This window comes from Lactuca saligna, chromosome 4 (genome assembly GCF_052625555.1).
Source record: "Lactuca saligna cultivar CGN05327 chromosome 4, ASM5262555v1, whole genome shotgun sequence".
NCBI classification, from domain to species: domain Eukaryota; kingdom Viridiplantae; phylum Streptophyta; class Magnoliopsida; order Asterales; family Asteraceae; genus Lactuca; species Lactuca saligna.
Window position 1 is genome coordinate 329,607,892 of NC_136420.1, and position 72,089 is coordinate 329,679,980.

General features: G+C 38.2%; 3 non-coding genes across 3 annotated transcripts; all 3 read left to right on the plus strand.

Annotated features, from left to right (window-relative positions):
• Positions 1-3,196: 3,196 nt before the first annotated feature.
• Positions 3,197-3,303, plus strand: LOC145044463 (small nucleolar RNA R71). Its single transcript, XR_013681413.1, has one exon. It is a non-coding gene; the product is annotated as a small nucleolar RNA R71 (small nucleolar RNA).
• A 10,531-nt stretch (positions 3,304-13,834) lies between these two features.
• Positions 13,835-13,941, plus strand: LOC145044487 (small nucleolar RNA R71). The gene has a single exon (XR_013681436.1). It is a non-coding gene; the product is annotated as a small nucleolar RNA R71 (small nucleolar RNA).
• An 18,449-nt stretch (positions 13,942-32,390) lies between these two features.
• LOC145044587 (small nucleolar RNA R71) lies at positions 32,391-32,497 on the plus strand. The gene has a single exon (XR_013681536.1). It is a non-coding gene; the product is annotated as a small nucleolar RNA R71 (small nucleolar RNA).
• Positions 32,498-72,089: the final 39,592 nt, after the last annotated feature.

Here is a 72,089-nt window from a genome sequence, read left to right on the forward strand (position 1 = left end):
TTCAACCTTTAATGTTAGAGTCATTAGTCTTAAGTGCAATGACTACAAAAGCTCTCCTAGATACATTTATGGTACATGATGCTAAACATATTATGTCCCTCAAACTAAAAAAGGTTATGATTTAATCGCATGATTTCACTAGGATATGAAAGCCATACATACACTAGAATATATATATATATATATATATATATATATATATATATATAGGATCAAATAAATATTGAAACTCACATCGGATCGTCCCACACAACACTAGCAACCTAAGTTTCAACACAACAATATAACTAATTTTAACTAGATTCAGTTTTAGACCATTGTTTCAAGACTTTCTAAAAATTTTAAATTTCTAGTAATTTTATAAATCTAAATCTTAATTTTTATCAGTATACTTGCATTCCTATATTCTACCCCCTTCCCCATACTTAATTCATGCAATATCCACATTGCATACTTAAAAAATAAAAGTAAAGATGATAAATTGGAACAGACTCCCCTGGGATAGTAGTGGCGAGATCAAATTCGGAACTTGTGTGGTTGACATCTCATATAATTTGTTGGAAAAATAGTTCTCCTGAAATCTTTTCTCGTGAATGTAAATGTGTCGGATATAAATAAACCAAAGAAGCCTCATAAATAAGTCTGATGAATGTGGGTCATGACATGCAGATGGTGTCCACATCGTAAGGGTAGGTCTGTAAGATTATCGATCATGATAAACTCAAACGTCACGATGTTGTAGTGATGGCCACATCATGTTGACTGTATGGAAGATCAAGAGGACCCAAATTATAATGCATCTTCACTTCATAATGGCTTAGGACCATTCTCGACCTTTTCTTTCTATAAAATTCTTCAAAAATATTCTCTTCATCTAGTAGGAACCCCGCACTTATTCAAGAATATGGTATTTAATTGTAATCTTCCAAGATCTCACGACTTTTTCTAATTAAGCTCCTTTACTGCTTCACTTTCTTTTAAAACTACAAAATAAGATCAAAAGACTAGAGAAACACAAACTAAAACAAACACTACAAAGAAATCCAAATAAAATGAAAACTCTTAAAACATCAATTTGCCTCCCGATAAGCGCTTCTTTTTGTGGAGTCGTGAGTTGGAGTCCTTCCCGCTCTATGTTGTTGCGGTTGGGAGGGGGATCTTCTTTTGCTCTCTCCATATTTTCTTGTAAGCTTACCCTTCATATGTACGCCTTCTTTGAGTTTTTTTCTTCTTTTGATCGGTGCTTTCTTCGTGTTTTTGTTTTAATCCTTTTCTTTTCCCTTTCATCTTTGTTTTCTTCTTCTCATTATTCTCCTCTTTTTCTACCCTCATCTTGACAATTATTGGATCCTCTATTTCCTCATCCGTTTCCTCATCATTTATCTCCCCATTGTCACCCAAATCAACTTCTTCTTTGTCACTTTCTTCTTCCACTTAAGCCTTGGGTGTAGTGAACGCAAAGACTTCAAATGTCATAGGAATTGAAGCCTTGAATTGGAACACTTAACTTCTTCAACGCGAGGCTTCTCCCAATCTTTCAACTCTTCCTCCATCAACTTCTCTATCTCATCTAACTCGTTTGGACCTTCTTTTATTCTATTACCTTGCATACCATTTACCTATAACATCTCAACTAAATGTTCTTCATGATTCACTTCTTTGTTCATCTCAAAGGTGATTTCTTCTTCGTCTACAGGAAGTGTGAGCTTAGAATTGTAGATGTCAACGATGGCTCTTATGGTGCTTAAGAATGGTCTTCCCAAGATTATGGGAATGTCTTCATCTTCTTTCATGTATAGAACCACCAAGTCAACAGGAAAAATAAAATTTCCTACCTTCACCAATTAATCTTTGACAATCCCACATAGATGAGTGATTGTGTGATCTGCCATTCGATGTGTCATACTTGTATTTTGTAGTTTTGGTAGATCGAGATTTTTGTAAAAAAAGAATATGAAATGAGATTGATGCTAGCCCCCGAATCAGCTAAAGCATTTATTGAAGCAAAATTGCCAAACTCACAAGGAAAAGTCAATCAGCCCGAATTTCTCATCTTAATTATCAACCCATCAATGATTTCACCTGAACATAACTCCTTTACCACAACAGTAGATGCTTTTTCCAATTCTCTTTCATTGGTCATCACGTCCTTAGCAAATTTAGGAAGCTTATCAATGGATTTTAGTAATGAAGAATTGATAGAAAGGGATAATACTTATTCCATGAATTTCTTCTGTACCAGCTCCAGAGGGTTCTTGAAGGCTCGAGATGGATATGGCAGAGGATGTTGGGATGGTTTTGAAGGAGAAGAATTTTTACCCTTCAGTGGCCATGGCGTAGCAGGTCGCCATGATGTGGGAACTGAGCATACCTCAATTTTGATTTTTCTTTGATCTTCTCTTTTTCTAGTTGTGTATTGGGTTGTATAGTAGTTGCTAATGGATCACTAATGTCTCAGAATGAACCTATTTTTTAGAGTATATTGCCATAACACGAGGTTGTGGTTTTGGGTTTGGATTTTTAGGACGTAACCTATTGTTAACAAGTGTTGATAATTGCCCAAGTTGATTATCAATGCACTTAATGGAATCCAAATGATTTCTCATGATAAAATCAGTGGCATCATGTCTTTTTTTTTTCAGAGGCTTCCATAAACCTATTTAGCATTGACTCAAAATTCATCTTCTTCTCGGGTGGTAGTTGTTCTTTTTTGTTACAAGCCTCGACTAATTTGCATGTACAACTTGTCCTTTTGATTATTGTATTCCTTGTAAGGCAACCACTCCTTCTTCTGTATTCTCTAATCCTCATCATATTTGTCCTCGCTTGAGTAACATAATTAGCCTTTTCGATTCCCATTCTCATATAGATCATAATCTTTGGTCAAACAGGGCCTATTGCAATTGTCACATCCAACTCGTATGACATGAATAGAGTGATCCGTTTTTTTCATTCTAAAATCAATGTTATCTAGTTATCCATTATTGTACCTAATTTCTAGTTTCCTCCATTTCCATGTCCACTTGTATCATCTTATTGTGGATTATGGTATTCTATGGAGTGTTTTATGAACTCTTCAATTAACTCTTTAATTGTGGCCGGATTCTTCTTGGTCATTGTCCCTTGAGAATCAAATAGTTTCCTAGTTGTAACGTTCACCCCATCATAAAATATGGACATCTATTGTTGTATATTTAAGTCATGTCGAGGACAATTTCTCAAAAGACCTTTGTACCTTTCCCAAACTTCAAATAAGGATTCACCTAATTATTGTTAGAAGTTGGCTATCTTCTTTTTAATTTTGGATATCTTGAAGGATGACTAAACTGTTCAATAAACTCCCCTTAAGATTGTTCCATGTTCAAATAACTCTAGGTGCGAGTGACTTCAACCAAAATTTTGCATCTCCTGTAAGCATTACTAGAAGCATCCTTAGTAAAACCACATCTCTATTAACATTTGGAACACCGTGAGGTGGTGGCCGCTGCCGTGAGCTGCCACTGACCACGACTACATGAGGTGGTAGTGGGTGGTGCTTGGCATAGTGAACCCTAATCGCCCCAAATGCTTGATCTGGACTAGTTGGAGGATGATTTGGCTAGAAAACCCTAATTTTGGGTTTTGTTAGTTTGGATTTTACCGGGACCCGCGGTTGGACTGTTAGATTGATGTTGTGAATTATGTCCGATTTCATTGTGTGAATGACCTAGCGGGGTGATGAAATTAACGGGTTAAGACCTTAATGGGTTCAGTCAGAAATATTTACCCCTAATTGGCATTTTATATGAAAACCATAATTATGCTTAGGCCTTACCTTGCTATTGGGCTTTTGTGATTGGGCTATTGATAGGCCATCCAAGAACAATCTTATGGACTAGAGTATTTAGATGGGCTTTATGTTGGAATAGTGTCTAAGGCTATAACTATATTCGGTGGTGCATGGTCCTTTTGGGTTGCCTTCACCATAGCAACTTGAAGGATGATTTATTAAGAGAGAGTGAATATTATAAGGAATAATATTTAGCTATTTGATTAATATAAGTCATAAATTAATTGGTATTAATTTGGTGACTTAAAGAGATTAATTAAATAAGAGGGTATAAACTGTCAATTGTTTGATAGTTAGACTTTAGACTATAAATCCATTAGGATACACCTTGGACGGATTCTAAGAGCTTTAGGATAGCTCAAAATCGTCCATAGGGTTATCTATGGAATGGATTTGGATAGCCTTAAGAGAAGATTATCCAATTAGGGTTTAGGGTGAAGCCCTTAAGGAGTCTAATAGTATAAATAGCCCCTATGGGTGAGGGAATTCGACACACAACCTAAAGCAAGGAACCTCTGGTCGAATTCCTCCCCTCTCCTCTCTCCTAAATCATCTTGCTTGCTATTGGTGTTTGTAAGCCATTAGAGGAGTGACAATTGTGACTCTAGAAGCTCCAAGACAAACAAGATCAACAAGGGATTCAAAGGTATGATTCTAGATCTGTCTTAATATTGTTGTTTAACCTAATTAGCCATTAGAAGTATTGGATTCAAAAGCATGTTTATTAGAAAGCCTAGATCCAAGCAATAGGGTTTTGCATGCGCACATAGGAAAGTTCTTATGGCTAAAACCCAACAGTGGTATCAGAGCCTAGATTGGTTTTCTTTAAATTGTTGCTTAATTAACTGAAACAAACCTGCAAAATTCGATTTTTTGGGTTTTGAGTCACTGACTCGTCGAGTTCCAAGGTGGACTCGTCGAGTAGGCCTGACTCGGCGAGTCCCCTTGTGCACTCGGCGAGTCTAGGCGTCAGGAATGGCCAGATTCGGGATTTTTTCATAATTATCTTATGGAAACTTACCTTAATCATATTAGATCAATGTAAATCCGATTTTTTTTGATAAATATGACTATTATCTTGATCTAATTAAAGATATTTATCATCCAATAAAATATTTAATTTCCTTATATGATAATGATTAATTATTTTGGTAATTATCTTCAAAGAAATCAAGATAAATCAAATAAAGATAATTAGAATATTAATTGTTAATTGGAATTATTTGTTATTTGATCCTTCATGTTTTAAATGTTTAAAACCTACCCTGAAGTTTTGAAATTTATATTTGTGATTAAAAGTTTTAATTTAGACATCTTAAATTTCAAACCCTAAATTATGAAAAGTTTAAAATGTAACCCTATACTTATATGATATTACTAGATTAATATATATATATATATATATATATATATATATATATATATATATATATATATATATATATATATATATATATATATATGTATAACTAAATGCTAGTCTTACCGCTAGTAGGCCTCATTCACGAAGCCGATCTATAAGGTGGGTATAAGGTTGCGGCCTATAAAATGGCGCTTAATGGGTGTACACTCACACCCACCGCTTGCTTGATTGGTGGAGGTTCGTTAGCCGAACGGGTAGGATAGGGCAACCTCATCCTCTCATTAAAAGTATGATAAGAAATACGAAGTAACTAAATTTTTTTTTAAATTTCCCAATCTTAGTTACTTTAGGAAAAGTGAATTGATGCAATCCCATGAAATTACACTTTGCACCTTGCTAAGATGTTAGTGGAGCGTGTGTGGTTTACCGGCACACTAATTGGTTCTAAGCGAAGGTGGCAAAGGGTGATTCATTGTTCATCATAGTTCGATGGAGCGTGTGTGGTTTACCGGCACATCGAATAGGTGGTCGTTACAATGAAGGCACCATGTGAATTTGCATTGTAATTCACACCCGCTTTGTGATCCTCGGCATCCCAGTCACAAACAAGAGGGGCATATCGAGATTTAAACATGCCATTGAATAGTTCAATGAATCTCATCCGAATCTAGGAATTCTCAAAAACACTTAGGACTAAAAGTTTAAGTTTTGTGATGGAGAATTAGTGAATCGTCATTCACTTACCTTCAATTTATTTGCATGATAGATTACGACATCCCTTTTTTAGTATGTAAATGTTATTGTTGGATCCTAGCCCTAATTTTTCTTATTGGGTGATAATTAGGGATTCTTGTTCTAATCAATCTTTGTCCTTTCTATAGATGTCAAACGCAAACAACGCTGCTGCTAGTTCTTTCACGTTGATGAGCCTTTGCCAAAAGGTCACCTTCGATGGAACGAACTTTGGCGAATGGATAAGATACATTCGCACCATTGCTCGCTATGAGGATAAAGAGTATGTCCTCGATGAGAAGCTCGAGAAAATCAACCCCGAAGTTGCTACTCCCGCCGAAATCACCGCCTTTGAAACTCATGAGCGAGATGCAACGAAGGTACATTGCATCATGATCGCCACCATGAACTCCGAATTCCAAAAGTCCTACGAGGACATGTATCCATACGAAATGCATCAAGACTTGTTGGAGAGGTACCACCAAAATGCGAGACAAGAGCGTTACGAGATCTTCACTAACATGATTTCCGCCAAGATGGGTCATGGAGAATCTCTTACCGTGCACTTGCAAAAGATGCAAAGGTATGTCGACCGCCTTCGCAAGTTAAATGTTGACTTCGGCGAAGACTTGGCGATCGACATGGTGCTTCACTCTTTGCCTCCGATGTACAATCAATTTAGGATGACCTACCACATGAACAAAGAGGAGGTCACTCTAAGTAAACTCCAAGGTCTCTTGAGGGTTGCTGAGAGCAATTTCAAGGACAAGTCTGTTGCACCAACTCCCAATCCATCCGCTGCTCCTGTCTTGGCTATTGGTCAAGGGAAGGGAAAGAAGAGGAAAGCTTCTTCGAATAACTATCGAAAGGTGAAAGCCCGAGATGGTTCCTCTTCTAGTGGGACCAAAGTTGATCCCTCTAAGCCCTGCTCTAACCCGAAGGAGGCAGAGTGCCACCACTGCCACAAGATAGGACATTGGAAGAGAAGCTGCCCGGATTACCTGCAAGCCATCAAGGAAGGAAAGATCTAGCCATCTTTCGCAGGTATATATGCAATCAAATCTAACGATTCTAATCATGCTATTTCTTGGGTTCTTGACACCGGTTGTGGTTATCACATTTGTTCTAATGTGCAGGGACTAAGAAGAAGTACGGATGTGGAGCAAGGAAGGATCAATCTAATCATGGGGAACAGAAGATTGTCGCCTGTGACCAAGATTGGAGTGTATTCTTTAGTGCTTAAGAATAGTTTAGTTTTAGATTTGAACAATTGTTTCTATTCGCCAGAAATGGCTAGAAACATCATTTCATTTCATGGTTTGTATAGACAAGGATTTAGATTTTCTTTTAATAATGAGAATGGTTCTATTTTGGCTTATCTAAATGGTGTCTTTTACTTTGAAGCTATACCATGTAATCGAATATATGAAACTGTTATGATTGTTGATAACTTAGGAAATGATGTTTTGAATATTGATTCTTCCACTAGTATGGATAAAGCATCCTTGTGGCATTGTCGTCTTGGACATGTCAACAAGAAACGCATAGCCCAACTCCAAAAGGATGGAGTGTTGGAGTCATTCGACCTTAGGGAAGATGACACATGCGAGTCTTGTTTACTTGGAAAGATGACTAAGTCACCCTTCATGAGTACTTGTGAAAGGGGTGAGGGACTATTAGACCTAATACATACCGATGTATATGGACCTTTTAGATCAACCACGAGGATGGGAACCGCTTCTATGTGACTTTTACCGATGATTATAGTAGATATGGGTATATCTATTTAATCAAGCAAAAGTCAGAAACCTTTGAAAAGTTCAAAGAGTTCAAGAATGAAGTGGAGAATCAATTGGGCAGGAAAATCAAGATGCTTCGATCCGATCGAGGAGGAGAGTACCTAAGTCTTGAATTCCACGATTATCTCAAGGAGTGTGGAATAGTTTCGCAATTGACGCCTCCTAGGACACCGCAGTTAAATGGTGTGGCAGAAAGGCGTAATCGAACCTTATTGGATATGGTTCGCTCTATGATGAGTCGTGCTTCACTACCTATCTTCTTTTGGGGGTATGCCTTAGAGACTGCCGCCCATATCCTTAACCGAGTCCCTACTAAGAAGGTTGCCAAAACACCTCACGAGATGTGGACGGGGAAAGCTCCCTCGTTGGCACATATCAAGGTTTGGGGTTGCGAGGCTTTCGTAAGACGAGATACTCACGACAAGCTTGAACCTCGAAGTGAGCGATGTATTTTCATCGGCTACCCACAAACTTCCTTTGGATATCTCTTCTATAGACCGAAAGATAATGTTATCTTTGTTGCGAGGAGAGGAGTTTTCCGAGAGCGAGAACTCATAAGCCAAGGAGACAGTGGGAGGCAAATCGAACTTGAAGAGATTCAAGAATCGATAGATGAAGGAACCTCTACCGCTGGCATTCAACCCGAGGAGGAAACTCCGGTTGAACCGATTGACGAATCCTTACCTCTTAGACGTTCCGATAGAGTTAGAGTTCATCCCCAGTTTTATGGTTTTCATATTACTACCGAAGGGGAAACGTATATTAGTGATGGTACACTAGTAAATCTTGATGAACCTAATAGCTATGAGGAAGCCATGGCAGGCCCGGAGTCTGCGAAATGGAAAGAGGCGATGGATAGCGAGATCCAATCCATGTACGATAACCAAGTTTGGAATTTGGTTGATTACGTGCCCGAACGTAAGACCGTAGGGTGCAAGTGGATCTTCAAGAAGAAGACCGACGTGGATGGGAACGTACACACATATAAGGCGCGATTGGTTGCGAAGGGCTTTACTCAAACTCCCGGAGTTGACTATGATGAGACCTTCTCACCAGTTGCGAAGATTAAATCTATTAGAGTGATGCTAGAAATTGCCGCATTTCATGATTATGAGATTTGGCAAATGGATGTCAAGACCGCTTTCCTTAACGGAAAGTTGGCTGAGGATGCTTACATGGCTCAGCCAGAGGGGTTTGTGGATCCGAAGCATCCGAATAGAGTGTGTAAGCTTGAGAAGTCCATTTATGGACTTAAGCAAGCGTCTCGCAGATGGAATCTTTGCTTCGATGAGAAAGTCAAAGAGTTTGGATTTGTACGAAGCGAAGACGAATCTTGTGTATATGTCAAAGCCAGTGGGAGTATAGTAAGATTCCTCGTTCTATATGTCGATGACATATTACTCATAGGAAACGACATCCCGACTCTGCAGGAGGTTAAGTCCTGGCTCGGGAAGTGCTTCGCTATGAAGGACCTCGGAGAGGCTTCTTACATTTTGGGAATAAGGATAGTAAGAGAAAGAAGTAAGAGACTAATTGGACTTAGTCAGAATACTTACTTGGAGAAGGTACTAAAACGTTTTAGTATGGAAAACTCAAAGAAGGGAGAACTACCGATACAAGGAAATGCCAAGTTGAGTAAGACTCAAAGTCCGAGTACCGAAGCTGAGATAGCAGAAATGAGCCGAGTACAATACGCTTCCGCAGTTGGCTCAATCATGTACGCTATGACTTGTACTCGCCCTGATGTAGCCTTCGCTTTGAGCATGGTTAGCAGATATCAAGGGAACCCTGGCAAAGCACATTGGATTGCGGTGAAGAACATCTTTAAGTACCTTCGGAGGACAAAAGAATGGTTCTTAGTCCTTGGAGGGAGTGATGACTTGAAGGTGCGAGGGTATAGTGACGCCAGCTTTCAGACCGACAGGGACAACTATCGTTCGCAGTCGGGCTGGGTTTTTACCCTAAATGGAGGAGCAGTGACATGGAAAAGTTCCAAGCAGGAAACCGTAGCTGATTCAACGTGCGAATCAGAGTACATCGCAGCGAGCGAAGCGTCGAAGGAGGCAATATGGCTGAAGAACTTCATCGGTGATCTTGGAGTTGTGCCGGCCATAAAGGAGCCCATGGAGATTTTCTGTGATAACGAAGGTGCGGTTGCCTTGACCAAGGAACCATGGTAGATCTCGACATATCGACAGAAAATATCACTTCATTAGACATCGTGTAGAAGAAGGACAACTCGTAGTGAAGAGGATATCATCAGAAGATAACCCAGCAGACCCGCTTACGAAGGGACTGAGTAGGGTTAAGCACTTGCAGCATGCTAGGAGTATTGGGCTGAAGGATGATATTAGTATAGATTAGATAGTATTAGAAACGTATAATAGATAAATGTAATTAACATTTGATGATTAAATAAAGGAGTTTTATTTATGAGTAAAGTTACTGTCACATGTTAGTTGTTTAACTATTGTTTCACTTTGCATGTTTTGACTTCCAGAATAATTGAGTTTATTAGGAATAATCGAATTATTCAAATGGTCCACAATCGTTCATATGTTGGGAGTAGATATGAATGAAGATTGTCATGAATTGGTGTGTAGAATGTCTAAATGGTGTTAGACATGGCAAGGGTTGCTGCAACGTTCATGAGTGCTTATGAACTGGTTTTGAGCATTGGAATAAACCCGCGCTTGCTGGAATCACCTTATGGAATACGATATAAAAGGTGATCGCAAGACGATAATATCATATGGTCTTAAAACCTAGATATATGGTTTATTATTTGTTAATTGATTGTGCATTGATAATGCGAAAACGCATCAGTAACTTGATGTTATAAAACGCATTGTTGTGTATAGTTGGTTAATGAATAAGTAAATGCATATAAGTCGAAGTTTATCTATAAATTTTATCCTAAGATGATAGAAGAGATATCTTGGCCACTCGATGATTTGATTTGACTTATGTTCCGGGCCCGGTCAGAACTGAATTGATGTGTTCGATTAAGTTCTATGTCAAATAAATCGAAGATCGAGAAATCTAAATGCTAGACTAACCATTCCATAGGATTGTCAGCATGATATCTAACAGAGGACTGTACGATCCCTTATCTAAAGGACAAGATTGATTAGATCAGAGTTGACAGCGTCTTTGAGAGCTACGATTGCAAACCGTATTGTACTTGTATAGTTACTAGACTTATCCAAGTGGGAGACTGTTGGAATAGTGTCTAAGGCTATAACTATATTCGGTGGTGCATGGTCCTTTTGGGTTGCCTTCACCATAGCAACTTGAAGGATGATTTATTAAGAGAGAGTGAATATTATAAGGAATAATATTTAGCTATTTGATTAATATAAGTCATAAATTAATTGGTATTAATTTGGTGACTTAAAGAGATTAATTAAATAAGAGAGTATAAACCGTCAATTGTTTGATAGTTAGACTTTAGACTATAAATCCATTAGGATACACCTTGGACGGATTCTAAGAGCTTTAGGATAGCTCAAAATCGTCCATAGGGTTATCTATGGAATGGATTTGGATAGCCTTAAGAGAAGATTATCCAATTAGGGTTTAGATTGAAGCCCTTAAGGAGTCTAATAGTATAAATAGCCCCTATGGGTGAGGGAATTCGACACACAACCTAAAGCAAGGAACCTCTGGTCGAATTCCTCCCCTCTCCTCTCTCCTAAATCATCTTGCTTGCTATTGGTGTTTGTAAGCCATTAGAGGAGTGACAATTGTGACTCTAGAAGCTCCAAGACAAACAAGATCAACAAGGGATTCAAAGGTATGATTCTAGATCTGTCTTAATATTGTTGTTTAACCTAATTAGCCATTAGAAGTCTTGGATTCAAAAGCATGTTTATTAGAAAGCCTAGATCCAAGCAATAGGGTTTTGCATGCGCACATAGGAAAGTTCTTATGGCTAAAACCCAACACTTTAGGGTAAGGCCCATATGAGAGTTTGGGCCCAATTTGGAAAATTAGACCATAGTTGGGCCATTAGTGGACCTTTGGGTTATTTATGGGCCGGTTTGGTGGACCAAATTTAGACCTAATATGTGAGGGTTTGGTCTTAGATCCTAATGGGGTTAATTGTGGGTTTGGATCAGTGTTTGAAGTCGGAGTACAACAACAACATTTATAGGATCTGTTCCCCATCCGAGGTGAGTCTTTTCATTGTATTTACCTATGTGGTTATTTATGTCGGACCCTCCAGTTCGGTACATTATTGACTGGAGGGTCTTACCACATGATTGATTGGAGGGTCTTGGTACATTATTGACAGGAGGGTCTTAGTACTTGATTGAACGGAGGGTCATGGTAGATTATAGATCGGAGGATCTTGGTACATTATTGACCAGAGGGTCTTGGTTCATTTTTGACCGGAGGGTCTTAGTGCATTATTGACTGGAGGGTCTTAATTGTTTATACTATGATATGTGTTATCGTGCATACTGACTTTGTGACATTTATTGTTATATTATTATGTGTATATATTGATCCTATGTGCTTATATTGAGTTATGTGATATTATGTATTTTTTCGTTATGATGTATGCTATATTATTTTGAGCCTTTTTTAGTTGTGACCGGAGGGTCCAACCCGAGTTGTGAGACCGAAGGGTCTTCATTGAGACACCGAACTGGAGGGTCCGACCGAAGCTGTGAGAACCGGAGGGTTCTCACTGAGACACATGGCCGAAAGGTCCTTATCGAGATATAGCCATGAGAGGCTAATTATTTGTTTGTGGTATTTTGGGAAACTCATTAAGCTTAATGCTTACCGTGTTGTGTGATATGTGTTTCAGGTACTTTTCAGGATCGCAGGAAGGTGCCAACTTGATTGTACACATGAGAGAAAGAGTTATGTTTTGAGGATCCTGGATTTTTAATCAAACATTTATGGAGTTGTGTTTTGATAATTGGATATTTGGGACTTTTCTGAGATATGCTTATGAGAATTATGTGGTTTTAAAATGAAAATTTTGTACGAAAATTTACGGTGTTACAAGTTGGTAGATGCTTTCTCCAATTCTCTTTCATTGGTCATCATGTCCTTAGCAAATTTAGGAAGCTTATCAATGGATTTGAGTAATGAAGAATTGATAGAAAGGGATAATACTTATTCCATGAATTTCTTCTATTCTGGCTCCAAAGGGTTCTTGAAGGCTCAAGATGGATATTGCATAGGATGTTGGGATGGTTCTCAAGGTGAAGAATTTTTACCATTCAGTGGCCATGGAGTGGCAGGTAACCATGACGTGGGCACTGTGCACACCTCAATTTTGATTTTTCTTTGATCTTTTCTTCTTCTAGCTGTGTATTGGGTTGTATAGTAGCTGCATAATGGATCACTAATGTCTCAGAATGAACCTATTTTTTAGTGTGTATTTCCATAACATGAGGTTATGGTTTTGGGTTTGGATTTTTCGGAGGTAACCTCTTGTTAACAAGTGTTATTAATTTCCCAAGTTGAGTATCAATGTTCTTTATGGAAGCCATATGATTTCTTATGATAAAATCAGTGGCATCATGTCTTTTTTCAGAGGCTTCCATAAACCTATTTAGCATTGACTAAAAGTTCATCTTCTTCTCGGGTGGCAGTTGTTCTTTTTGGTAGAAGCCTCGGCTAGTTTGCATATACTACTCGTCCTTTTGATTATTGTATTCCTTGTAAGGCAACCACTCCTTCTTCTGTAATCTTTAATACTCATCACATTTGTCTTCACTTGAGTAACATACTTGGGCCTTTCGATTCCCATTCTCATATGGATCATAACCTTTGGTCTAATGAGGCCCATTGCAACTGTCACATCCAACTCGTATGACATGAATAGAGTGATCCAATTTTTTCATTCTAAAATCAATGTTCTCTAGTTTATCCATTATTGTACCTAATTTCTAGTTTCCTCCATTGCCATGTCCACCTATAGAATCTTCTTGTGGATTATGGTATTCTATGGTGTGTTTTATGAACTCTTCAATTAACTCTTTAGTTGTGGCCGGATTCTTCTTGGTCATTCGCCCTTAAGAATCAAAAAGTTTCCTAGTTGTAACGTTCACCCTATCATAAAATATGGACATCTATTGTTGTATATTTAAGTCATGTCGAGGACAATTTCTCATAAGACCTTTGTGCCTTTCCCAAACTTCATATAAGGATTCACCTGATTCTTGTTAGAAGTTGGCTATCTTCTTTTTAAGTTTGGATATCTTGAAGGATGACTAAACTGTTCGATAAACTCCCCTTAAGATTGTTCCATGTTTAAAAAGCTCCAGGTGCGAGTGACTTCAACCAAACTTTTGCATCTCCAGTAAGCATTACTAGAAGCATCCATACTACAACCACATCTCTATTAACATGTCGAACATCGTGAGGTGGTGGCCGCTGCCGTGAACTGCCACTGACCACCACTACCTGAGGTGGTAGTGGGTTGTGCTTGGCATAGTGAACCCTAATAGTGTAACGACCAAAATTTCGAAACAATTAAAACTTTTCGAAGACAACTCATTTTAATATCGTGGTTACAAAAAGGTTTTCAATACATTATTTAACAGAGTATTTTCCCAGGTCCATTTCATAAAACACCAACGCGAGGAACGGTACGATCACGCCTTTGCCTTGCCACAGACTCCTGAGAACCTGAAAACATAAAATCACAACTGTAAGCCCGAAACCTTAGTGAGATACCCCCAAAATACCAACCACATATACGCCCTTCCAGGCCACAACCTTCCGGTCCAAACATATCGCCTTCCGGCCCATAACACATTCCCTTCCGGCCCATAACATAATGCCTTCCGGCCCATAGCATATCACCTTCCGGCCCGCAACGTAAAAGCATATATATATATATATATATATATATATATATATATATATATATATATATATATATATATATATATCATGACAGAACATAGAACAACCGTGCATACCGGGCTACACTCCAGACCAGACGACCATACACATAACATGTAATCATATAGCAGTTCACAGTTAGCAAATCGATCAACAGATCACATAACATATCATTACCCTAACCAAGATACCAGCCTAGCCGATCACTAGCATAACATCACCCTACCACTCAGCCAACATAATAATTATGTACATACGCCTTTCCAGGACATGACCTTCCGGTCCACATCGCATTGCCTTCCGGCTTGCAACATGTAATGCCTTCCAGCCCATATCCCGGAATATCATACAACAGACAATTACCCGGATTTCCATCCGATAAAAGGGTCGGCCTGTTGGGTTATGAGCATTCTAACACTCCTAAGTGTACATGCAACCCTAAATACCTTGGATCTATGTTTTCTCTATTATACATACAAATATGAACATCCAAGGTATTATCCTAATCTAGCATACAAAACTATCAATATAACAAGATAGAATACATACCTCTTTGATGATGCTTGTCTTCATGAAGCTTGAGTGCTTAGTGCCCCAAGTGTGACACCTCAAATGGTTCACACAACACCAAATACACTTGGAATAACTTGAGAGAATTCTACACTTCATAAAATCGGCTAGCCCTCTCTAGAATAATCTAGTGACCGATTTTGGGAAGAATAATATCTTTATATAGTGTTACAATTAGGGTAAACCCTAATTGTCATGACTTTCCATTTCCTTGGATCCATGGGTTCAAATACACCATGGAGCATCCATGGAGCATCATATGGGTTTTGGCCCAACTAGATAATCCATGGAGCATTAGCCCACTATATAAGTATGGATGATTTACACAATCAACCCATATATTTAATTAGTCTTCTTTTGATCACTTAATTAATCCTAGATTAATTCTTGATCAATACTAATTAAATAATCTTATTATTCTTATTATTAATATACTAGAACTTATAATATATTAATAACCATAAGTGTCTTATTTCTCTCATTATAGTCTATCCAAGTGCATGATGCCATGCAACCCAAATGGACCATGCCGGGTCGGGTCAAGTCTTACCAATTATAGTTATGGACTTAGACATTAATCCAACAGTCTCCCACTTGGATAAGTCTAAAACTATTTTTGCGTATGACTTCAGGAACCAACTGGCAATCGTAGCTCTCAAAAGCTTCTGTCGAACTCTGACCTTGTAGATGAACTCTGATCTTGTCAATGACTTGTCCATTAGATAAGGGATCATATATTCCTCCATTCTAGATATCATATGGACTGAGACATGGATTATAATCATTCTCTCTGTCCATTTGTTGTTTCCCGATTTCCGATTTATGACGACTGACTAATTGAACAAATCAAATTAGTCCTGGCCCGGCCGAGCACTTCCATTTGTCATCATCAAATCATCGAGGGGCCCACAGATATCGCTTTCATCCCGAAGGTAAAAGGAATGGATAAACTTCGACTCATATGGCTTGTTCTACTACTTTTTGAATCATACACAAAGACACGTTTTATAACATCGAGTTACCAATGCGTTTCGTGTAATCAATGTACTATCAACTCATAGTAACAACTCATATCTCTAGGTTTGAAGAATATAAGATATTATCATCTCATGATCACTCGTGATAAAACCCATGAAGTGATTCCAATGAGCGCGGGTTGAATCCAATACTCAGAACTTATGAGCACTCATGAGTGTTGTAGCCCTTTGTCCAACAACTTAGACCTCTACAAGCCAACCCATGACAGTCTTAATTCATATCTACTTCCAACATATGACCGACTGTGGATGGTTTGAATAACTTAGTCATTCCGGAAGAATAACCTAGTTTATTCGGGAAGTCAAAACATGCAAAGTGAAACAAAATAATAATTGAATCCAATATGGTCTCAGAACTTATGAATATAAATAAAACACTTTTTATTTATCACCATATGATTACACATTATTTATTGTATATTGTTTCAGCTATCAACATTATTCTTGAATTTAAAATAATAAATGTCCCATGCTCCAAGCATGTACACTATGTTTTCTAAACACTAGTCATGCCATACACCAAGTATGCATACTATGTTTGTCTATGATCTTTACTTTGTAAACTAGATCAATTGAGCATAACTTCAATGATTCTCTTTTCACACTCCCAAATCCTTACTGCAAATGCAAGAATTCCAAATTCATGTCATTTACTGAAATCTGTTAGATTCTAAACTTATATGCATCGATCCTCTTGTAATGATTATGCACAAAGTCAGAAAGACTTAACAACAATCATTACAGAGCATTCCAAAGGAGATCAAGTCCTTGGAACCATCCTTCTTGCATTAGGTTTCCTTAATCTTACACAGATTGAAAATTCTAACTTTGAAACATTTCCGAATTCATTTTGACTATCACTTCTGAACAAGAGTTGCCTCCTTACAGATTATGTCAATATGGTCCTACCAGAATTATCACTATACTTCCAACTGTCCTTGAGCAACCAATCTTTGGTAAACCTTAGATTGTCCTCGACAATTGTTTAATCCTTTTAGTCATATCCAGTTCTAAACCTTTTCCCTTCTTAATGCCCCAGGCATTTGGAAATTTTTAGAAAGGATGAATATAGCACATGTAATCGATCCTATATCGGAAGCATATGGGACACGATCCATGATGTCTCACATAAAGACTAAACCAGTCTTTTGCTATAACATTTCCATTTCTATTTGCCAAGTTCTCATAATTCAGATTATGAAAAGGGATGCCGTAATCATAATCGAATTTAAGAACGCAAATAATGGACCCATATACAGAATTTCCTTATGTTGAGCCATTCCAACATGAAATTCATATATATCCTTGACTAAATGATTAAAACCTCACGATCTAAGCTTATAGATTTGAGATGAAGTATAATTTCCTCTCCCTTAATTATAGCAAAACAACTTTTTCCCAGTTGAAACCTTTTGTTTTCTATAATTAACATTGCTAGCTTGCAATACTTATCGTAATTATCATGCTCCCACTAACATGATGATTATTAGCATAACACTTATGCTCCCACTAGCTTTGACATATACTCAGAAAGCTCGACTTCTAGAAATCAATACTTTATTGACTTTCTTACCAAAGTTCAAATTTCTGATACTAGATTGTTTTGATAAGACTTTATCAAAAACATACACCTTCCCTTAGATAGCTCATGGGTGTGTCAAAACAATTTTAAGAACTATGAAAAGGGATGCCGTAATCATAGTCTTGATCGTTTTGACCATTGCCATTTCTCACAAGTCCAAGTTAGTGTGCCGGTAAACCACACACGCTCCACTAACGACTTTGAGAATGCAAATATCCCAATTGCTATCTAGCTAAAATCTACTTAGTGGAAGTGTTTCCTCACCATCATTTTCATGAATCAGAGAGAAACCTTATGACACTTAGATTTATTGGTGTATTAGTTCCTACCCATATGAATTTGTCAAAACCATAATCACAAGACAAGGATAATGACAAATCCAAAATCATATGGATTGAACTCAATCTTAATTTCTTGCCACCTGGCAGCTCAAGGGCCTACCATTGCTTCCAAGTTGTTGTGCAACACATTGAGAACTCTAAGAACTCATATGCAAAGCCAACTTTAACTAGAATGGGCACAGAATATGTCAACACGATAGGTTATAAACCTTAAGTCGTGTGCTAGTGAAGAACTTTAGGTTTTATTCTTGATTAGTTCTTGAGACTTTCAAGACCTTTAAGACTCCCACTGTCCTCTTGACATATAAGACTTCCTTGTCAAAATAGTGTGGATTCTAATCAAGACAAACACTTCACACAATTGGCCGAAGTTGGTCTTTGTTTTATCCAAAACATCACAACTTACCAATTTCAAATGTACAAGAGTAGAAAACTTTTACTCTTACATTTGATAAGTGTTTTAAACCTTCTTTAAGACATGTCACTCAAATTACAATCTTGGAGTACGACTCTAAGACTTGTATTGGAACGAAGTATGACTCATCTTCTTGATTTAACCATTTCAACAATTCAAGATCCCTTCTTCTTAATCATAAGAATGCACTAAGACTTCCTTAGAGAACTAATTTTGATATGGTTTCTTAATCATTAAGATGATCACAAAACTGATACTAAAGTACTCTCCCATCTTTTCAGATTTGAGAAACTTTTATCCTTCTGCCTAATTTGATTCTTCTTATTCGCTCTGCCTTACATTGGAACCTTTTCCAATGTCTCAGAGTTACACTTACGCTTGTAAGTATAATCATATTTACTAAGCTTTAGTAAACTATGACGAATAGCCTTACATCTTTTGTGGTGGACTTAATCAGTGCACATGACTATGTACTTGATCCCTTAGTCCATTACTTGACTCACACATCCATGTGAATAAGTTATTAGTCTTAATTTTTCCAATACTTGAAAAGTTCTCATTCATCATGCTATACAACTTGCATGATTCCAAGTCCCGGTCCAATTGAGACTTTGGATGATGAGAATCTTTCCTTATTTGGTAAATTTAGACATTACCACAAATGAAGGAATCAATTTCATATTTCCACTCTTGTTATTAGTGGAATCATATAAGCAACAATTTTTTTCTCAAATGCCATTGTAAGGATATTATAAAATAACTAAAATCAAAAAAAAAATTTCTTTTATTTTAAAACTATGCGGAAAAACTTATCCTTACAATCCATATGAAACTTGTTGTTATCTATTCCTTAGCAATATCTCATAACTCCTAAGAAGTAGCTCAAGAATCCGATCTTCAAACTACGCGATAGAAATCCATCTACGCGATCAGATTCAGCATATTCTTTCTTTAAGTTCCTTTACTTTTCTTTGATTCTTAAAACATCACCATGTGACCCAGTCACATCATGTATAAGGAATCTCAGAATAGAAACTTAACAGAGTTAGAGTAGTGGACTTTTACCTGAAGTAGAGTCAATCTTATTGACTTTAACATCCTTAGGTAAATTAGGCAGCTTCGCAACTAATGACCCTTACTTTGGCAATATAAACATATGGACCCTTTGATAATGGTACACAGGACTATTACAGACTTAGCCTTTTTCTCTTTACCATTTGTTCAACCGAGTTGACTATGGCCGATCCCTTTCCTTTGGGGAGAGAATGCTTTTCTGGATTTCCTGTGTCACTATTGTCAATGTCCATCAAGTTTTAAGGAAGTTGATCTTAACAATAGATAAGATCATTAAGGGTTTTGTCATAGTCTATTTCATAGGTGTCCCAAAGGAACTCACTATGTGACTTAGAAAGTGATTGAACCACCAACTTTCTCAAGACATTGACACCCAACTCTCCCGGCTTGTCAATATGTGACTACATCTCCAAGATGTGATCACACCTAGACCTTGTCTTGCCAATAGGGTTCGAGTGACCTTAAATTTCTCAAGAACTTGTGGGTTAGGGAGAATAATTGGAGGAGGAGAGAGAAGTATGATATCCATAGGACATCATCTTCATTTAGGAAAGCTTGTTTCAAGAGATTTGGGAAGATCATAAATGTCTAAACCAGACATCTTTTGGGAGATATTCAAGATAGTTGATCTAAAGTCCTTAATATGAAACCCAATATGAAATATTAAGCCTAGGACCCAACAAATTATTTTATAACTTAGAAGAGGTATGTCGTAATCCAAGCTATAAAACAATTTGAAGGTAGGTGAATGACGATTCACCAATTTCCACCAAGATAAACGAAATGTATTATTAGGTTTTAATTGGATTTGAAACTCCTAGATCTTTTGAGATTCGTTGAACTGTTCAATGGCATGTTTCAATCTCGAGTGTGCCCTTCAGGTTTTGTGACTGGGATGCCGAGGATCACAAAACAAGGTGTGAAGTAACCATGCAAATTACTGGGTACCCTTAAGTGTTTATCCCTCAATCGATGTGCCGGTTAACCACACACGCTCCATCGATACTATGATAAACATTAAGTTACCCTTTGCCTACCTTGTTAAATACGAGTTAGTGTGCCGGTTAACCACACACGCTCCACTAACCGACTTAAACAAAGTGCAAAGTGTAATTTCATGGATTAGCACCTTATTCACATTTTCCTAAGTAATTAAGATTGGGAATTATTAAGAGTTTAGTTACTTAGTATTTATCATTAATACTTTTAATGAAGGGAGAATTAAAGTCATGTCAAACCCGTTCGGCTAACGACCCTCCACCAGTCAAGCAAGCGGTGGGTGAGAGTGGACACCCATTAAGTTGCCATTTTATAGGCAACAACCTTATACCCACCTTATAAACCGGCTTCGTGAATGAGGCGTACTAGCGGTAAGACCGACTTTACTCTTATACATATAAATATTATTAACTTATAATATTATAAAGTATAAGGATTGAATTTTAACTTTTAAAATTCTAAGGGCTAACTTGGAATTAAAGTATTCATAAGAAAAAACTTTACAAATTCCGAAACTTGAGGGCAGGTTTTGAAACTATTCAAAACTAATTAATTCCATAACTTATGTATTTAAAGTAGTTTTAATCCAAAAACTCTTCAAGTTCCATAACTTGTGGACAAATTATGGAAGACTTTAAACTAATAAAGAATTAATCTTTTCTTTATTTTATAACTTATGGAATTAATTAAGGTTACATATTTTATTTATTTATTTATTAATGAAGTGATTCTTGAACCTCCATAACTTAAGGACAAGACTCTTCATCTTTTGTAACCATTGCCAACTTTTATGAGTTTTTATGAAACTTAAATGTGACTTTTCATATAACTTGAGGACAAGTTACAAAAACACATTTTAGAATCAACTCTTAGATTAATTTGGATTGAAAACAACTTTTTCACTCAACTTTTCTATTAATCTAAGCAACTCATAAGAACAAGATAATTCAAATCAAACTTTTTAATGTAATTAGTCTAACCTTTAAACTAATACAAAACATGAATCTATTGACAATTATCTTTGAAAATGGATTACCATGAACATTACCACATTAAAAAACAAGTTTATAAGTTCAAAACAACTTAGGGTAATGTTCCTAGTCCATTTCTAGCCAAAAACCTCGAAGATATGCTGTCTGGGGTCCAACTCGTCGAGTGCATGAACACAACTCGGCAAGTTGGATGCATTTTGCCTTGGACTCGTCGAGTCCCTTCATGGACTCGGCGAGTCAGCTGGGCTGACAGCATCAAAACTCGATTTTTCAGCTTCTATTGCAGGTATAACAAGAAAACAAGCCTAGGCTCTGATACCACTGTTGGGTTATGAGCATTCTAACACTCCTAAGTGTACATGCAACCCTAAATACCTTGGATCTATGTTTTCTCTATTATACATACAAATATGAACATCCAAGGTATTATCCTAATCTAGCATACAAAACTATCAATATAACAAGATAGAATACATACCTCTTTGATGATGCTTGTCTTCATGAAGCTTGAGTGCTTAGTGCCCCAAGTGTGACACCTCAAATGGTTCACACAACACCAAATACACTTGGAATAACTTGAGAGAATTCTACACTTCATAAAATCGGCTAGCCCTCTCTAGAATAATCTAGTGACCGATTTTGGGAAGAATAATATCTTTATATAGTGTTACAATTAGGGTAAACCCTAATTGTCATGACTTTCCATTTCCTTGGATCCATGGGTTCAAATACACCATGGAGCATCCATGGAGCATCATATGGGTTTTGGCCCAACTAGATAATCCATGGAGCATTAGCCCACTATATAAGTATGGATGATTTACACAATCAACCCATATATTTAATTAGTCTTCTTTTGATCACTTAATTAATCCTAGATTAATTCTTGATCAATACTAATTAAATAATCTTATTATTCTTATTATTAATATACTAGAACTTATAATATATTAATAACCATAAGTGTCTTATTTCTCTCATTATAGTCTATCCAAGTGCATGATGCCATGCAACCCAAATGGACCATGCCGGGTCGGGTCAAGTCTTACCAATTATAGTTATGGACTTAGACATTAATCCAACAGTCTTGGTGCCTTAAACCCTATAGATATAGTGAGGATAACTCACCTTGAAACTGCCGACTGAACAGATAACCACTGGACAGCCACCAATGCACTGAACTCAAAACCATAACCAATAATTACCAAAATACCCCTGGAAACCACTGGTCAACCCTTGGTCAAAGACTGGGTCAAAGTCAACCCCTGACTGACCCTACTCGCCGAGTCAACCCTATGACTCGCCGAGTTCCCAACTCAAAACTTCACTCAATCCGCGACCTAACTCGACGAGTCACCCCAAGACTCGCCGAGTCCAACAACTCTGAGTCCATTCGCACATAACTCACCGAGTCATCCCTTGACTCGCCGATTCTTCGACTCGACCAGAAAATATTGGGACTCTTCGACAAGACTCGCCGAGTCCAAGAACAGACTCGTCGAGTCTAAGGCTATCTTGAACCTACTCGCCGAGTTGTTCATCCAACTCGTCGAGTTCCAGACCATCTTCATCCAACTCGTGGAGTTGTTCTTCCAACTCGTCGAGTCTCAGCTCGTCTTCAAGCAACTCGTCGAGTCCACCCATGTGACTCGCCGAGTACCACCGGTCTGAATCCAAACAGAAGCGTTCCAGACCATGCAATTGATCCAAAACATAGATCTAGCCTCCTACAACTCATCCATCACGTAAAGTGGCAATCTTTACGTGAATCCAAAGAGATCTATGCATTTTGCACATTAGGGCTAAGGTTTGGGACAAGATAGCTTCATCCAACACTCAACACAGGGACTTTCCTGCATTCTAACCCTCCTCCATTCCAGATCTGAGGTAGCAACCTCAGATCCAACCTTTAGACTCCAAAATAACCCAAGATAAGTTTCCCCCCAAACCCCAAAATGAAGAGACAAGACAATAGCAGCTCAAGAACGAGATTTTACCTTTAAAGAGTGCCCTAAACTGCAAGGAAACTCGAATCCAAGCAAAACCCCTTGCTCCACACCTTCAAACTTCCAAACTTTCTCCAACAATTACTTCTCCAAGCTCCAATCCATTCAACAATGGTGCTTCCCCACGATTTTAGGGTTTCAAGAACTCAAAGGGCTGATAAAGAGGCTGGGGAGGAAACATAATGCTCTTTATATAGGGCTCAACCCCGAGAATTAGGGTTTTCTCCACTCAGCGCCTACTCGCCAAGTCCATCTCATTGACTCGCTGAGTCGGCTATTTAACACGCGACCAAGTCGCGACTCTACTCGTCGAGTCCATCCATGGACTCGCCGAGTCACTCTTTCCCAAATTACACCTTTAGTCCTTCAACTCAACTCTTTCTATTTCGGGATGTTACAATTCTCCCCCACTTAAATTAGGCTTCGCCCTCGAAGCCTACAACAATACATCTCCAAAGATGTTCCCACAACACGCCATCTGACCTTAACCGGACCAGGTCCCACAAGGCTTACCTGTCGAAACTCGAACACACTTTCCCTTCCTTTACGGTGTCCTGACCACCATCTCGAACTGGGCACCGACTGTACCCTCTGATGATCACACTCGATATCCGAGAATTACCCAAGATACATTACTGCCCCAAATCTCAATAATCACTCGACCCATAAGGGTTAGAAAACCATGAACCATCGTATCCCCGATCCGAATCCCAATCAATCCATTCCAAGATGACTGAGAGACCCCTTCTCAATCTCAGAACAACTCTTACGAGTTCTCCCCTTGCAATCGCATACACTTGCTGGGCTAGCTCTAACACCCTCAGGTTAGGAAAACCTGATACACTGATAATATCCTCAAACATCACCAAGATAAACCACTAATACATACCCCCATACCCTGATCAGAATCACACTGAGAGTTCAAGACTCTCTCCCTGCATCCTTTCTGAGCCTCTTGGCTCTACACCTGCGGAATTTCCTTCGCAACCTCAGCAGGCATCCCAAACCGGATGAGCTCCTATTCCACTGCCGCAAACATGCAACTCAAAAACCATACTCAAATCACTCTAATCACAACTCTGCTCTGCCGCTTTCATTCCCGTGAACTTGAACCCCCTCTCAGAGTTACACCTCACTCTCTCTTCCTTTACCAAGGAAGCCACTCCACCACATTGTCACTCCGACAAGTGCCACGGTGCTCGCCCAACGCTACACCACCCTTTCATAGCGTATCCGCTATCCATCCAACACACATACTCTGACTCTCATCGCATGGAGTCTCAAGCCCATGCACTATCTCAACTCACCAAGATCACTACCCGGGGCCAGACCTTCTAATGCAAACACACTGCGACATACCCAATCCATATCCTCAAACTGATCCAATAATACCTGCAGAGTCTTCAGCATGATTGGACGGTCTTAACAGGCCTTCAGTCCATTTTGGACCGCTCAACAAGCATTCATCATTCCGAGCTATCGCCCCCAGAAATCCTCCCATGCATACCGTTCTAGCCCTCTAGGGGTTTCCGAACTCTAATTCCGTCATACATACTCGATCCCGGCCTGCTCCCAGGCCTCCATAATCAAATGCCCTAGGTCGGTATCCCGCCCCGCATGCCCGACACTCGCTCCTATCAGCCTATACTCTAGGCTGACAGAACACTGTTGAATCCCAACAGCTAAGAACTCTAAAATACTCATCGATCTCCCAGAGAGTTCTCCAACTCTCCCCCAATTATAGCACTGATTAACAACCACCGGTCGCCATCACCGACCTTCCAGAACAACCCTGTACAAAGAAACACTTACACGCAGACTGCTTCCCACAAGCATAAACAACCTTAACGAGATCTCACATCAACACTGATTAACCTGCTCGAAAGAAACTCAAACTGTATCTAACCACTCCTCGGAAAGCCGATGCTACCCGACCTTCAACCCAATGTCGCATCTCCACTAATAACCCTCACGAATGATAACCAACGAAAGCACAAAACACCAACTATAACCATACCCAAACCTCAGGGAACAACGGATACCAAGATGAAAACCCGAAACACAATCCATAACCATGCCAAACCCTCAAGGAACAACGGATACCAAGACAAAAACCCAAATTACAAATCCATAACCATGCCAAACCCTCAAGGAACAACGGTTACCAAGATGAAAACCCAAATCACAAATCCATAACCAGAACCTCAACCCGCAAAACGACGAATACCGCATCAAAAACCACACGAAGATACCAGCACAAACAATACACCACAATAATCGCAAGATAACATGACATCCAAAAAGAAACATACCCGCAGCTGCATCCAGCACTGCTCTGACCTCCTCTTCCGCAAGATAATAAGCACGACCCTGAGCCCTTGGGGGCTCCGCTCCACCCTGACCTTCTCCTGAAATCCTCAAAGTGGCCGGTGCTGGATCCTGCACCGGTCCCGCGGAAAACTGTGGACAGTTGACCCTCATACGTCCAATCTGAAGACAATGATAGCAAATCCTCAAATCCTGAACCGGCGCTGACCGCCGACAATCCCTCGCATAGTGTCCCTCCTTTCCGCACTTGCGGCATGCACCACCGGACCTGCAAATTCCGGTGTGACTCCTCCCACACTTCCCACAAGTGCGGCTGCTCAGATCCCCCATCCTGGAATCAACGGTCTTAGACCATTTCATTACTGGCTCCGACTGAACCGGAGCTTGCCTCAGCTCACGCAACTGCAACTCAATCTCTAACTCACGCCGCCGGGCGGCCTCCTGCAACTCCAACAATGTCCCACACCTCTGTGCGGACACAAACTGTCTGATGTCTCTCTTTAGCATACTCAGATATCGGGACATCTGAGCCTGCTCCGAAGCGAACTCAGGGCAGAACATCGCCCTCTCAGTGAACATTCTGGTGATTTCCGTCACCGACTCTGAAACCTGCTTCAGCTCGAGGAACTCCCGAGCCAACCTCTCCCTCTCTACCTGCGGAACATAACGAGTACTGAACATCTCTCTGAACTGATCCCAGGAAATCGCAGCCCTCTGCGCATCCAAATATGACCCCGTGGTCAACCTCCACCAATCCGTTGCCCCGAGCCTCAACAGGTTCAGAGCACACCTCACCCTCTGATCAGCAGGGCATGAACTCATGAAGAAACACCCCTCCACGTCCGATAACCATCTCATAGCAACAATCGGGTTCTGAACTCCATCGAAGGTGGGAGACTCCGTATTATCGAAGTCCCGATACTGAAAATCCCTATCAGCTCCTCCCCCTACTGCTGCTACAGCCACTGTAGCCGCCGCGACAGCCATCTCCGCGAGAGCCGCATAGCGCTCATCAAAATACTCAACCATGGCGGTCTTGATCGACCCAAACAACTTCGGCAACTCAGCCCGGAACAATGCAGCAACCTCATCATGCAGGATCTTGCGGATCCTCGCATCCAACTCGCACGAGCTCATCTGACCAATAATCTTGGGCGGTACTGACCCATCCGCAACTTCTCCTCTTGTACCCGATCCTAAACCGGATCCGCTTCCAGCATGCCTCGAAATCTCCATACTGAAAATATATTAGAAAACCTCAGACTCTTCCCACTATCCCCGGAACCGACTCTCAACCCAACCCTAGAGGTCATGGTTTCCCTGATACACGTATGGGACCTGTGCTTTCAGTAGTACGGGCCCATACTACCTTCCAAACCTACCCATATCTGTATGAAGTACTACCACAACACCTTAGCGACAAATGTTCATAGCAAGCGCTCGATCCTCACTCCTAGAGGAACACTGGAAATCTCAACAAAGGAAAACCATAGGCTAGCAGGCATCATAAAACAGGCAACATTATCATGAAATCCTGAAGATCCCTAGCCTAACACTAGCATGCTATTCTATCAAAGCTCAATAAAACAATTGTCATGAATGGTAATTTGGGGTTACTTACAGGCTCCGGCTGATCGTACCTCCGCGTCCTCCTTTACTTAATTTAAAAAAAAAAAACATTTTATTTCCTCTTTTTAAAACCCTCCTCGATTTGAGACTGGAGTCACACGAGTGTTCCTCCAATTCGCTCAAACCAAGGCTCTAATACCAACTTGTAACGACCAAAATTTCGAAACAATTAAAACTTTTCAAAAACAACTCATTTTAATATCGTGGTTACAAAAAGGTTTTCAATACATTATTTAATAGAGTGTTTTCCCAGGTCCATTTCATAAAACACCAACGCGAGGAACGGTACGATCACGCCTTTGCCTTGCCATAGACTCCTGAGAACCTGAAAACATAAAACCACAACTGTAAGCCCGAAAGCTTAGTGAGATACCCCCAAAATACCAACCACATATACGCCCTTCCAGGCCATAACCTTCCGGTCCAAACATATCGCCTTCCGGCCCATTGCGTAATGCCTTCCGGTCCATAACACATTGCCTTCCGGCCCATAACATAATGCCTTCCGGCCCGCAACGTAAAAGCATATATATATATATATATATATATATATATATATATATATATATATATATATATATATCATGACAGAACATAGAACAACCGTGCATACCGGGTTACACTCCAGACCAGACGACCATACACATAATATGTAATCATATTGCAGTTCATAGTTAGCAAATCGATCAACAGATCACATAACATATCATTACCCTAACCAAGATACCAGCCTAGCCGATCACTAGCATAACATCACCCTACCACTCAGCCAACATAATAATTATGCACATACGCCTTTCCAGGCCATGACCTTCCGGTTCACATCGCATTGCCTTCCGGCCCGCAACATGTAATGCCTTCCGGCCCATATCCCGTAATATCATACACCAGACAATTACCCGGATTTCCATCCAATAAAAGGGTCGGCCTTGGTGCCTTAAACCCTATAGATATAGTGAGGATAACTCACCTTGAAACTGCCGACTGAACAGATAACCCGAACTGCTCCGATCCCTGATACGATCTCCACCACTGGACAGCCACCAATGCACTGAACTCAAAACCATAACCAACAATTACCAAAATACCCCTGGAAACCACTGGTCAACCCTTGGTCAAAGACTGGGTCAAATTCAACCCCTGACTGACCCTACTCGCCGAGTCAACCCTATGACTCGCTGAGTTCCCAACTCAAAACTTCACTCAATCCGCGACCTAACTCGCCGAGTCACCCCGAGACTCGTCGAGTCCAACAACTCTAAGTCCATTCGCACATAACTCACCGAGTCATCCCTTGACTCGCCGATTCTTCGACTCGACCAGAAAATATTGGGACTCTTCGACAAGACTCGCCGAGTCCAAGAACAGACTCGCCGAGTCTAAGGCTATCTTCAACCTACTCGCCGAGTTGTTCATCCAACTCGTCGAGTTCCAGACCATCTTCATCTAACTCGCGGAGTTGTTCATCCAACTCATCGAGTCTCAGCTCGTCTTCAAGCAACTCGTCGAGTCCACCCATGTGACTCGCCGAGTACCACCGGTCTGAATCCAAACAGAAGCGTTCCAGACCATGCAATTGATCCAAAACATAGATCTAGCCTCCTACAACTCATCCATCACGTAAAGTGGCAATCTTTACGTAAATCCAAAGAGATCTATGCATTTTGCACATTAGGGCTAAGGTTTGGGACAAGATAGCTTCATCCAACACTCAACACAGGGACTTTCCTGCATTCTAACCCTCCTCCATTCCAGATCTGAGGTAGCAACCTCAGATCCAACCTTTAGACTACAAAATAACCCAAGATAAGTTTCCCCCCAAACCCCAAAATGAAGAGACAAGACAATAGCAGCTCAAGAACGAGATTTTACCTTCAAAGAGTGCCCTAAACTGCAAGGAAACTCGATTCCAAGCAAAACCCCTTGCTCCACACCTTCAAACTTCCAAACTTTCTCCAACAATTACTTCTCCAAGCTCCAATCCATTCAAATATGGTGCTTCCCCACGATTTTAGGGTTTCAAGAACTCAAAGGGGTGATAAAGAGGTTGGGGAGGAAACATAATGCTCTTTATATAGGGCTCAACCCCGAGAATTAGGGTTGTCTCCACTCAGCGCCTACTCGCCAAGTCCATCTCATTGACTCGCCGAGTCGGCTATTTAACACACGACCAAGTCGCGACTCTACTCGCCGAGTCCATCCATGGACTCGCCGAGTCACTCTTTCCCAAATTACACCTTTAGTCCTTCAACTCAACTCGTGCTATTTCGGGATGTTACAAATAGGCCCAAATGCTTCATCTGGACTAGTTGGAGGAAGATTGGGCTAGAAAAACCTAATTTTGGGTTTGTTAGTTTGAATTTTACCAGGACCTGCGGTTGGACTGTTAGATTGATGTTGTGAATTATGTCCGATTTCATTGTGTGAATGACCTAGTGGGGTGATGGAATTAATTGGTTAAGTCCTTAATGGGTTCAGTCAGAACTATTTAACCCTAATTGTCATTTTATATGAAAACCATAATTATGTTTGGGCCTTGCCTTGCTATTGGACTTTGGTGATTGGGCTATTGATAGGCCATCCAAGAACAATCTTGTGGACTAGAGTATTTAGATGGGCTTTAGTGTAAGGCGCATATGAGGGTTTGGGCCCAATTTGGAAAAGTGGGCCATAGTTGGGTCATTAGTGGAATTTTGGGTTATTTATGGGTCGGATTGGTGGACCAAATTTAGACCTAATATGTGAAGGTTTGGTCTTAGATCCTAATGGGGTTAATTGTGGGTTTGGCTTAGTGTTTGAAGTCGGAGTACAGCAGCAACATTTATAGGATCTGTTTGCCATCCGAGGTGAGTCTTTTCACTATACTTACATTTGTGGTAATTTATGTGTGACTGGAGGGTCTTATTCGTGTTATTGACCGGAGGGTCTCGATACATTATTGACTGGAGGGTCTTAGCACATGATTGATCAGAGGGTCTTGGTACATTATTGAGAGGAGGGTCTTAGTACTTGATTGAACGGAGGGTCATGGTACATTATAGACCAGAGGGTCTTGGTACATTATTGATCGGAAGGTCTTGGTTCATTTCTGACCGGAGGGTGACCGGATGGTCTTAGTGCATTATTAACTGGATGGTCTTAATTTTTTATACTGTGATATGTGTTATCGTGCATACTTACTTTGTGACTTTTATTGTTATATTATTATGTGTATATATTGATCCTATGTGCTTATATTGAGTTATGTGATATTATGTATTTTTTTTCGTTATGATGTATGCTATATTATTCTGAGCCTTTTTGAGTTGTGACCGGAGGGTCCAACCCGAGTTGTGAGACCGGAGGGTCTTCACTGAGACACCGAACTGGAGGGTCCGACCGAAGATGTGAGAACCGGAGGGTTCTCACTGAGACACATGGCCGAAGGGTCCTTATCAAGATATAGCCTTGAGAGGTTAATTATTTGTTTGTGGTATTTTGGGAAATTTATTAAGCTTCATGCTTACCATGTTGTGTGACATGTGTTTTTGGTACTTTTCAGGATCGCAGGAAGGCGTCAACTTGATTGTACACACGAGAGAAAGAGTTATGTTTTGAGGATCCTGGATTTTTAATCAAACATTTATGGAGTTGTGTTTTGATAATTAGATACTTGGGATTTTTATGAAATATGCTTATGAGAATTATGTGGTTTTAAAATGAAAATTTTGTACAAAAATTTATGGTGTTACAAGTTTGTAGATGCTTTCTCCAATTCTCTTTCATTGGTTATCACGTCCTTAGCAAATTTAGGAAGCTTATAAATGGATTTCAGTAATGAAGAATTCATAGAACGGGATAATACTTATTCCATGAATTTCTTCTGTTCCGGCTCCAAAGGGTTCTTAAAGGCTCGACATGGATATGGCAGAGGATGTTGGGATGGTTTTGAAGGAGAAGAATTTGTACCCTTCAGTGGCCATGGCCTGGCAGGTCGTCATGACGTGGGCACTGGGCATACCTCAATTTTGATTTTTCTTTGATCTTCTCTTCTTCTAGTTGTGTATTGGGTTGTATAGTAGTTGCATAATGGATCAAAAATGTCTCAGAATGAACCTATTATTAGTGTATATTGCCATAACATGAGGTTGTGGTTTTAGGTTTGGAATTTTAGGAGGTAACCTCTTGTTAACAAGTGTTGTTAATTGCCCAAATTGAGTGTCAATGCTCTTTATGGAAGCTAGATGATTTCTCATGATAAAATTAGTGGCATCATGTCTTTTTTCAGAGGCTTCCATAAACCTATTTAGCATTCACTCAAAGTTTATCTTCTTCTCGAGTGGTAGTTGTTCTTTTTGGTAGAAGCCTCAACTAGTTTGCATATACTACTCGTCCTTTTGATTATTGTATATCTTGTAAGGCAACCACTCCTTCTTCTGTATTCTCTAATCCTCATCATATGTGTCTTCACTTGAGTAACATACTTGGGCCTTTCGATTCCCATCCTCATATGGATCATAATCTTTGGTAAAATGAGGCCCATTGCAATTGTCGCATCCAAATCGCGTGACATGAATAAAGTGATCCATTTTTTTCATTCTAAAATCAATGTTCTCTAGTTTATCCATTATTGTACCTAATTTCTAGTTTCCTCCATTACCTTTTCCACTTGTAGCATCTTCTTGTGGATTATGGTATTCTATGGAGTATTTTATGAACTCTCCAATTAACTCTTTAATTGTGGTTGGATTCTTCTTTGTCATTGGCCCTTTAGAATCAAAAAGTTTCCTAGTTGTAACGTTCACCCTATCATAAAATATGGACATCTATTGCTGTATATTTAAGTCATGTCGAGGACAATTTCTCAAAAGACCTTTGTGCCTTTCCCAAACTTCATATAAGGATTCACCTGATTCTTGTTAGAAGTTGGCTATCTTCTTTTAAAGTTTGGATATCTTGAAGGATGACTAAACTGTTCAATAAACTCCCCTTAAGATTGTTCCATGTTCAAATAACTCCAGGTGCGAGTGACTTCAACAAAACTTTTGCATCTCCAGTAAGCATTACTAAAAGCATCCTTAGTAAAATCATATCTCTATTAACATTTGAAACATTGTGAGGTGGTAGCCGCTGCCGTGAGCTGCCACTACCACCACTACCTGAGGTGGTAGTGGGTGGTGCTTTGCATAGTGAACCCTAATCGGCCGAAATGCTTGATCTGGACTGGTTGGAGGATGATTGGGCTAGAAAACCCTAATTTTGGGTTTGTTAGTTTGGATTTTACCGGGACCTGCGGTTGGACTGTTAGATTGATGTTGTGAATTATGTCCGATTTCATTGTGTGAATGACCTAGTGGGGTGATGGAATTAATGGGTTCAGTCATAAATATTTAACCCTAATTGTCATTTTATATGAAAAACATAATTCTGCTTGGGCCTTGCCTTGCTGTTGGGCTTTTGTGATTGGGCTATTGATAGGCCATCCAAGAACAATCTTGTGGACTAGAGTATTTAGATGGGCTTTTGGGGTAAGGCGCATATGAGAGTTTGGGCCCAATTTTCAATAGTTAGGCCATTAGTGGACTTTTGGGTTATTTATGGGTCGGGTTGGTGGACCAAATTTAGACCTAATATGTGAAGGTTTGGTCTTAGATCCTAATGGGGTTAATTGTGGGTTTGGCTCAGTGTTTAAAGTCGGAGTACAGCAGCAACATTTATAGGATATGTTTTTTCCATCCGAGGTGAGTCTTCTCACTATACTTACATTTGTGGTAATTTATGTGTGATCGGAGGGTCTTATTTGTGTTATTGACCGGAGGGTCTCGATACATTATTGACTGGAGGGTCTTAGCATATGATTGACCGGAGGGTCTTGGTGCATTATTGATAGGAGGGTCTTAGTACATGGTTGACCGGAGGGTCTTGGCACATTATAGACCGGAGGGTCTTGGTAAATTATTGACCTGAGGGTCTTGGTTCATTTCTGACCGGAGGGTCTTAGTACATTACTGACCGGAGGGTCTTAGTGCATTATTAACCGGAGGGTCTTAATTGAGTTATGTGATATTATGTATTTTGTCGTTATGATGTATGCTATATTATTCTGAGCCTTATTGAGTTGTGACCGGAGGGTCCAACCCGAGTTGTGAGACCAGAGGGTCTTTACTGAGACATCGAACTGGAGGGTCCGACCCAAGCTGTGAGAACCGGAGGGTTCTCATTGGGACACATGACCGGAGGCTCCTTATCGAGATATAGCCATGAGAGGCTAATTATTTGTTTGTGGTATTTTGGGGAACTCATTAAGCTTCGTGCTTACTGTGTTGTGTGATATGTGTTTCAGGTACTTTTCAGGATCGCGGGAAGGCGCCAACTTGATTGTACACACGAGAGAAAGAGTTATGTTTTGAGGATCCTGGGTTTTAATCAAACATTTATGGAGTTGTGTTTTGATAATTAGATACTTGGGATTTTTGTGAAATATGCTTATGAGAATTATGTGGTTTTAAAATGAAAATTTTGTATGAAAATCTACGGTTTTACAAGTTGGTATCAGAGCCTTGGTTTGAGGGATTCGGATGCACCTTCGGGTATATCTGGACTCAAACAGAGGGTTTGAGAATTTTTTTCGAAAGAAATGATTTTTCTTAAACGAGTAAGAGTTTCCAAAAAGAAAAACGAGAAGGAGCAGTGTGTACAATTTGCCAGAGCCCGAATAGTGATTTCCTAAAATACCCTTATTTGTTTACCTTATGAGATATTATGAGAGATTTATGAGATATTAGAGATGCATGCTAGATGATAGGCTAGGTATTTCATATTCTAGGGCTAGAACTGCCTAATTTGTGATGCTTTACCCTAGGATATATTGTTATCTCTTATTTGCCCTGAGTATGTGCTGAGTAAGAGCATCTAGCAGGAATCTTTTTACAGAGTGCTTTGAGTAGCTGAGTAAATCTAGGAGAGATACCTAGATGAGTATTTTTGGAGTCTACTGAGTAGAGTATTTAGATACCACGAGAGGCAAGATTTCCTGAGTTCGGTGATGCCGTTGAGCTGTGGATAGAGCAAGAGGAATTGTATGCTAGTTTGGTGTTATGTGTTGGTGGAGGATATTCAGTGCTTGAATGCTGCTTGCTTCGTGCTTTGTGGAACTCTTGAATGATAGGAGTCAACTACTAAGCGAATATGACGATATTCAGGAGGTAGATAGTTGGCATCATGGGGAGTTCTTTAGCAGCTGATGGCTGGGAAGAGTGAGAACCTAGGAAGAGCCTAGGGAATTATTTTAGTCTGATGAGTATGCTGTTTTGGAGTGAGTATGCGTTGGAGAGAAAACATGTGTAATGGGAATGGTGATCGAGAAGGATGAGCAGCTACTTAGAAAATCTGGGACGATCTGTGTGGAAAGTATGGGTAGATATAGCAGGTAGTATGGGCTCGTAGTACTGAAAGCAGAGGACCCATACTCAAAACAGGGAGAATTCTGGAGCTTCTAAGTAGCAGGATGAGGAGAAATAACATGGTTCGAGTACCATGATTCGTAGTAGAGTGTGATCTCAAGGAGTTAATTGTACAGTTTGAGAAGATGGCGATTAAAAGTGTAAGTTCCGAAGTGATTTATAAATAATTATGAAGGCACGGACTGCATGGTAAATTATTGTGACTTAAATCGAATAGATTTTTGGGAAGTAAGGGCTAAATGGTAAATTCCAAAATTCAATTTGTAAAGAATTCTGAGGGTGGGGGCTATTTGGTAAGTTGGACCTAAATTGTAATGAATATATGAAATCAAGGGTTCAAAGGGAACTATTGGATTTCATTTGAAAAAGAAATGATGGGGAGGGGCCAGAAGTGAATAAAAGAGCATCAGTTGAAATGGATACGAGATTAAACCCGTTTTTCCCTCGTTCCATCGTGATGCCCTAACATTAGACTCCACCCGCCGTATAGGAGTTCCCAGCTGCCACCTATCCCTTTCCTCACTATTTCGATCAGGCGAAGGTGTCGCTTGCTGCCCCACCATTGAGCGCCGCCCAAAGGGGATGGAAGAGACGGGCAAGAAGCAGGAAAGAGCCACTGGAATCCCCCGATGAAGCTGTGAGCATCGCTGTGAGTCATGGATGACCGAAAAACCTTGGTAAGCTATCTGCAATCTGATTTCTTCCTCCTCTTTTATTCTTCCGGCGTGTGTGTGGCGTGGGTACTCCCCAACTGCCGCTGCCGGCCTCAACTGCCGGGCGCTACCAGCCTTCAAATGGTGGCTGATGATTGTGTTTATCATTTTATTTTTGCATGTGATGTTGATGGACTCGTGAATGTTGTTGGTTGGAGGATTAGGCGCACCACCATGGCAGGCAACCATGGTTATTGCCATTTCTGCCATATCCCGCCGCCACCAGCCACCGTGGGAGCTGTGGGTGTGTAAATGGGTGTATGCTTGAGTTTCTTCCCTAATTTCGGTAGTTTGGAGGTTGTATGTGTATTTGTGTGGCCAAAAACCCACCAGCACCATCGTAAGGTGGTGGCTGCCGCTGTGAGCCGCCACTGACCACCACTACCTGAGGTGGTATTGGGTGGTGCTTGGCATAGTGAATCCTAATTGGCCCAAATACTTGATCTGGACTGGTTGGAGGATGGTTGGGCTAGAAAATCCTAATTTTGGGTTTGTTAGTTTGGATTTTACCGGGACCCGCGATTGGACTGTTAGATTGATGTTGTGAATTATGTCCGATTTCATTATGTGAATGGCCTAGTAGGGTGATGGACTTAATGGGTTAAGTAAGAAATATTTAACCATAATTGTTATTTTATGTGAAAACCCTAATTTTGCTTGCGCCTTGAGTTGGGCCTTGCTATTGGGCTTTGGTGATTGGGCTATTGATGAGCCATCCTAGAACAATCTTGTGGACTAGAGTATTCAGATGGGATTTAGGGTAAGACCCATATGAGGTTTTTGGACCAATTTGGAAAATTGAGACATATTTGGGCCGTTTGTGGACTCTTGTGGACCCATTGGGTATTAGGCCTTGGTGTGCCCAATAGGCTTGGGTTATTTATGGGTCGGGTTGGTGGACCATATTTAGACCTAATATGTGAAGGTTTGGTCTAAGATCCTAATGGGGTTAATTGTGGGTTTGGTTCAGTGTTAAAAGTCAGAGTACAACATGAGCATTTATAGGATCTGTTCGCCATCCAATGTACGTCTTCTCACTATACTTACCTATGTGGTAATTTATGTGTGACCGGAGGGTCTTATTCGTGTTATTGACCGGAGGGTTTTGGTACATTATTGACCGGAGGGTCTTGGTACATTATTGACCGGAGGGTCTTAATACATGATTGACCGGAGGGTCTTGGTACATTATTGACCGGAGGGTCTTAGTACATGATTGATCGGCGGGTCTTGGTACATAATAGACCGGAGGGTCTTGGTACATAATAGACCAGAGGGTCTTGGTACATTATTGATCGGAGGGACTTGGTACATTACTGACCGGAGGGTCTTGGTACATTACTGACCGGAGGGTCTTAGTACATTATTGACCGGAGGGTCTGAATTGTTTATACTGTGATATGTGTTATCATGCATACTGTCTTTGTGACTTATGCATATGTTGATCCTATATGCTTATATTGAGTTATGTGATATTATGCATTTTGTCGTTACAATGTATGCTATATTATTTTGAGCCTTATTGAGTTGTGACCAGAGGGTCCAACTCGAGTTGTGAGATCGGAGGGTCTTTACTGAGATACCAGACTGGAGGGTCCGACTCGAGCTGTGAGAACCGGAGGGTTCTCACCGAGATACATGGCCAGAGGGTCCTTATCGAGATATAGTCATGAGAGACTAATTATTTGTTTGTGGTATTTTGCGGAACTCATTAAGATTCATGCTTACCGTGTTGTGTGATATGTGTTTCAAGTACTTTTTAGGATCGCGGGAAGACGCCAGCTTGATTATACACACGAGAGAAAAAGTTATGTTTTGAGGATCCTGGATTTTTAATCAAACATTTATGGAGTTGTGTTTTGATAATTAGATACTTGAGAGTTTTGTGAAATATGACTCAATGTCTGCTGTGACGGTTGCTTTTCGTGATTTCTTTTTATTTAGTTACATTTTGTGAGTTGTTACATAGAAAATGCTCATTAATTCTTGATAAAAATGGATATCATGTCTTAAAAGTACCTTTGTACAACATCAGTGACTACGATGTAAGCCCTTATTACTTGATTATTTGCATAAACTGTTTTTAAGTTTCTAGGTTTAATATCTCTCCCTCTCTCTCTCTCTCTCTCTCTCTCTCTCTCTATATATATATATATATATATATATATATATATATATATATATATATATATATATATATATATATATATATATATATATATATATTTTATAGTATTTGAATATGTTCAGATTATATCTTTTGATTACTTGATTGTGCTTCATTTATCGACTTGCTACTTTATCCTATTTAAATATGTTCAATTTGTTGTAACTTAATGTGATATATGATATTTTTTTAGTTGGTTGAGCTTGAAGAGCAAGATAGAGAAAGTAGTAGATGACACTACATTCGTCATCATTACAACAACTAAATTACTCAAGATGTGGGTATAATTTCATTTAATTTAAACTTTTTTGATTTTCAATATTAATATCAGTCCACATCCTTATTAGCTGAATTTGCTTCATTGTTTTAATCCATTCTTCATTATTGGTTTTGAACTCATATTTGAAAAATCATAAGGATGCTATAAATCATCCGAGTGATTAACTCTTTAAAATCCATACATACATTACTTTGTATTTACAACATTGTTGATAAAGGATCCTTCAATGCATTGGTTCCATTTTCCAGTTTTTATGTCTCATTATCAAAATATTTTAGGCATCGAACGTTTAAAGAAATATGCTGACCAATCTTCATATACTTTGGTTGTTGATCTGCAAAAATATTGAACCAAAAACAACATGAAGTTAGTATTACACACTTAATTCCCTCTATTTGTGGATCCATATAGTAGAAGCAAAAAAAATAATTATAATAATAATAATAATAATAATAATAATAATAATAATAATAATAATAATAAGTTCTAAAGTAAATTACAAGAATAGTCCATGTACCTAACCAAAATTGGAAGCTTGACTCGTTTTTTTAAATCTTCTGAAAGTCGTCCTTGACTTTAGATTTGTTGTTATTCAAACTTGACTCACATAAAATGACTTTTTTTAAAAAAATTTCTCCATTTCATTATATAATAATAAAAACTTACACAAATAATAAAAAAACTCACATAAGGGTAAAAATATAAGTCATTTCAGATAAATGAAATAAGAGTAAAATTTTTGGCTATAGTTTTGGGAATTTAAAAAAATGGACAAAATTCATGATTTTAGGTAAAGCATATAGGCCATTCTTGTAGTATTTACTCTAATTTTAAGGTATTATTAGTTTTTCTTTTTCCTGATATCTATCAATAATACATGTCATCGTGGAGCTCTAAGACTAGCGCAAGGCATTCAAGCAGTCACAGGTGTTGCCAGTAAATGGGTAAACAAAATTATCACATGTATATACACTTTCTATTTCTCATTTTAAGTGTTGATCATATATAATTGTTCTCTAATGACATGGTGGAATAAAATACTTGCAATCAACAAATTCACTTGGTATTCCTATTACACTATTATACTTTTAAAAGTACAATGGCGTAAAACAAAGAAATGAAGGTAGGATGCTATAATATAGTGATAAATAAACTTAAGGTAATATTTCTTGGAATTATATCACAAGTTTACGATAATACATAATCACTCTAATTCCCTTCTTTTTTTGATGTTTTCTTTAACTGTAGATTTCTGTAATTCTTTTGGGAAAGAGGGTAAATCCTTAGCCAAGTTGATTGAACTTTTTGGAAAATTGTTTCGCAACATAAATAAAATAAAAAACTCTACTTTGCTTCTGAAGATGCTCATTTGTTTGCTAGATGTTTCACTGTTTACTATTATGCTTGAAGTAAATTTGCAATCTGGAATATTTAATTGATTTTAGCATTTTGACAGGTGTTGTGAATCCTTTATATAAAAGGACACTGATCATCCACGAACGTTTTAAATTTTTATATTTTTATCAGAGATATTTGTAGATGTCTCACTTATTATATTATATTATACTACTTTCATTTCATAATGCTTATAAAGTTCTATTTATAGATCTCTCACTCACTATAGCATCCTACTAAGAATATATTTAATAGTTTAGGATAATGCCAAATGATATGTTTCTTTAAAACAACATCTTCTACCCCATGCATAACATGGTTTTCCTTCTAGTTTTAGATAGAAATCGAACTTGGATCTTTCGCACACAATTGTATTACAACTTATCGATTAATTTTGGGTTTTCTACAAAAATTAAAAGATTGAAGTTTTTTTTTAAAAAATAAAAATAAAAAATGTAAAGACAGTTTCAGTAAATTAATAATATTTGTATAACTGTTTTGCGAGGCCTAGATCCATTGGACTTGAAAAGTAAATGGGTCAAACATTTTGGACTTATTTGACAAACTTTTTCTTAGCTACAGAAGAAACCGAGAACGTAGTTCATTTCACACTTCACACTTGACATAGGTTATAAGTACATAATTACTAGGTCCATTTCGATAGAATTGCATGACATATTCATTTATATTCCTCGTTGATTAATGTTATGTTGGTAAATATTAATAAATTAATTTGATATCATCAAGTTAAGTTATAATATTGTGCTTAAACAATTCCATTTAGAATATGATAATTTGATTTATAATTAATGATATGTAAATAAGTGATACTAGTATACGAATTTTAATAGTATATTTATAACATATGGCATGTATAAAAGTGTTGCGCATGAACTTACTAGCCGTTATTATGAGTTTTGGCGTCGGTTTTTTTTTTTTTTTTTTTTTTTTTTTTTTTTTTTTTTGGGCATGCTATTATACTATAGCGAGATCGCATTTGTCATTATGATTATGGCTTCAGATATGGGTGATAACTTATTCAAGGTCAATTGCTGAAATGAAGAATGGGCGAGAACAATTAATATCATGAGAAGAAACGATTAATATCATGAGAAGAAATTTTTGTTGGGGATATACCCTCTATCCAACCATGTGGTTTTTGGCCAAACGAATGAGTTGATATTCATCAAAAATTTACAGAGTTTTTATTTTTTGCCAAACGAATGAGTTGATATTCATCAAAAATTTACAGAGTTTTTAACCGAAATACGGTTATTGGAAAAATATTTACCAAATTAATGTTTTTCTCATTTTTCTTATATTTTCAGTTGTTTTTACTGTTTTTATTTGATTTTAAATATCAGTATTTTTTGCCCAACTTTTTATTGTTTCTATTTTTTTTTTAAATATCAGTTTTTTAAATATTTTTATTTCAGTTTTTCTTTCTTTTCGTAATATATGTTTAATATAGGATAAAAAAACAAAAATAATATATAGCTTCATACCTTATCGTCAATTAAAAATAAAATGTTTTAATGAATTGCACTATTTATAATTGATTATTGCTACCGATCACAAAAATAAACACCATAAAAAGTAAAGTTTTCTAATTCCACTAGAAATTTTTTTTAATAATTAAATAATATTTTATTTTTAATTGACGTCGAAACATTTATGTTCAATGTATATTAAAAATGTTAAACATTTATGTTCAACGTATATTAAATATGTTAACATAACATTTTAATAAATTATGTTAGTGACTAGAATTGCTTATTTTTTAAACTATTATAAAATGACATATTGAAAAATACCATAACATTGTGCACTATAGCATTTGTAAATATCATTGCAATTGCTCATTTGTGGTATTATAAGAAAATGCTCATTTGTGGTATTATAAGAAAATTTGACCGGAAAGTTATCCATATTTATATGAACTATCAAACAATTGAAAATTATAAAATAATGTAACACATTAACACACACTCTCTCTTTATTTATTTATATATATATATATATATATATATATATATATATATATATATATATATATATATATATATATATATATATATCAAACTAGAAAAATTGAAACTAAAATAATACATTAAAGAATTTGTTCAAATAAAATATTGTGGATCTTTAATTTACACACAAAATTTTATTTAGAAGATGTACATTGTTATATACTTTCAATATGTAAAAGCATAACGGAAGAGGTAATAGTCTCCACACAAATTTATCTAGAAAATATATCACCGTTAGAAAGATGTTCAGCGGAACCGAAAAAACTCTATTTTTTATTTTTCATTTTTTTTTGTGATGGGCGACAATAATCGATATAATAGTGTTATTCTTTGAATCATCTTTTTTTTAATTGACAATAATGCATGAAATTATGTATTTTTATACTATGGTAAACATATATTAAAAAAAGAAAAAAAAAACTGAAATAAAGAAAATAAAAACTGATATTTAGATAATTAAAAAAACTATAAAAATCTTAAATAAAGAAAAAAAATGATATTTAAAATAAATAAAAACAACAAAAAAAACTCAAAAATACAAGAAAAAAAAACACTAGTTTGATAAATATTTTTGAAATTATACTAAATTGATAGATATTTTTTTTTCTATAACCTTGTTTTGGTAATAAAAAATAAATAAATAAATAAATAAAAATAAAAAAATAAAAAAAAACTCCAAATTTACATGTATCGTGATGGATGCCTTCTTTATTTAAAGGCTTAATATATGGAAGATATTTGGTTCATAGTTAAATATTTGTAGGAGATATACAAAACATGTTGGTAACACAAATTAATTTGCATGAACCTATATGGGTTACGACCTAAGCTGAAAGCAAAAACAGATAAATAAATATGAAATTAATTTTTTATTTATTGAATATCAATAAAATTATTAGATATTAATTAAAATAATTTAGTATTTAAAGTGTTAATAAATAATTAGAATTTAATTTGTAGGAATTAATTAATTATGCCTAAAGGAATTATATTAATTATTTGGAATAATTAAGGGATAATTCTAAAAATATAATTACAAAATATCAAAATAATATTATTATTGATTTGAATGTGGAAATGATAATGATTTCCACATTTATATAAATGAAGGAGACTTAAGGAATTGATGCTCTATGAAAACCCTAAAATTTGGACCTTGGTCATCCCCTCATCTCCTCAAGTGGAGTTTAACTAGCTAGAGAATCCTCATGGTTTCTTTTGGTCAAAATCCTCTAGCCTCATAAACTAGGGTTCTTGCTTGCTTACTGAACAAGGGGTGTGATGCTGCCAAAGAGACTATAGTTTGGGTCCTTGATCATCCTAAGAACTATGAAAGGTAATTTTTAAACCTTCTTCTAGGATTAGGGTTACTATTAATAGAAAGAATCATGATCTAGGTTTAATCATAACTGTTCTTGTTTTGAATGGTTCAATTGTTTTCTGTTTGATAATTTGTTTTGTCATGAACAAGAACACCTTATGATTCAATAGTGATATCAAAACCTTTGATTCTTGTTAATAACACCTCAAAAATTGTTTTTAGAAAACCTAATGGGTATGATCTTGTACTCATTGTTTGAGAAAGTGTCATGTATGAAATGTACACATTAGGTTTCGTTCCATAGTGATATGGTTTAAATGATTTCATCATTTGAGTTCAAAGTGAATGAATTATTTCTCCTTTATTTTAATTTTCTTATGATTATGTATTTTATATTTTGACATGATTTCATAGAATGAAAATCATAAAGTCAGTCTGTAAGGTCGAACATTATAATCTAATGAGTCAAACCTACTTCATGCTGATACATTATTGTCAGCGTATTAGCTATTGACTAGAGCTTCTCATGACAACGTGAAGACTACTTTTGAAACACGGTTCGAGATCTGTTAGTTCCTTCAGCCCGAAAGTATAGTGAGGAAAAACTCACATCACAGTCTGACGAACAGCTGAACAATATACTTCTTCGAATACCGGCTCTACAGGTTACCTATTCAACGAATGGAGACCAAGGCTTAACTATAGCTCAAAAATACCCAAAATACCCTTAAGTCAAACTGGGTCAACCCTGGTCAAAGTCAAATTCAATGGTCAAGATTTCCATTAGTTGACACTCACGTCGTGACCATTACTTGGTCATGTCGTAAGAAAGCACTCGGACAAATTCCAATGTAACTCCCTTCAACTCAGTTAACTCGGTCCCAAATGACTCATTTAGCAGACCTTATGACATGGACCTTCCTTGGTCATGTCATAAGCTTAGGCAATCAGAATAATCACGAAAAGAACCACTCTTACGTTGTGACACTCCTAGTGTCACGTCGTGAGCCACGTCTGATGCTAAATCCTAATGTCTTAAGCCCTTAATCCATTAAGTTATCCAGTCTAACATTTTCAGAGGGCTTTCATGCTTCACAAGTAACATAAAAAATATTTGCTTTATTGACATGCATGTTCGATGAATGTCTTGAACTTAATTAGGTCAAAATGGTGAAAATGAGATCCAAATCTCATACCTGGCACCAAAACTCAATCAAACCATGGATCTAGCACACCAAACCTCAAAGGGATATTATGGATCCATAAAGTTGCCAACTATATGATCTAACCACTCAAACCACCCCCAACATGAAGAAAAAGGCATAAAAGTCTTGATCTAGAAGAATAACACATTAGGTTAGAACTAGAGGACTTACCATGGTCCAAGGTATGATCTTTAAGGTGGTGAGGGAGCTTGCTTGCTGGATCTAAGCACCAATAACATCTTCTTCTTCTTCAAAGCGCCAAAATCTTCATAAATGAATGGAAGAGGAGAAGGGAGGCTCAAAATGGTGAAAGGGAGGCTGGGGTTTCTCTCAAGATGATCTAGATATGATGGAGGCTGATAAAAATCCCTAAACACATGAAACCAACCCTTATATATGTTGAAAACCCTAAAACTTTGTGCGCTTGGGCTGCACAGTTCTCACGTGGTGAGATCCTAATGCTCACATTGTGAGCATAGTTAAAATCAACATTTCCATTTAATCGTTCTCATGTCGTGAGCTCCAACTGCTTACGTTGTGAGCTCAAACTTTCCACAAATCGTTGCCAACTTTGAACAATCATAACATCTTCGTTTCAACTCTGTTTTTCGATGATCTTTATATCCACGAAAAGTTATTGAAGAGCTCTACAATATCATTGAGCTATCTTAGACTAAAAACTTCTCGAACAAAAATTCATATTTCATGCAAGAACCCGGCGTATGACTTTTCCCTTTCTACCCTTCGGCCTAAAACACACTTCAAGGGTTAAATCTCTTAACCAACCTTACCTCCTTCCACAAGGACTAAAATTTGCCTCCTTAAGGCCCAAATCCTTACACATCCGAGTTCCAGCCTACACCTAGAAATGACAGGAAATAGGATATTACAAATCTCCCCTACGTTAATTAGAATTCGACCTCGAAATCCATCTCAGTTATGATTTCTAAAACAACACCAACATTTCCTATAAACTCCCTTTAACCATTTCGAAATCAAGGCATATGATAAATAAAACTTGAGAAATCACTTGGAAACCCCCAACTACCAACAAGCAACCCAATAGTTTGAAAATGCTCAAACACAACAATTTTTTTCTCTCTATAACTGTATGACCCAATTTCTAGGGAGTACCACATAAATCAGGAACTCTTAGTACTACAATTGCAGAACGTCCTCATCAGTGTAGTTCTCGAAACCGGGAACCTATCGATCTATTCTCATAAACCTTACCTAAGACTGATGAGCATCTATTCATGAACCTACCCTCGTCCCAGACTGGGGACACCACCAAAACATGCAGAAAGGACACTCAAAGCATATCGATCACAAATTCCAACCAATTCCAAATCCGTAAGATGTACCAAAAACCTTAAATAGATCCTTGACTCCCTGTCATGCCATTACCAACCACTACTCCAACGAGAAAAAAATGATAAATCCAAGAATTTTCACTTTGCATCCAACCCCTATCAGCTTAGGTGTACCTCCACCTAGAAAATCACTTGAGACAGTCACAATTAACTTCATAACTTGAGACTCCATAACCGATACCCAACCTTGGTAACTAAAACCCTAGTAATAGATTGCAAACAAACCAGATTTAAAGCAGACACTCCACAGAGATTCTCTAATGCACGACTGATACTCCCAACAACCCTTAACTGCTCAATTTATCCAAACCAACTGATTACCGAGTCTCCTGACTCCCAAGAACAATGTACTGTATCTAACCATGCCAATAAGACTAACGGTCTGAGACATAAGAGTCTCAACCAAATTACTACCGAGTCTAAAGATACTCAACCATCGACCTACTATTTTATAGTAAACCCATTCAACATTCCTCTTGACACTAAACAAACACAACCCAAATAAGAACCATGCATATAATTCGAACCAAGTGCTCCATTTCTATCTTGTCCAACCCATACACACTCCCCACGACAATATCTAATGAAATTACCACAATACACACCCTTAGGGAACCCATAACCTTACCCAAAAGGGACGAAGTATCAGGGTTCTAAAGAATGATGAACCTTAATCATTAACATAAGACATCATCATGAATGATTTAAACAAGATCTCATACCTTGATTGAGACTAGACAGACCCCATCAACACGTAACTATCTTGATAAAACTTTGAAGGTTATCTAGAAATGCGACTAAGACTCTAGTTGGATTCATCCAAATACCAACCCTGCCAGCATGACATGCCCAAAAAATTAGATTCCATGTAGATCTAATGTCCCATCAGGAAAACTGAGCAACACTGTACCAAATTGTAGACTCCCAATAACTAAGAACATCTTCCAAAATTCAGCTGAACTTGACGATAGGTTGATGAATCCTTTGAACTTCACTGATATAGCCCAAGACTACCGAAGAATCTCCTCTTTAATGATGTATGTAATGGCCAATGATCGAGAATATATTGACACCTAATCTAGTGAACCAAACCCACATGGAGCTAAACATACCCATCTTTGAAATTGATTTACCAATTGATAACTACCCAATCTATTTTGTAAATAACAATGCATACAATGAGTTGACAAGTCCCTTAGCGACCGATACTCAACCCGAGCGACCTGAATGACTCTTGATCAATTCCTCGATGCTTCTGAAAAGAGCCACTGGCTACAACGAGCCCCTTGTCCAATAACTTCTTTCCACAAATACATATCTTGAATTCTTATCTACATAAATCAGATGGTTACTTGCTTTGCACTCTTATCTCTGCTAAATCCTGAACCAAAGCTTCACGTATCCGAAACACAATTACCTATGACCCATTCTTCTGAAAGCAAAACTCAACGAATCGATGCTCCTCTAAACAGAACATCTAGCCCTCCCCCACTTGGGTTCTAACTACCACTAAATGACCTTGAAAATAACCAAAAGTCCTAATCGGCTCACCCAGATACATAACATTCTCGATCCTTGGTATATATCTCAATGCAATATAATCATCCAAATAAAGACCAAGCAAACTCAAAAGATTCTGAATCTCAGATGGACACCTAAGGAATTCCCTAATCTTGGTTGCCTCTAACATTAAGAATTTTCTGCAAATGCACACATAAAACACCAGCTTCCTATCTATAAACAACTGGATTACTATACTCCTTGCCTGAAACCATCAACTAGCACCTGAACTGCTTATATCCAAATGAAGCATACCATTGATCTCATCTCAAGCAACCATACGACAAGGATCCTCTTGTGTATTCCAACACTACCATATTGTCGCCAAAAACCACAACACATATCCCCTTACAGGGCCTCAATTTCAGCTATGAAGATCACATGCTTGCGCTCCTTTTCCTCTGAATCATAGAAAGCTGAAAGAACAAATCCTCTACCATAGATAGGACATTCCAATCCAACTTCTATACACTCAGCCTCCGACTGAAATCCCCAAGTCGATCATAAAAATTGCTTCTTTCTTGAGTCCAACGACTCAACTGGAACTACTTTGAGCAAGGCCCTTAGACCTCATAATTAACTAACTCACCTAGGTCAACACCATTTAAACCCAAACTGACATGGCTACTAAGGCCCAAGCAACCACCAAACCCGTTATCAGTCCGAATAATCATCACCAATCAGATCCACAGATACAAAAACACTTTCCTTGGGTCATGGTATCAAAGCATGCTATCTTCTACGACCAGCTCCTTAGAATCCCCAAAATTTTCCTCAATTAGAGTATGGATCTTGTGCTTCCAGTACTACGGGCCCAGTACTACCTTTCGCACCTATCCATACTTTCCTCAAGAATGATCACAGTTCCTCTTAGTCACCTACTCATAATAATACTCTCAATACCTTCTCAGCAGTGTCACAACCGCACTAAAATACTACCTAGGGTCTCCCAGGATTCCCTACCTCCCCTTCCACCAGCTGCTGAAGAACCCATACTAATGTCATCTAACCACTTCATGAATACAATTACATGCAACAAAGATTAAATAATCTTTCGAAAAGGAATCAACCCTACAACGGTTAGAATCACACAAGAGCTGCACAATAGGACCAAATCCTTCCCTCTAAGATTATCTAACCTTCATAACATGTAATTTAACATATCCATTTGATTGTTAACTCACATCTATATGAGTACTACAAAGCATGAAGCAAGCAACAATCGAGTAGTGGTGTCGATTTTCACTAAGACACAATAGACTTAGGTAGATCCTTATACAAAATTCCCAACCTCTAGGCCCAAGCATCTAGGATACACCCTCATCCTGTCCTCACTTTATCAAGAGTGGCTAATCATTCCTCATGCTGACCTGCTATGAACTACACCCACTCATGAAACTTCCACCAACCCTACAACTACTCATGCATGCTAATCATACATAACGCTAGATCCCATAGACAGTCGAATACTTGATTCTATCTAAGCCCTTTATCAAACAAGATTCGGAAATAAAGCTAAATCAAACATTATCATACTATAAAATATTTGTTATGTACAACTATGATGCACACACTAAGCAACTACAGTAATGATGTCAATTTCATCTAACACGTAAAAAGTCCTCCTAGGCTATAAGGCATCATACATAAGGCAATTCTATCATAAAATTCCTGAAGATCCCTAGCATTTCACTAGCATGCAGTTCTATCCTATCATAACAAGTAACAGTGTGGTAACCTAGGGTAAACTTTCTTGATCCGACTGATCGTACACATCGCATGCTTCCTTGGTTATTTTGAAAATAATTTGGAGCTATTTGAAAATAATTTGAAAACATTAATAGATCCTTAGTTTGAGTCTGGATTCACATAAATGTTTATCCAATTCACTTAAACAAGGGCTTTGAAAGTAATTTGTAACAATCCAAAAATCAGAATAAATTTAAAAATTTCAAAATCAACCATTTAGCATCATTTTTTACAAAAGAGTCATTGTTCCAAAAAAAATATTTCATAATTAGAGTTTTCCCAAGACCCGAAGCGATAAAAACAGGAGTTTGTGCACGGTCACGTCTTTTCTTTCCCAAGATTCTATGAAGTACCTGAAACCACAAACTAAAATTGTAAGTACAAACCTTAGTGAGTTTCCCCCAAAGTATGGCCACAGAAACTGATAACATATACAAACAAGCAAGGCCCAGTCAACCTTCGATTCCAGTTATCCTCGGGATGGAATTATTGGGTTTTTAGCATTCTAACACTCCTAAGTGTATATGCAACCCTAAATACCTTGAATCTATGTTTTCTCTATTATACATGCAAATATGATCTTTCCAAGGTATTCATCCTAACTAGCATAATAACATTGATTCATATGAATATATCAAGTTAGAATTACATACCTCTTTGATGTAGAATGTCTTCATGAAGCTTGAGTGCGTAGTGCCCCAAGTGTGACACCTCAAATGGTTCACACAACACCAAATACACATGGAATGACTTGAGAGAAATTGGAACACTTCATAAAATTGGCTAGCCCTTTCTATCACCCATAGTGGCCGATTTTGTCAACAATAAGATGCTTATATAGTTAGTGACAATTAGGGTAAACCCTAATTGTCATGGCTTTCCATTTCCTTGGATCCATGGGATCAAATTCACCATGAAGCATCCATGGAGCATCTTATGGGTTTCAGCCCATCTTGACAATCCATGAAGCATTAGCCTACTATACAAGTATGGATGATTTACACAATCAACCCATATATTTAATTAATTAGTCTCTTTTGATCACAAAATTAAGTCCATTAATTCTTTATCAATACTAATTAAATAATACAATTTCATATAAATATATTATAACCTATAATATATTAATAAACCATAAATAACCTCTTCTCATTTATCCATGCTTCAGATTGTTCCGGTGCCATGCAACCCAAATGGACCATGCTATTCTCGAGTCAAGTACATACCTATTTTAGTTAAGGACTTAGACACTAATCCAACAAAATCTTCAATTGTCACACCCATTGCAAAATAGGCTCATAAAGTGCTCTAATTCTTTATAAGTGTTGTAGGGTCAACAACATATCTTGTATCTTTATAGTGGATGCTCTTGGTATATGAATGGATTCAAGTCTTTCATGGAGGATTAAGTTAATTAGATAGATGGCCATGTAGTTACCTATGTAGACAATGGAAAAATGAAAACCAAGGGTTTTGGAACCATTAAATGCAAATCCATATAGATATCAAATGTTTCTTATGTAAAGGGTATCTAGCACAATCTCCTTGTTATTAGTCAGTTGTGTGATGCTGATTATGAAGTCCATTCCTACAAAAATGAAGGAAGTATGATTGATTTAAAGGATGATATTGTTGTCACTCCATTTGTTACAATGATATCTAAATCATGGACATGTTTTCTACTGATAACTCGCTTAGGCACCACTTCTTCTCTCGTTCACAATCTTACCTAAACTGGTTGTGGAATATGAGGCTCTCTCATCTAAATTTGAAAGCTATATCTAAGATATCAAATGATCTGTTTGTGAGAGGGCTGCCTAAGATGAAATTTCGAAATGATAAGTTATGTACAACATGCGAAAAGGAAAAGAGAACAAAGTCTTCATTGAAACCCAAGGAATGTTCTTTTATAACAACTCTGTTCCATCTCCTGAATATGGATTTTTTGGCCCTGTTCCCATTGTATCTCATGCTGGTAAAAGTGTAACATCTGGATTTCCAGGTATTCTATGTTGTTAATTATTTTTGGGTTAGAGAGAGGGACTCAATGAGTTGGTGCTTAGACTCGTCGAGTAGGATCGCGATCTGTTGACTGAATTAATGAACGGACTCGACGAGTCGGAAGGGGTTGACTCGATGAGTCTGCGTTGTGAGTTGAAACCCTAAATTCCCGAACTTGTAGCTTATTTAAAGGACCTTATGGCCCTTAGTTGCGGCTACCTTCGTCCTAGAGAGCACCATAGCATCTGTGAGCCTTGAGAGAGTGAGAGAAGAGACATTGCTCACCATTTCTTGTGTGTTTTAGCAAGAAGGATGGAGGTACAACAAGCGAAGTGGGTTGAGGAGCTTGGATCCAATCTTATTTGATCATAGGAAGCTGTTGGAGGTAACAATCTATGCCATTCTCGTGTTGATGATAATTCTAGTGGAATCTAGGGTTTATTTATGTCTCTTTTAGTTTGAAACTGGAGTATGTGAGGTCCCAATGCGAAATCATTCATAGATCTGGACCTTAAGAGGTCCAGAGAGTCCTTTCCACTATGCTTTATGTTATACCTTTTGACTTATGAGCCTTGGAGGCCATTTGAGAGGTCATTCCACCAAAAGAAGCTTTGGGTGTGTTGCATGTGTACCAAGATTCGACCTTTACGTGATTATCATGCTTGGGAAGGTCAGATCTATTGAGTAGAAAAACAGATATGACCTTAAAAGGTCATTTGTGTATGAACATGGAAGCAACTTGCCGAGTTCATAAGTGGACTCGACAAGTCGATTCGGGGTTGCCCCGCGATTCGCGACAGGTGGAACCCGTCGAGTGGAAGGTTGACTCGACAAGCCAATAGTGGCTAGAAGGATCCAGAGGACCTGCATGGACTTGTCGAGTCGCCCATGTGCACTCGTCGAGTCGTGTCAAAGTTTGACCATTCACTTTCGTTGACCTTAGGGTTTTGGTCAAGACTGATTCGAGAGAGTTTAGGGAGGGGTAGAATGGCCTTCTACCCAATCTTTAGAGATGAGACTATGAGAGGATATTGATCAGGAATGTTATTGGAATTATAGGAGGCTAGGTCGGGACGTTGAGCATGAGAGTTATCCGACTTCATTGAGGTGAGTCTTCTCACTATACTATACCTGGAAGGGTACCTATGTGTGACCGGAAGGTCTTATATGCTATGAGATGTATGTGCTATATGTTGTTATGTGATATGTATGTGTTATGTATGTTATGTATGATAAGGACCAGAAGGTCAATATGATATGGAACGGAAGGTCAAGATGACATGGACCAGAAGGTCAGGAGGTTACAGACCGAAAGGTCATACAGGTAGGACCGGAAGGTCTATCGGATTTGGGACGGAAGTCCCCTGAGAAACTTGGACTGGAAGGTCCCACAGAGTTATGGCCTGGAAAGGCGTATGTGTTGTATGTAGTATTTTGGGGAACTCACTAAGCATTTATGCTTACAGTTGTTGTGTTATGTGTTTCAGGTACTAACGAGGATCGCGGGAACGCGCTGACATGATCTGTACACACTTATAGAGATTATGTTTGAGATTCTGGGAATTGTTTTGTTATGATAACATTGGATACATTATATTTGATATTGTTTTTGATGATTAAAAGTATTATTTAAAAATGAAAAATTGGTTTGAAAATTCACGTCGTTTGAAGTTGGTATAAAGCCTAGGTTTGAGGGATTTGGATGCATCTTCGGGTGTATATGAACTCAAACTAAGGATTTGAGAAAGTTTCATAAAATAAACAAATTTTCTAAAGAAGTAAAAAGGGTTTGAGAAAAGCAGAGGGAAGCAGTGTGTACGATCAGCCAGCGCCCGAACGGTGATTTCCCAAAATACCCTTACATTATGTGTTATGAGATATTATGTGATATGCTATGCATGCTAGAGTAGGCTAGGTACTCATATTAGGACTAGAGTGGCCTGATTTGTGATGCCTTAGCCTAGGAAGATTTCTCCTGCTATGAGATGCTTGAGAGCGAGTTCGTAGCAGTGAGGAGCTATGCGAGGTTTAGCGGGGGGGTAGCCTATGCTAGCGAGATGTAATGAACTTGTGATTTGGGATCCAAGGAGGAGGAGTTAGGGTGAATACTGATGCGGTGTGGATGGAAGTATAGGGCCCGTACTACTAAAGACACCGGAGCAGTGCGCACTCTAAGTAAGAATCCTTTGGGTACTAGGGAACAATTAGGGTTAAGTTATCGAGTGTGAATGTGCTCGACCGGGTCTCTCATATTTTTATGTTGTATTTCAGAGACATCATGGTTAGGACATGCCACAGACCTGAGACAAGTGGCATGAGTGACGTGGAGCTTCGTCAGATGATCCACGATGAGGTGGCAGCGGCGATTCAAGCCGAGATTCAGGAGATGTTTGGGTCTATCAAGACCACATTGATTGAGACTTTTGATGAGCGGTACGGAGCGGTGACTGAGGCTGTGGCTGCTGCTAGGCCTCAGGGAGGTGAATCGTTGTTGTTCCCGGAGTTCAGCAACACGAAGCCACCAGAGTTTGACGGGACGCAGGATCCGATCACTGCGATGAGATGGATTTCTGATATCGAGGGATGCTTCTACACGTTTTCATGTCCAGAGCATCTGAGGGTACGGTTCGCGCTGAACCAGCTCCACCTGGGAGCGAAGGATTGGTGGATGTGTTGGATTAGTGTCTAAGTCCATAACTATTTTGGTATGTACTTGACCCGATGGTGCATGGTCCTTTTGGGTTGCCTTCACCAAAGCAACTTGATAGGATGAATTATGGAGAGAAAGGATTAAATATGATTTATTAATGTATTATGAGAATAATATATTAAAGGAGAAAACATATTGTTTAATTAATATTAGTCAAGAATTAATTGGTAATTAGTTTTGTGATTAAAAGAGATTAATTAAACTTAAGGGACTGGAATTGTAATTATAAGATAATTGCAATTTGGGCCATGGATTGTCTTATATTAAGGAGTGGACGAATTCTATGGGGAAACTCATGAGGAAATCGTCCAAGGCCTTAAGGAAAGGAGTCCATGGGTTGCTTAGGGCTTAAGCATCCAAATTAGGGTTTCCTTGTTAGATAACCCTAATAGCCTCACTATATATAGAACCCTTAAGGCTCAAAAACGTGGGGAACTTCTCTTCTAGGGTTAGAACACGTTTTGGGCAGCCTCTATCCTCTCTCCTCTTCATTCTCTTGCTCTTGGTGTTTGTGAGCCATTAGAGGAGTGACATTTGTGACTCTAAGCTTTCTAAAGTCAATACAAGGAGGAATTGAGATTATTATTGCTACATAACAATCAAGGTATGATCTAAACCCTAATTATATGTAATATTGATTATCATATGTTAGATCTAGGGTTTATAGTCTTGGATAACTTGCATTTACAATAGAGAAACCTAGATCCGAGCATTAGGGTTTGTATGAGCACATAGGATGTTCTTATGACCAAAACCCATCAGTGGTATCAGAGACTAGATTGGTTTCTATTGTATTGATGCATTATATGTTTGAAAAATTTGTTTTTTGTGTTTCTGGGGGCTGGACTCGCCGAGTCCATAGCTGAACTCGCCGAGTCCATTCTGACTCGACGAGTCCATGCTTGACTCGATGAGTCAACTCGTCAGATGGAGCAAACTTCGGGATTTTTTGTTGTTTTTGCTTAAGGATAGTTGCCTTATCATATCAGATCAATATAAATCTGATTTTATGATATATTTGACTATATTCTTGATTTAATTTAAGATATTTATCAATTAATAAAATATTTGTTTCCTTATGTGATAATTGATTAATTATTTTGATTAATTTGGTAAATTTTTTTGCAAGAAATCATTAAATAAATCAAATATGGATAATTATGTGATTAAATGTTAATTTAGATTATTTGTGATTTGATCATTGTTGTTATGAAAAGTTTCATATTTTCCCCTTTAGGTTTTACAGTTTAAATTTGAACCCAAAAGTTTTGTTGTTTTGAAATTTAAATAGTTGAAACTCTAATGTTTTGAAATGTTTCAAAACTTGCCCTCAAGTTTTGGAATTTAAATTTTGATTAAAAGTTTAATTTTGATGTATATTTAAATTCTAAACCCTAATGTTTTTGAAATGTTTTAAAACTTGCCCTCAAGTTTTGGAATTTAAAAGTTGATTAAAAGTTTAATTAGGAATGTTAAATTCTAAAACCCTAGTAATGTTTTGAAAAATTCAAATCACACCCTTATGGTTTTATTAATTAATTAATGTGTATAATTAAAGGAGATTTAATAAATCCATAAAAGTTTTGGTTTAAAATTAAAAGTATAATTGTTATATTTTGACCACCTAACATTTTAAAAGTGTAAAATACACAATATACTGTATATAACATTAAAAGTCTAACATTATATATATGTATGAGTAAAAGTCAGTCTTACCGTTAGTAGGCCTCATTCACGAAGCTGGTCTATAAGGGGTGTTTAAGGAAATTGCCTATAATATGCGATTGAATGGTATTCACTCTTACCCACCGCACTCTTGACTAGTGGACGGTCGTTAGCCGAACGGGTAGGATAGGACGAAACCTTCCATCATAAGTATATAATGAAGTACAAAAGTAACTAAATGATTTTCAAATTTCGAATCTTAGTTACTCAGGCAAAAGTGAATTGATGCAATTCCATGAAATTACACTTTGTGCCCTTGCGAAGACGTTAGTGGAGCGTGTGTGGTTTACCGGCACACTAAATGGTTCTAAGAAAAGGTAGCAAAGGGTGACTCAATGCTTGTCATAGTTTGGTGGAGCGTGTGTGGTTTACCGGCACATCGAATAGGTGACTGTAACATGTGAGGGCACCATGTAAGTTTGCATGGTTATTCACACCCGCTTTGTGATCCTCGGCATCCCAGTCACAAACAAGAGGGGCATATCGAGATTTAAACATGCCATTGAAATGTTCAATGAATCTCAAAGGTTCTAGGAGTTTTCATAGATTTAAAACTTAAATTTCTTTTTCGTTTTTCAGGGTGGAAATTGGTGAATCGTCATTCACTTACCTTCAAATATTCTGCAACTAGATTACGGCATCCCTTTTCTAGGTTGCAGCATATTGTGTTAGGTCCTAGCCTTAGTATCTCATTTGGGTGATTTACTAAGGACTCAATCAATCAACTAACTTGAATTCGTTTTCTCCCGTTTTGTAGATGTCAAAGTTCGAAAACTATGGTCTTCCCAAATCCCGTGGAACAAGCATTCCACATGAAGATGGTAGTCCATGATTCGATCGAGGAACAAGAAATCATGCTTCACTTCCTCCACCACCTCCAATTATTCTCCCTAACCCACAAGATCGAAGAATTGCAAGGTTCAATATCACTAAAGCCCTATTGGAAATGAAACATGAAGATGGTAAACCCATGTGTGACCACGTTCTAGGAATGAAATCACACATTAATAGGTTGATAATGTTGGGTGTGTCATTCCCGGATGAGTTGGCTGTGAATTGGGTTTTGCAGTCACTTCTTGAATCATATAATGAGTTCAAAAGAAAGTATTATATGATGGATCATGACGACAACCTCATTGACCTAAATTACATGCTCATTGGTGCTGAATCAGAAATTATTTGGCAAAGCAATGGAGCGCATTTGTTGAGAAAGTCAACCAACCATCCTTCCGAGGACGTTCTAGGAGAACCGACTTGCGTTTGCTGCCAAAAGAAAGGGTATTGGATACAAGTCTGCCCTAAGAGCCTGAAGATTCCAGAAGATGGGAGAGTCAAAGAGTATGGTTGCGCTTCAGGTAAAATCTACTATCTAACTTCGTTAAGTTCCTATTCAGTGATTCTTAATACATGATATGATAAGATTGCATTTGAATGTTTTTCAGGATCGGTGAAAAGAAAGGAAGCTTGGTGAAAGAGCAAGATGAATGTAATTACAAGAAATGGATCTTGATTGCATGGACTTGAAGATTAGATTTTGAGCTTAGATAGTTATGATAGAGTTGTTAGATTTTTTTTTAAATACATAGTTTACAATGGATTTTGCATTGTAAGGACAAATGTTTTCCGCTGCTTTTATAAATAAAATAAATTTTGGTTTGACTTATTTATTTATTTGTTTACTTCCTTGCAATGAAATCGTTATGAAAATTGATGTTTGAATATTTCTACAACAAATGGATATGATTCTTATTTATGGTAAGGTCGAGAATTTACCAAATACGGAGAGTTTCTCATCACCCAAGTTTCAATTGGACAGAAATTTGGAATCACGCAACTTGGTTGCATGATGAATGAGAAATTTCATATTTGGAAATTAGACTAATTCGTTGACAAAGTGTCAAGTGAAGGACTAGGAGATCGAGCACACAAAGTTGTGTGTTGATCAAGGTCACCATAAGAGTAACAAAGATATTCGTCATCATATACTAAAGGTTTAGTAAATATGATTATACTTATAAGATTAAGTGTAACTCTGAATTGATTGAAAAGGTTTAAATCAATGGCAGAACGAATAAGAAGAATCAAGTAGGCAGAAAGATAAAAGGTTCTCCATTCTAAGAAGAAGGGAGAGTACCGTTTATGCTTTATGATAGGTTTTAATGATTAAGAACCATATCTCAATTGATCCTCTAAGTGAGTCTTAGTACAATTGTATGTTTAAGAAGATGAATCAAGAATTGAAGAAATGGTTAAATCAAAAGGTCAATCATACTTCGTTCCAATAACAAGTCTTAAAGTTAAGATTGTTGCAATAAGTGACAAGTATTAAGAAGTTTTATGACATTCATTAAATGTGGAAAGTTGTGATGTCTTGGATAAGACAAAGACCAACTAGGACCAATTTATGAAATGTTTCGATAAAAACTACACTAACTCTTGAATATTTGTTTGTCAAGAAATGTTTATTGACAAGAGAATCTTATATGTCAAGGAGTCAGTGGGAGTCTTAATGGTCTTGAAAAGTTTCAAGAACAAATCAAATAAACTTTATCGATCATCACTAGCACACGAGTTGAGGTTTACAACCTATCGTGTTGACATTATTTTGTTTCTGTGCTGTTCCAATTGAGTTAATTATGCAATTATAATTTTTAAATTAATATTAAACATAAAACTTAATTAAAAATCAAAAGCATTTCATTAATTAAAATAAAAATTACATTAAACCTAAAATATAAAAAAGTAGAAAATTAAAAAAAAAACACACACACACACATAAACTAAAAATCAAACAAACCACCAACGACCTACGGAAAATATTTTTTCAGAATTTTTTTCCCTCTTCTTCATTACGAGCTCGAGAGCCGGTCCCGAGAGATGATCGACGTTTTCCATCAAAAACTTCATGTCTTCCATTTCTTGTCTCTCCGCCCGCTCTTTTTTCCTTGTTTCTTCTTTTTCTTTATTGAAAGCCAAACATTCGGAGAAATTTAGATTATATCGATCAAACGACGATGTTATCTTCCGCATTTTGTCAATGTTCGCGCTGAAATCAGATGCACTCGAAGAAGTCCTTTTTCCCTTTCTCTTCGCTTTGTCCTTACCCATTGGGTGGACAATTACTTCTAGCTCGAGTTCGTCATCCTGATTTAAATCTAGACCGACCCGAGCATCGAAGGAGGTTGTGTAACCACTAGAGCCTGTTTTCGTTTGCTTTGATTGTTGGACTCCAAAAATAAAATCCCGCTCGTATGTTATCCACCTAGGACTTCGGACCTATAATTTCCAACAATCGTGCCACTTGAATGATTTTTCGAATTCCTCAAGGTAAAACTGCAACGCTTCGTGAAGTATTTCTTCGTCGCCTTGGCCGCTTTTTCATTGGGTTTTTAGGTTGTTGTACAACCCGTTAATTTTTGAAAACCCCCTTTGCTATTTCTCGAAACTTTGAGTTAAGTTGATGTTTAGTACGGTAGTTGTCACATTTTCCTAACTCCTCTCGAAATCGTTCTAAAATGCGAAACCAAAAATGTTCTTCCGATTGTGCGTTCCCCTGAATCGAATCTTCAGAAATATCAACCAAAGCTTAGACCAAAACTAGCTCTTCGTGTGGAACCGATAGTGTCGGCTTTTGTCTTCCTGGTTGTGCGATACCCTCGCACACTTGTTTTTTCCTTTTACGTCTTCATGGTGGTAGTGTTGGTTGAGTTTCCGGAACCATGTCTTCTTCTTCAGCGTCATCCGATTCATCGACAAGTTGGTGGTGGTGTTGGGTTTGGGTTTGAGTTTCAGTTTGAGTTTGGGGTTGATGTTGATTTGGTGATTGTTGATCCGAAAACACAACAAAGTTTGAAAACATTTGCGACGGATCATTTGGAACTTGCATCGGGTAATATTGACCAACATTTTGATATTGGAATTGTAGTGGTGATTGAATGGCAGCATCGAGTTGGTGGCGGTAAACTCCTTATTGGGATGAATCGATAGCAAAAATGTTGCGAGGAGGGATGTTTATACTCGAACCATGACTTTTTTTTTCCATCGCTCGGAACTTCGGGTTTGTTTGTTGGGATTCATTTTTTTTTTGATTGATATAAAGTAGAGAGTATAGAGAATAGTTTGATATGTTTAAAAGTTATGTGTATATATTTATAGTAGTTGTAAAAGGATAAAAAAATAAATAAATAAATACAAAGTAGCCGTTAACAACCACATGAAAAAAAATATAAAAAAAATCACTTTATTACTGCTATCCAACGGTATTTTTTCAAAAAAAATAAAAAAAACAAAACAAAAAAAAATTAAATGGGCCAATCACAGCAGGAGAGAGAGAGAGAGAGAGAGAGAGAGAGAGAGAGAGAGAGAGAGAGAGAGAGAGAGACAGAGAGAGAGAGAGAGGCTCCCCTCTCCGTTTCCCACACACACCTTACCCACGCCGACGGTGCGGTGTTCCGCCGGGCGGGAAGGATCTCGTCACCTCTCCCCGCATCTGCTCCATCCGGTCTTAGGGTCGTATACATAATGTAATGATTATTAAATTGGGTAGTTTTCATTGGTGTTGAAAATTGATCATTGTTCTGAACACCGTTGTTATACCGGTTGTTATACTGTTTCAATTTTATTGGAAAATTTTATCATTTATTATTCAAAGTTAAATAAACTTTATAATTAAAAGGCTCCAAGGTTAAATAATTTAAGAATTGTGAATAAAAAAATATGAGATCTTTATTTGAGTTTATTTTTCATCACACTTAGAAGATAAACTTAGTAAAGACATCTGTAATAACCGTTAATCTCCAAGCAGTGGAAATTGTTATGTATAAATCCATACGGGTTGACATCTCATCTGCTGTTGTTTGCTACAGCATTCGTATGACGAGACAAATGCACAACAATTTGTTATTTTATCTCATTGTTGTTTTTGACGTTGAAGAAGCATCGTCTGGACTATCTTATATTTAACAGAGGCGGATACAAGTCATATAGCTTGGTTATTAAACTCTACATAACCGCAAAAACCTATTACCGAAAATATTAATATAAATCAAAATGGTATGTATTGGTGTTATTCTTTTAGTGATATTATTTATTTACATAAATTAAATAGTTAGTAATACACTTATCGAAAATATGTAAATTGTTATTTATGTATTATAAATAATATTTAGGGAAATCTCTGGAAAAATCTCAATATTTTACCCTATTTTACGAAAAAATCCCAAACTAAAATTTGTTTATGAAAAAATCCCAAACTAAAATTTGTTTATGAAAAAATCCTAATTACCGGTAAAAATGACGATTTGGCCATATTTTCCCGGTTTACCGGTTTCATTACGTAACCGGTTTTAATAAAATCTCATTATTTTACCATAATTTACGAATAAGTCCCAAATTATGGTAAAATAATAGGATTTTTATGAAAATTATGGTAAAATAATGGGACTTTAATGTTTCCGGGTAAGTAATGAAACCGGTAAACAAGGAAAATAAGGCAAAATCGTCATTTTTACCGGTTTTTTTGGGACTTTTTCATAAATCAATTTTAGTTTGAGACTTTTTCGTAAATTAGGGTAAAATATTGAGACTTTTCCGAAGATTTCCCTAATATTTACTTTGAAATCTTTTACCCATTCAAGAGAATAAGTTCATCTAATCTATATTTATTTAGTTTTTATAAAGATGAGTGTTTCTTTGTTTATAGTTCTTACATTTATAAAAATTGTATTTTATTTTATAAAACTCTCACTGTCAAAACCTATGGAACTCACCAACAATTTTTGTTGACGTATTTTTAAAATGTGTGTGTTCTTAGTTAAATAAGAAGCCGAAGGTATGGCGTCGATGCTACGGAAATATTATTTGCTTACTATTAAATAATCGTGACATGTTTCTTTTTCTATAGTTAAAAGTATTGTAATGCTTTCTTTTTAAAATTTTGAAAGTTTGTAATATATTATAAATGTTCAACATACGATGGTTGATTATGATTCAATTTATAACATTGCAACTCAGGCATTTTCTGCCATTGGTTGGGGTGTGATAGAGGATAAGGTGGCTTTGACCAAAGTAACTAAGGATCATGGTAGATGTAGGCACATTGAAAGAAAATACCACTACATCACACATAAAGTAGAAGAAGGTTCACTCCCGGTGAATCATCTATGATCAGAAAAGAATCATGTTGATCCTCTCAAAAAGGGATTAAGCAAAGTTAAGAAATTCGAGCATTCTAAGAGCATTAGGCTAAGAGACGGTATCAGATTCCAGATTTTGGTAGTTAGTTAATATTTTTAATAAAATGTAGCAATAATAAATTGTAACTGAATGGTGAATAATAAAATACAAATTTATTGATTTTTAAAATGTGTGATTTTATTTTTCGATTAATTTATTTTTGTATTTCACTTTGCATGTTATACTTTCATAGTCTTAAATTATTCGAAATTCCACAGTTAGTCATACTTTGGGAGTAAGTAGTGATTTAAGACTGTCACGAATCATTTGTAGACTGTCCATAAGGATCGGACATAACATATGGATTGCTACAAAATTCATAGGTACATAGAAATAGGGATTTTGAGTATTTGTTAAACCCACGTTTAGAGATTACTTCATTGATTCAATCATGAGTAATTCTAAGATGATAATATAATCAATTCTTAAAGCATGGATATATAAGTCATATTTTGCGAATAAGTTGTGCATTGGTTTACTGCAACGCGTCTCGTTACTGACTGTTATAAAGTGTTATTTTATGCATAATTTCGTAAGTAAAGTCGATGATTATATATTCAAAGTTTATTCGTTCCTTTTTCCTTAAAAGGAAAAACGATATCCTTAGGCCCCTCTGTGATTTGATGTTGATATATAGTGTTGTGCCCAGCAGGGAGTAGATTGATATGTTCAATTAGTAGTCAAATGACGTCATCACAAATCAGGAAATAAAATCTTAGATAGTAAGATTAATTTAAATCCATATCTCGTATCTATACGATAGCAGGAAGAACGATGGGGGTATCTAGTCACTTATTTTAGGACCAATGTCTAATTAGAGTTTGGTAGTGTCTTTGGAAAACACCATTTACAAGTTATTTGGAGTTATACTTGCAATTGTAGTTACCAACTTATCCAAGTGGGAGACTATTGAATTTATGAGTCTAAGGTCCTAATTAAATTGGTATAATGTTAATGAAAAAAAGTAAAGTCTTTTTTGTGTTTCTCTCATAACCATTAAATGGCTTAGATTGATTAGAGGAGAGAAATATATGATTTGTTAATATATTATATGATTAATATATTAATTAGAAATAATAATAATTAATTAACAACTTATTTAGAATTAATTATGGGTTAATTAGAATTAACTAAAGGGTGAAGCGTTGATTTGTAATTGTTTAATAGTTGAACAATGGAGTGTAACACTCTATTCTGAATTGACTCCTAGTTTGAGGCGGTGGCTCAAATGCCGGTCATTTTAAGAATTACGGTTCTTGGGAAGGTAATATCTATCCCCTTTTGGGTGCGGGTGATGTATTAGAAGTGATCCGGGTGTTCGGTTCGTGTATTGGAGCCTAGGGGTATTTCGGTAAAATGGCAGTTCGGGTTTTTGTGGAAAATGGACTTTTGTTTGGAAGGTATTTAGGAAGATATGAGTTGGTAGAAGTGTAGGGATTCTCATTACCTTTCTGTAGATATAAGGATCGTCGAAAACGAATTTATAACGAAGAAGTTACGGCCTTCGGAAGTTTAGTAGTTTCAGGCTTAGCCAAGTATGTTGGGCATACACAAGGAGTACGTTGGGCGTACTAGTGAAGAAGGGAGTATGCTGGTAATACTTTTAGAGTACGTTGGCGTACTGACCAGGAGGATCGCAAATGTTCCCCGGAGTACGTTGGGCGTACCATATGTATGTTGGGCGTACTCCAGTCAAATCAAAACCCTATTTTAGGGTCTTGGATCCTATTTAAACTCGTTATCTCATAACCTAACCCTAACATCTTCAGCCTCCACCCCTCTAAACCCTAGAAATCGTCATATATCATCTATGGTGGCATTTCAAGCTTACGGAGTCCATTTTTGCGGTGTTTGACCCATTTTCAAGAAGATGAAGTTTGATGCAAAGATGGGAATCAAGAAGGAGCTTATGGATCTGGCTTTTAGGACTCATTATTAGCTTGATGAAGGTATAAATGTTTGAACTTGACCATTGAATGCTTAGATCTATTTTGTTGAGTTTTTGGATCTTTTGGTCCCAAGAAAGGAGCTTTATGGTTCCAAATCCGTTTTTAGGCTCGAGTTTCCACCCTTGATGCTATTTAAGTCCCTAAGGTAGAAAGTTGCCATCTTGATGGTATTAATGGATTCATGCTTGAGTTAGGGTCACTTTTATGGAAGTAGAATGCCATTTTTGGAGTTTGGTTTTGTTTGGGGCATGCAAAGTCACCAAGTCAGTGACTTTATGGGTTTAGTCGTTAAGTATAGCTCAGATCTGTGATTTGGACTTGTTGGATCCTGTATTAAGCACTTAATGGATGTTGTGCATTAGCTGTTTGGATGTTGGGTGTACAATGTTGTACGCTGCGTGTACAACCCTTTTTCCAGTACGATAAGCGTACAGAAGAGGTACGTTGCGTGTACGCTCTCAAGAGGACTTGGGCCTTTGTGGACTTCCAACCTTTGGGCCCTAATGGTTTAGGGATTGGACTTGTGGTTTATTGGACCTTAATGTATCTTGGGCCAATATTAGAATAGTTGGGCCTATTGGGCCTTGTAGCTCAATATAGAAATGGACTTCAGATTTCTAGGCCTTGGTTTGGGCCAATTCTTGGAATAGGTTGTTGTGTGCCTTCGTTGGCCAATTTGGTCAGGATTATTGACTAAGGAGAATATTGGGCTTTAGTATAAGGTCCATTGGAAAGGTCTGGGCCTAATTTGGAAATTTGGGCCATTGATGGTTTTATGGACATTATAATGTTGGGCTTTTGTATTGGGTTTGGGCCCTTAGTTTAGGATCATATTAGGCGAGGGGTAAAATGGTCATTTTACCCCTTGCATGGATTAAGGATTAAGGTATGTGACCCAATTGCTAATTGGGTATATTGATCGGTAGTGACAACTCGGGTAGTTGGTGGGGCAGCAGCTAAGGATTTCTTCTGGAAGCTTCTGCATTTGTGGTGAGTCTTCTCACCATACCCATGGGTCTAAGGCACCAAGGCCGACCCATTATGTGATTATGGTATATGTGTTAGTTATTCTGTGATTTGATATGCTATGGGATTGTGTGTTATAGCATGAAAGACCCCGGGGGGAGCCTGTGGCATTGGATGTAAGACCATATGGGGTAGCCCATGGCATTCCTAGGTAAAGACCATGTGGGTAGCCATGAAACAATGGTGTAAGACCCTGGGGGAGCCCACGACATCCTTACAGGTTTATTTGTGTTATGGGTAGATATTTCTCTGATATATGATATGCTTATGTGATATGTGTTATGCTAGTTGTCTTTGTGATACTTGCATGGAAGACCCCGGGGGGAGCCCGTGACAATTAGATATAAGACCATGTGGGATAGTCCATGGCATCCTCAGGTTAAGACCATGTAGGGTAACCCATGGCACAATGGTGTAAGACCCTGGGGGAGCCCATGGCATCCTTACAGGTTTTTGTATGCATGGCCTATGTGTTATATGTAGCTTTTATAGCTAGCAGGAAATATGATACAGGTAGCTTTTATAGCAACAAGATATGTGATATGTGGTTTGTGTGTATGGTATGCTCTGGGAAACTCACTAAGCTTCATGCTTACAGGTTTTGTTTATGGTTTCAGGTTTCATGGTTTTGGAAAGGAAGGCCTCAGATTGATCACAGTGCACACACCTATAAATTCCATGATGAATGATTTTAGGATGAACTCTCATAAATGATTTACTGGATGCTTGTAGTCGCAAGAATACTGGATGCCATGCTAGAATGAGAATGATAATTGGTATTTATAACTGCTATGTGTATGTTTTAAAAATTGTATAGGGTTAGGATCTTATTGCCTTAGAATAGCTGATTTGACTTTATTTTCTTGTGATCTTAGGGTAGATTCTACTATTCAACAGTCTATTAGATCCTTTTCTGTTTATAATTTGCATGCATAAGGCAGCCGACAGTGATAGTTTGTAGGTGACTTAGAGGGTTCGGGAGGATTGCTAAGGAAAGTATGGATAGGTATGGAAGGTGGTATGGGCCCTTACTACTGAAAGCACATGATATATACTCGAATCAGTGAGATTCTTGGAGAATCTAAGAAGCTTGGGATGGAGAATTCTTGGCTATGCGTTGATCATGGGATTAGCTGCTTTGCAGAATGAGGATGAGGACGCAGGGATGTGACAGGGTTTGGTCCAAGTTGCGTTGGTGACCCAGTTAGTGGAAGGACTACCAGGATTTCGAGTCCACATCAGATCTTTTGTATCAGACGGAAAGGGTTTATTATGTGATCTATTTCACATTCGGGTTTGGAGACCAAGTCTCAGGGATAGTTTGTAGCCCGGTTTAGAGCAGAGATTGCTCCAGCTATTGTAGTGTAGTCGTGATGATTTAGCTAGTAAGTGGATCGGCGTGCGAGACCCTGAATGATATGGATCTCAGAGTCAAGGATGGAACATTGAATAGGAGTAACTCATGAGAGAGGTTCATGTCAGGAGAATTTATGGGAGGGTTTCAAGCGGAGACCCAAGATCTTGGATCAACATTAAGAGGCTAGCATGGTTGGATCCAGTGCAACGCTTGCAGAAACTGCATGATGAAGTTCGTTCCAAGGCTTTGGATTGTTATTAGGATCGGAATGAGGTGTTACATCATGTTCTCAGGGTGGTAGAGGTATCATAAGAGGAGGTGGTCAGGATTCCTTCAGGTGTTTGCAGATATTCTATCTTCAGTCATGTTGGTGGATGTCGGGTATTTATAACGCTTGGGAAATTATGATAAGATGGGTCTCGGGTCGGTTTTCTGCTGTTGTCTAGGTTAGCAAGGGTTTTCAGATGCCATCTAGCATGTCGAGGAATCTTTGAGAGATCTTCAGACAGATGTATCTTGCAGAGCGGATTCCGCATGTACCATTATTGCTTCGAGTCATTGTCAGAATATGTTCAGTGATCTGAGTTGCTAAAGGTGTAGCAGGTTGGGCCACATCATCAGGGATTGGCCATAAGGAGAAATCCCTTTATATTTTAGTTGTATTCAGGTGAACGAAAAGGAGGTCGACTGAATGACGATCGGGGAGGAGCAGTGGGTGCACCTGCTCGAGTCATTTTCGGGGTAGCTTCATAGCCTTGAACGAGGGAATTATGACTAGGTTCCAGTAACCTTAACAATTATGTTTGGAAAGGCTTTTGGGATTGTCAACGGAAGAGAGAAGTGGTCATCGAAGTGTTATGGGAGTGTTTGACTTTTGGACTCTGAGATCTGAGTGGGATATTAGTTTGAACAGCTAGAGTCATTAGCATTGTTGGGATTCAAGAAGTTTTAGCTGGTTTTCGGGAATCGTGTTGTTTTGGAAGGGTTATTCATGGTGTTAAAGCTTTTTTAAGCACCGACCGTCAGCAGATTGATCATTGGAATGAGTGTGGGTTTGGGAATCCTTCAATTTGCATATATTGAGCGGCTTAGTTGAATCTAAGTGGGGAGAGTTATTCAGATATCCAGGATAGAAGTGAGTGTAAGACGAGGATGCGAATCACATTTGTAACATCTCAAAAATCAGGTATACCTTGTGAACCTTCTTCTTTGAATGATTATCATATTTTGCCCTTGATAGGAAGATATTAGGTTGGTAGGTACGCGGGTTGTACACTCAGCATACTTGTCCGTGTTATGATTGTGAAGGATTTCCAGGTAAGCGAGGCATATCAATGTGTACGCGGGGCGTACCCGGTCCAGAAGAGAAACTCTAACTCCTTGAGCCTCCCTATTTAAACAACCTTATGGCCCTTTTGTTGGCCACCCTTCCCAGAGCATTATCATTTCTAAACCCTAAATCTCGTTTATATAGAAAGGGAGTGTCTAGGAGAGCCTTGTAGTGTGTTCTTGGCCATTTGGAGCAAAGGGAAAGCCTTGGAAAAGGAAGAGTTAGAGCTCAAGCTTGTGGATCCGAGATTAGTAGTGAAAGAAGCTTTATTTTGAGGTAAAAAGCTTCAAGCTTAACATCTTTTATGTTCATGCCTTGTAAGAGAAGTTTTAGGGCTTTTTTCCCCCAAGTTGATAGCTTTATGAGTTAATGACCTCTTAGAAGTCGAGATCTCTCCCATGCTAGACCATTTAGGGTTTTTATGTGATAAAAATCCAGTCTTGATTGTCAAAAGTTGTTCATGCATGAGATATGGACCTTTAAAGGTTGGAAATGGGGTGGTTTGGGTGTTGGTGACTTCCACAACCATGCAGAGGCTTAAAGTCACTGACTTTATGGATTAAGTCGTATTAGAGAAGTTAGATCTGGAATTTAGACTCAAGTCATAACTGATTAAGACCCAAAAATCAAAGAAGACTGAAACTGGGAATTACGCCGGGCGTAATCCCAGTACGCAGGGCGTAGGGGTCGTGTTCCCCCGTTTTTGTGAGGTTGCCGGGTACGCCCAGCGTAAATGTCTGGTACGTACAGCGTAACCCGGAGAGAGTTGACTTTTGTTGAATTTTAGGGTTTGGACAATATATGGGTAGTTGAACCATTGGAGGGGTATAATGGTCTTTTGCCCTTCTAAGAGTGCCAAGAGAGAGCTTAGTCCAGCCTTTGAGAGTAATATTTATTAGGGTGTTTATCCATGTGATTAGGCGGAGGCTAGACCATATTTTACCGAGTCAAAGATATACCGAGACACCCGAGGCGAGTCTTCTCACTATACTTTACCTTGCGTAGGTAACCAGAGTTATGTGATAGAGTATCTTATATGCTATCTACATGATGTGTTGCACTGCATTATTTCTATGTGATTTATGGTGTGAGTATATCAGAGTTAGGACCGGAAGGTCCACAGAGCTAGGACCATGGGGTCCACAGAGTTAGGGACCAAGGGCCCACCAGAGTTATAGCCTTGAGTGGCTACTATGTGTTATGTGTGGTATTTTGGGGAACTCACTAAGCATTTATGCTTATAGTGTTTTGTGTTATGTGTTTCAGGTACTAGTGACGATCGCGGGAAGGCGCCGACGTGATTCGTACACACACTCAGAGTTTTACATGTTCTTTTGATCTTGGGATATGTTTTATGAATTGAGATGTGATACATTGAAATTTTTATAATAAATTTGAATGGGAATGTGTTTTGAAAATGTGAAAAATTGTTTACATTTTTACGGTGTTACAACATTCCCATTGGGGGGGGGGGGGGGGGAAGTCAGCCTTAGGGGCTAACTGAATATAAGATATCATGGATAGGAGTTCGGGAAACTACTAAACATTTGGATTGTGTCGTCGGATGTCATATAGCAGGCTTTGGGGGAGGGAACCAGGTAGAGTTCCAGTCAGTGTTTGAGTTTAGTTGGAAGGATAGACCACGTGGGCACTCAACGTTGAGATATGTTTCGATGGATAGATGAGTGATAGGGCTATGGTCAGTGATAATGTGAGGGTGAAAGTGTTGTAAGACTATGAGGCAGCCGTAACATTCACTAGTAGTCGAGTACTGTGGAAAGTGTTGTAAGACTAAGGGGGAGTCGTAGCATTCACTATCGTTCAGATAGTGTAGGTAGTGTTGTAAGACTGCGGGGAAGCTGTAGCATTCACTAGTAATAGAGTGTGTTGTAAGACTGCGGGGGTATCGTGGTGTTCACAGATTCTTCTAGGTGATTTGGACTAGGGCAGGCTAGTCCATAGGGTCGTGGGGGAGCCACAACTTAGTTAGGATCAGGACCAGAGGTGATTGACCGATTAGTTATTCGGGGGCGAGCCCGGATGGTTATGGTAATTTAGGATGGAACCGGTAGAGACTGCTAAGCTAAGGGTTGGACCTTGTGATGCAGGATTTTGTGGTCGAGTAGTGCATGTTTCTGTAGGGCTACGGTTGGGTAGCTTTGTTATCGGATCTCATAAGAACCTGGTGGTTAGACCGGGTGCGAGACTGGAAGTCTCAGGGAATCAGATAAGGGTATTTATTAATTGGTCGAGTAAAGGATGATAGGAAGTCATGTTACATTATGCAAATGCTGTTTTGAGGATCTCTGGATAGGACCAGAGTGACAATTTGCATTTGGATAGGAACCCGAATCAGAATTCATGTAGGATTTTGTCCAGTGAGATGGAATGTGGGGAATCTATATGCCAAGGGCATCAATGGAAGAATTCCAGGGTGGTGAACGGATTGTTTTGATGGTAGTTTAAGCCATTGTGATGTGTCTCAGGTGGCACTATCCGTAATACAACCACGACATGTCGGAGTCAGGAAGCAGTGGGTCGACGAAGGTTGGGTATGATGTAAGTCTATAACTATTTTGGTAGTATTCACCTTTTGGTGCTAGGTTCAGTGGCGATAGGTTGTCAGCCCATCTCGATTGGATGGATCAATGGGTTGAAGGAGGTAGGGCAATTATGGTTGGATGAGGTAATCCATCGGAGGTCGCAGGGGATTGCTAAAGGTGTTTTTAGGTCAACAGTTTGGTATGTGTGCACCATTCCAGGTGGTTGGCAGACAGGTTAAGACTGGGGTGGTCCCCGGTTATTCTCCAGGAAAGCAACCAGGTGGCAGCAAGAGGAGTACGAGTGACTTCAGTGATTTGCGATTTGTATGTGGAATTGCTGGTTATACAGAAATCACAGTTGACCGATGATTTTGTTCTTCAGGAAGCCTCAAGATATTATGAGTGGGAAGTATTCTATCTAGATTACTTTCTTGGGAAATTAGTTCGATGATGATTTGTTGTGAGCAGTCTTTCATGGAGACAGACCATCTCGAGACTTTAGAATTTAGAGGGGGCAGGTATAGCCAGGTTGCAAGGAATTCGTATATCTCCATGTTCTAGGACCTTATGAGGATTGGCTTCACTTGCCTTGAGTAGGCGGTGGTATTCACGGGTTTGTCGCAGTGTTGCTCAACTTGTCTGGTATGTCGGGGACGGTGATGAATGATTTCGAGGACGAAATCCAATTTAAGTGGGGGAAACTTGTAAAGCTCTGTTCCGAATTGACTATAGTCTTAGGTGGTGGCTCGAAGATCGGTCATTATAAGGATTATGGCTCTTAGGAAGGTAAGATCTATCCCCTTTTGGGTGTGGATGATGTATTGGAAGTGATCCAGGTGTTCGGTTCGTGTTTTGGAGCCTAGGGGCATTTCAGTAAAATTGCAGTTCGGTTTTTTTGTTGAAAATGGACTTTTGTTCGGAAGGTATTTAGGAACATATGAGTTGGTATAAGTGTAGGGCTTCTCGTTACCTTTCCGTGTATATAAGGATCATCGAAAACGGATTTATAACGAAGAAGTTATGGCCTTTGGAAGTTTAGTAGTTTCAGGCTTAGCCGAGTACGCTGGGCGTACACAAGGAGTACGTTGGGCGTACTAGTGAAGAAGGCAGTACTCTAGGCGTACTTTTGGAGTACATTGGGCGTATTGACCAGGAGGATCGTGAATGTACCCCCAGAGTAGGCTAGGTGTACCATATGTACGCTGGGCATACTCTAATCAGATCAGAACCCTATTTTAGGGTCTTGGACCCTATTTAAACTCCTTATCTCATAAACTAACCCTAAAATCTTCTGTTTCCACCCCTTTAAACCCTAGAAATCATCATATATCATCCATGGTGGCATTTTAAGCTTATGGAGTCCATTTTTGGGGTGTTTGACCTATTTTCAAAAAGTTGAAGTTTGATGCAAAGATGGGAATCATGAAGCAGCTTATGGATCTGGCTTAGAACTTGACCGTTGAATGCTTAGATCTATTATGTTGAGTTTTTGGATCTTTTTGTCCCAAGAATGAAGCTTTATGGTTCCAAATCCGTTTTAAGCTTGGGGTTCCCACCCTTGATGCTATTTGAGTCCCTAAGGCAGAAAGTTTCCATCTTGATGGTCTTAATGGATTCATGCTTGAGTTAGGGTCACTTTTATGGAAGTAGAATGTCATTTTTGGAGTTTGGTTTTGTTTGGGGCATGCAAAGTCACCAAGTTAGTGACTTTATGGGTTTAGCCGTTAAGTATAGCTCAGATCTGTGATTTGGACTTGTTGGATCCTGTATTAAGCACTTAATGGATGTTGTGCATGAGCTATTTGTATGTTGGGCGTACAATGTTGTACGCTACGTGTACAACCCTTTTTCCAGTACGATAAGCGTACAGAAGAGGTACGCTGGGCGTACGCTCTCAGGAGGACTTGGGCCTTTGTGGACTTCGAACCTTTAGGCCATAATGGTTTTGGGCCTAGACTTGCGCTTTGTTGAACCTGAATATATATTGGGCTAATATTGGAATAGTTGGGCCTATTGGGCCTTATGGCCCAACATAGAAATGGATTTCACATTTGTTGGCCTCAGTTTGGCCCAATTCTTGGAATAGGTTGTTGTGGGCCTTCATGGGCCAATTTTGTCTGGATTATTGACTAAAGAGAATATTGGGCTTTAGTATAAGGTCCATTTGAAAGGTCTAGGCCCAATTTGGAAAATCGGGCCATTGATGGTTTTATGGACATTATAATGTTGGGCTTTTGTTTTGGGTTTGGGGCCTTAGTTTTGCATCATATTGAGCCATGGGTATAATGGTCATTTTACCCCATGCATGGATTAAGGCATAAGTTGTGGGACCCAATTGCTAATTGGGTATATTGATTGGTAGTGACAGCTCGGGTAGTTGGTGGGGCAGTAACTATGGATTTCTTCAGGA